The following is a 72,089-nucleotide window of genomic DNA, read 5'->3' on the forward strand; positions in this document are numbered from 1 at the left end:
ACATGAGGGTAATGCCACTCACAAAAGTGAGTGCATGGAGGTATCTGAAAGTTGAGGCTATATGACAGCAGTGAATTTAGTGCTAGATATTTAGAGGAGGCAAGGGAACCGTCTTTAGTGTTTTCTTCATTTCATAGAACTATCACCTATAAAAACAGTAAGAAAACCAACAACAAAGAAACAACCCCCCCTAAACCAAGTCAAGAAATAAAGGTTATGTCTCACTAGTTTCAAACTGATGCACTGTAAAGATATTGGCATACTTAAAAAACCTCTGCAATGCAAAGATAAAATTACAGGAATAACAAATTTACAAAAAAAAATTTAAATTACCTTATGAAGCTAGTGAAAGATCATTATAATTATGGTTTTGGAACATATGGGGAAGGAAAGTAAACCATTCTCTATATATGGCATATGTATTATGGGAAAAGTTATTCCCTCCCTTAGTTTTAAGTAACTACCAGGAAAGGAATTGTGAAGGTACAATATACAAGAATTTACTAAAGAAAATTGCCAGAGTTTTTTCCTGTAAACACTATCAAACATTTTAAAAACCGCCCTTTCATTATTTTAGAAAAGTATTTCCGTACCTAAAAAGCTTCATATGTTTTCTCTCTGATCTGCTTGTATGTCACTCCTTTTTTGTGCATGAAATTCCTCTGCCATAACTTTACACTGCTGGATACACAAAAATTAATTAGTTTGACGGGGAAGTTTTGGTGAAATATAGTAATGAAAGTGAAGTAAATCCTCTGCTTATCATCCAAGAAAAAATGGTGTATTTCACTCTCTGAGCTTTAACATCGTACGCCCTGCAGCAAGTAATTTACAGACGATCAGCACCTTGCAACTCTCGCCTCTCATTTCCCTACTTGAACTCCCTTCATTAACCCAGCAATTTGCAATGGCATTGGGTGCTGGATTTATCACAGGACGTGCTCCAAATTGGTCTCTGGCGGCAACGGAGCCAAAAGTAAATTGAATTTCTCATGTGAAAGTCTCTTTTTCTTTCTTGCTTTTATCGTTTTCTTTTGTCTTAAAATGTAATATCATTACCACGACTCAGATCTGGTTAATGACATAGCTAGATGTCATACCTAGAATAAATCACGAATCGATTTGAAAGGTAATATTTCACATTTGGTTCTATTTTTAAATTTTCTATTTTCCACACGGCTTTTTGGTTTAGAGTATATTTTAAGGTTATGCAGTATTGTAAGATTCGTTTAGTTTTGCTCGATGATATTCGGGTCTGAATTTTACTGTCCTGGAAGGTTTGAAAAGTAATATTGAACCTAGTCGATTGTGATCTAATCTAAATCAAAATGACATTATTATGTGCCAAGATTGCTTTGGTTTTGCTAAACAAATGTCTCCAAGCCGGTGGGCACTCGTGTAGAAACGACCAAAATGAAAACTTTTACCTTCCTGGATTATCTGCTTGCCTCAAAGTGCATGTCTTTCATGTATCGTCTGCAGTAACGACAAATCTCCACTTTTTGAAACCAAAACCTTCTTCAAACAGCTGAGTTAGACCTGAGCGTCCATCTTAACTTTGTTTGAATTCTGATTTTTGATACTGCCTTTTTTTTTTTTTTTTTCTTTTTCACTTTTCCGAATATTGCTCTGTACTCACAGAAAAATACAACCACTGAATTTTTACCCAGTGAAGAAGAGCATTGTTACGTGACCATGTCCTACCAGGAGTTTAGATTAGCAGCAGATTGACGTGCCAGGAAGAAGGCGATGGGCTTTACATACGGGTTTGTATAAAATACCTTGAAAAGGTTTCCCCTCTGGAGTATGGAAACTTGACCAGAAAGGGAACCAGTGTAACAGCTCTACTGAGTGTTTGGTTTTTGAACTTTCGTTGGATTTCAATCGGGAAAGAGCACCTATTTAAGGCACATAATGAGCACAGACTATTTTTGCTCTACTGGAATAATCTCCCTGAGAAACTCCTTGTTCCTCTAAGGGTTTACTCCCCAAAACTGATGCTATCTCTTCCCACCCTACCTTCTGCATACACTTATACAAAGGACTTTGAAGCAATTACCATCCTTAACATCCAGGAACAATTTAAGGAGAATAAGACTTGCAAATTGAAATAGTGGTAATTTCTATCAACTTTGATTTAGTTTAATGATTGCAAATAATAATTAGTAGTTGGTATTTGAACACATTATCATTGAAAACTCCCCAGTGATTACAGCATATCTAGGTCGTTCAGATGAACAGTGTCACCTATTCCGAGGCAAATGAGTAGGATTTGTGGCTGAAATCCAGAGCCTTTTGCATGCCTTGAATAATCCCACTGGAAGTGATTCAGTGCCCTCTTATCACGTTTTTCTTGTGTGAATTACTGTTTCACCATTTCACCTTTCAAGATGAAAATTTTGGTAGCATGTTTGATAGACGAATAATTTCGAACCCGAAAATTTCCTTTTTGATTCTTTGACATCTGTCTATTTTTGATATTTAATTAAAAGTTAGGATAAATATGCAGTTGCTGCAGTGAGCCCTGAGGAGTTTAGGGTTACCACAGGAATACTAAGTGCAAAATGAGCTTATGTAGTTACCAGGCATTACGCAGAAGTTCAAAGTCCTTGCTGCACAATTGATTCAAATTTTTTCTAATATATATAATTGCTTTTAATTTGATTTTTGCTAAGGTCTGCTAGTAAAAATTTTGTATTGACTAACTATTTTCTTAGAAAGCTTAATGTAAAATCAGGATATTGAACCCTGTTTTGAAATATTCACTACTGTCTTAAACTTTCTTTGCTTTTCTTAAATAAACAAAAAGTAGCAGCAAATCTCAAAGATAAATTTGTGGGTATTCTAGGATTTCATGTTAAAATAAAAATAATTATTTCCTGCTCACTCCTTTGATTATTTTTTTTTTCTGCAAGGCAAAATAGAAAGACTGGGCTATTGGATGCTAAAGATTCGTTTAAAATCAAGTTTATTTTTAAGCTTTATCAGCATGGTTTCTCAGGACCACAGATTAAATTTCAAGAACTTTAGAACATAGGATAAAGACATTATTTTTTCCACTTTTATTCATATAAATCACAAATTTACTTAACTTCTTACATTAATTTTTCTGTTTCTCTGCTGTTGGTGCATTTATATGCCAAGGGTATGACCAAATCTAGTGTTCCTGTATCAGAGTAGTGATTGAAACCCCTCAGTTGCATTCTAACCTCAACAGCATGAGCAAGGTGAGAAAAGCTGGTAAATTGCACCTCTTCCAAAGACATAATTCATAAAGTGCTGATGTTCTCTTATCTGCATGTCATTCTATATGTCTGTGGTTCAGTTCACCTTTTATGAAAAACAGATGAAAGTGTTCCCTTGCAACAGAAAAATGTTATGAGGCTATATTAATTCATAAACATGATGAGTTACATAAAGATGTTCATAAACATATTGCTGAGAAAGTAGTGTCATAAATGGCTTCAGGATAATGGGACTGCTACCTAATGGATAAAACCATTTTCAAAACAGTTGCTAGTATTATGTTTTTCATCTTTTTGATACACATATTATACCAGGAAAATGCATCCTGGACCTTTTAAAGATCATGTGTAATTCTCTTCATAAGCTGATGGAAATTTTGCCTGGGTCACTGCTGTCAAATATCACTTCATATTCTACATTTGGCTAGAAATAATTTACAGTCCAGCAGCACATTTTGTGCAGGCCAGTGGCACCATCATCTAGGCATTTATGCATGTGATTTTTGAAGGAGATAAAGGCTCCTACGATGCTGGAATCATTTGGCGTTCAAGAGGAGAATAAAAAATTCTAAAAGGCTGAACTTGTCTAAATGCCAGTTCTTTGTGCCAAGTAAGTTCATGGTCAAGGTAAGCAAAAGAAAATTACAAATCTCCAAAATGTTATGGTTAAAATTGACAGGTAAAATTGTATGCGGAAAATATGTTCTTGTGATTCTTCCTGTTGCCAAAGTTTTTAGATGAACTGGAAAAATCTCCCTTCAGTGGGGTTAATTAAGGAGAGATTCTTTATGTGCACACTTAGGAATATCACTAAGTTTTTTTCAGGTTTGACTCATACTGCAGGTTTCTGTCAACACTGTTCAGTCAGTCATGGTGTTTGATCCAACAAGACTTTGTGATTAGACCAAAGAACAGATCCAATGAAAAAAACTGATACAAAGACACACTTTGTAAAACTGAACATGGGTGCTTCTGTGCTTTCCTCTTGTAGCATATCTGTTCTAAACACAGGTAAAACACAGGTGTTTCATTGTTTTGTACCACACTGCCACAGTAGGTTACTGGCATTGTCCATTCAAACAAATAAGAATTGAAACTTACCAATTGGTTGTAGTGATGCAATCTCCACACCCCCAGCAGGTGTTTCCATGTAGAGAAGGTTTAAAGCTCACCTCTTAAGGTAAAGAACCTAGATTCTTCCATACCCTCCTGAGGAGGATTGGGTCAAGGCCAAAGAGAAGCATCTACTGGATCTTATCACTGTTCTTCAAACCCTGTATCCCTCTCTGTTGGCTGTTAGCCAGGTTATCCCTCCTAAATCATTCAGTATTTAAGAAAAAGCGAAAAAGAAAGTAAAGGTCTTTCGAGATATCTTAGAAAGGTGTCTGAGGTTTCTGAGAGACCTATGCATACTTTATTATTTGTTTTCTGCAACATTTTGTTACTTTGTTATTTTTTCATTATAAAACTTTTGATTTACAAAACATCCTCGAGAAGCAGTCTCGCTAATTATTATAGCCACTTTTCTGCAAGGCTGGACCCTCAGAGCGTGGAGTTAAACCCACAGTTGGTGTTTAGAAAAATCTATTTCCTGGTCAAGTTCAAAATGAGAATATAATGCCATGTTTTTCAAGAGCTGACTGTTTTAAGGAGAGGTCATTCATGGTACTGACACAAGTAAAGTGAGAGTTAATTTCTTGTTAAAGATGTCAAACGGACAATGGCTTTAGGGCTCAATTATGTCTCTGTAGAAGCAGATGAGAATGAAGAGCAATCAGTTAAGATTTTTCCCTACCCAGTTATGTTTTATCACAGAAATGTCAATGAATTCCTCATTTTGAAGTGTTTTGGGCTCACACATGCTGTTTCTAGAACAAATAATCTGTTATTCGAAAATATAGATAAAACCGACTTTTTTTGGAATGTCAAAAATACAGATTTTTTTTCTGTGAACTGTGTTACAATTTGGTCACACAAATGTTTGTATCGGTCATCTGAAAAGATCCAGACACCACCCCATACTCTGCAGCTCCACATCATGCATGACTCCTCCTGATACTACTGTGCATGGCCTTTGCCACCCTAAGCACTGTCTTCTCTCACAAATAAACAGAAAGTGCAAGAGAATGCAGAAGAATATCTACATGTCTAATATAAACCATCTGCTGCCTTCACCTCTGTCTGTGAGGCTGACTGGGGGAAACATGTAAACGTATCTCTCCAAGGCTGTAGGACACACTGATCATGCACAAAAATCCTACACATACTCTAAAAGAAGAGAATGTAGAGGAGATCTCACTAACAGCGTATGTGAAAATACTACAGTGGGAACTTTTTCCTCTAAGTTGCTTTTTGCAACGTTATGGTTCAACTAAAATTCAGGTTTTCAGCCTTTCCGTCAGGGATTAATTATACTCTGCAACAAGAGATGGAGTTAGCACATTTGTCTGAATTCTCACTGCATAAACCTCAGTAGAATCTCCATCATTGTCTTGAAGTTTTATACCTATTTCCCTGGTATGTTAAGTTGGCCTTGTTTATACTTGCAGCCTTTGCTTGCTCTTTCTTGTCTTTCCTGTTCTGATCCCTCCACTCTAGGCACTAAATCCCTGACCACATGTATGCAGAAAATGTATATTACTGGGCCTGACAATGAAATATATCTCTTGGCATTATCTTTAGAGAACACACAGACATAGAGAAAGATCTTAAATGCTAATAATACATTCAAAAGTACCCAAATATCACTAATGCACGGGGCATTTACAGTGGTTAAGATTCCATGAAAAAATTCTGAAGTCAATATCATTACAGATATTTTCAGCTTTTTGTTAATGCTGACAACAACAGTCTATCTTTTCGTTAATTGTGAAAGGAAAAATCTTTTCTGTGGGAATGAATATGTAGCCACTATTTTTTTGCTCCTCTTACCCCTGCTGGAGACACATGCTACTCTTCCAGAGCAGTCTTAGCAATCTTCAGGATTTTTCAATGTTTTGACAAGCTGCCTGTAAATCTATCTCTTTCAAAGTTAAAATTTTCCAACATTGTCCATAAAGACTTTGTGTCTCCAGATACTTCCTCACTACTCTTGTGCCTGTCCAGAGCACAAAAAGATGCAACTTCTGCCAAATGAGGAAAACTTCCCTTCAGTTGGCTGCAAATGATCCTTCACATTAACAGAGAAACGAGGGGCTCAATCCCTCCTTCCTATCCCCCACCTTACAACAATTATTATGTTTTAAGTGCAACAGCACATGACAAAGGGGCTGAGCTCTCTATTGTGCAGCTGCAGCCTGTTTGCACTACTTTGACTCACATGCAGAAGGTTGTCCTTGTGTTTGTTTCGTTTAGAGAGAGATTTCATGGCAAATATCCTGCTGCTGTATCTCCAGGCTGAACTTGGTGTAAGTTTCCATTTGGCCTTGGTAACCTAGAAGTTCTTCTGTTTCTGCAGCTCTTCCAGCTCTTCATCACTACCCTACCCTTTTGTGTAAATAGGTTCTAGACAACAGCTGATGTGTCACTTTCCAAGTCAGATTGGTCCAGATAAATAGTTTGCCAAAGTAAATATTAAATTTAAATCCCCTGCTCCTCTTCTTCTTCCATTAGTTGAGTCAGAATAGCATCTGCATTGCTATGAAACAGCAGAGTCAAAGCCAGCCACCTGCATCACTGCAAATACATTTACCATCTGTTTCTTATTAAAGGCTGTCAAATTTACATCATCCAGAGCTGTGACTTTGCTGCCAAAGAAGCTGTGCAGAAATGGCACTGGGAAAATAATGAATCCCAAGAAGCTAATCAGAGGAATGTATTAGTTTTACTTCTCATAAAATTTTTATAGTTTTTTGTTGATGTGCTACAATTATGAAGAGAAAGATCGTAAGAGGTGGCTTTCCATCCTGAGAATTCTGCCTGTAGTCCAAACCAGTTAATACGAACAAAGGTAGAACTGCAAAGAGGCAAAGGATTTACTAGGAATACTTTGTGTAGTAAGAGAAGGTATGGTGGATACTGCTATGCTTAACCATTTGGTTTTTTCCAAGTGAAAAAAGTAGATTAGTGTAGTATTGCCATAGAGCCATGGCCTTGATGACACTATCTTGGTATCAAACGGTATCAATTGGTAAATCATCATCCTGTCTCCACACAGGATAAACTTTCACAAGTGTAAAGGAGAGAGGACCCTGATAACTACCAAAGAACTGAGGCGGGGTGAGCTTGACCTCGGTCAGGATTCCACCTAATTTTCCTCTCAATTCAGAAGGCTGTAGTTCAAAGACTTGCTGAAAGATGGGAATAGGTTTTCATGACCTTCATGAAAATCGAAAAAGGACTGTAATTTAGTAAGGACAGCCAGGGAGTCACCAGCTAAAGGAGAGAACTGTGCAGAAGCTCACAAAAATAAATGGTGTAAGAGGCTCAATGACTCAAATGCATAAGCCACAGTTATTCTCTGTCTTGCTTTTGAATTAATCAGGATCATGTTCAGTTTAATCTGTTCCTCTTCATCCTACATCAGAAGCAGGTCCTCTCTCTGAGGAGAAACTGACAGTGGGGGGTTAGTGTAATTTGGACAGTAATATTAGGAAACTTCTAGTCATTCATTTGTGGTGTTCTTTACTAATTGCCTCAGAGTGAGTTTTGAGTAATTTTTAAACATGGCAATTAATGGGGATTAGAGTTTTCTAAGGAAGCAGTTTATGTCAGAACATTACACTGGGTCACCATCCTTATTACTAAACTATCATGGGCAGTGGTACATTCTGCCTTCATTATTTGATTAAAAGTTGCTGTTTACCGATTAGTAAGAAACTGCTGTTACAAGTGAGCTGAAAACTTGTATGAAGAGGGGATAAAATAAAAGCAAAGAAAATGGCCTCTTGAAACCTGAAACACTACAGTCATAAATTGTTAATAATAATATTTTGTGGTCCCAGCCTGGACTTTTGAAACAGCTTAAGTCTCTCTTTTGGGGTTTTGTCATACTGCCATCAGCAGGATTGTGCTTGGAAGGAAAGAAGGGTAGGGTAGATTCTTGCCTGTAAGGGACATAAAACTGCTGTGCTCCATTTCAAAATGAAGCTGTGAGTCTTCTAGGAGATCCCAGACATCTTCTTCCATCAGTTTCCTAGTATGTATATGATAATGATGCACAGATTTTTTAATGCATTTGACAGGTTTAGGAAGGCTTGTCTCCTTTCACTTATTGCCCGTATATACATATACTCAGTTTCGTGCCAGTGAATCTGTTTTTTTAAAACTGAAATCAAGTACCATGAAAAAGCTGAGCTTTTTTTTTTCACAGAGAGGTAGTCAGGAATCTGGTGGGGGAAATCTGTATCTTCTCATACCTGAGAATTTGCCATAACTGTTAGGCAACTCAACTAATGACATGAGCAGGTTTTCTTTGTATGTTTGTTGGGAATCCCTTCTGTCCAAGCTAGTATTGTGTCTCCACTATGTCCCTCACGAGTGGGACTCTTTCTGGCACATGTGAGAAATATTCTGGTCACACTGGTCCTGTTTACTATGTTGCCTATATTCATGCCTGACTGAGGCAGGAGTGAAGTGCCTGATGGCTTAGGCTGGGGCAGTTCTGAGCAGTCCAATAGAAGAGCTATAGACATCTAGAGGAATATTTAGGCTAAAATGACAGAGGTTTTAGAAACAGCTCAGGTCATGTAACTGCTGTGTTTTCATCTCACGTGTCTTAATCTAATCTTTTTTGGTTCAGCATGTTGGGTCTCCTGAGCCTTTGGAAAAAAAAGATCAAATTAAATGAGAAACAAGTCCAAGATGAGTTTCAGCATGTGGTATTCTGAGGAAAAACTAGTAGCACCATACTTAGCTAAATAATTTTTCCAGCTCAGCTGCAGCTATGAAAATAGAAAACCTTTACATTAATATTACACTATGAGGCAATATTTTGCTCCTGAGAGCCAATCTACTCAGGTAAAGCAAAGACCCTTTCAGATAATTTCTCTTGTGAAGCTGAGAAGGTTTATTTCGAAGAGGTCAATGGCATCATAATCATGGAAGTAATTTGTGGTGTTCATAACTTTTATGTAAAGAGGGATTATTTGGTTTAATATAATAGTCTCTGACCTGATAGCCACTATCTTGAATTTTGATGTGAACATCTGTTGGATGAATAAATGCTTCATACAGAAGAACTAAGAACTTCCAACTAAGCAGTTCCGTAGACAGTCTTCAAAAAATTCACCCTGTATCAATTTTCACAGAGGATTGTTAGCTCCATGTTGTATATATGCTGGATTTGGTTTTTCAGTTGTTTTGCTCCACAAAATCTGGAGGGCTTAGATTGCAAAATGGTAATGGGAAGATGCTGGTTTTCTCCATCTGAGCATAGGAATGAAACATGGGTTTAGAGAGAACTGAAAAACATGTCCAGGACAGATTTGCTGGGAAACAAAGAATGGAGTAAACCGTAGTTCTGGGACGTGTGATTTACAAATGAGCCAAAGCCATACACGATGTTTGCAATATTTTGGCCATTTTGCATTCATTTGGATTGTGTTTAGCAAACAGGCTCTGTTTCCTGCTAGATAGAAATCTGGTGTGCTGTGCAGAGCTTCAACTATAACCAAGCTACAGCACTGGCTGGTTATGTGCCCTAAAACACAGCTCTTCCCTGCCTTATTTTCCCTATCAGTGAAAGAATGTGGGTAACAAGTCTCCTTTGTAAATGCTTTGGAACCTATAATTATAAATCACTTTCTGAATTATAAGTATGTGTTACTGTTTGGTGGTATGATTTAGGTTTTTTTACGCATCTGGAACAGTTATTAATGAAATACTTTTTATTGAAACAGACTGGAGACTTAGCATGTTAAATAGGTTGGGCATGGGCAGATCAGAGTCTGTGTTAACTAGCCAGGATTTCCTTTTCAGCTCTGCTCTTCATCAGTCATGCTGTTGGCCCTCTTTTTTCTCCTGTGCAAGTATGTGACCAGGGAGAGAATAACATCAGGGAGCAGATCTACCATAAACCACCTGATCAAATATATATATATATCTGTTTATTTCAGCTGAATATGTTCTCTTGCTTCAGTGTACAGCCTCCCCTGCAGCTCTACCAGCACAAGGAAGGGATGAGTAGACTAGAGGGAAGGGCAAGACTCATGTGAAGCAGTGGTTGCTTGCTCACTTGTTAAATTACAGACCATGGATCACCTATGAGTTTGCTTTGAGGAATTTTCAGGAAAAACTGGCCTTCTGGCTCTCCAAGATTTCCATTCAGTGAAGTGAAAGCTTAAAAATCAAAGCAAAGCTCTCCGTGAGGATCCTGCAATAAACAAATGACTGGGAATTGAGGGACGAACATGGAGCAAACAGGCTCTCTTGTTAGGGGCTGTGCTGTGCAGAATCCTCATGAGGCCAGTTGCTTCTTTTCACACTGTTTATCAATTGGGATAAAATGTCTCTGTATTCTCCCTCAGGTCAGGAGGTCCCCAAGAGCTTTAGGAAAGGATTTGAGTTTCTATCTTACCTGTCCTTGTTAATCCAACAGACTTTGGGCTGTTGTATTATATATAAATGCCAAGTAGGGCTTTTGGTACTGTTTCAGTATGCAAAAGTATAAATGTGTAGCTCTTGTGAACACTGAGGAACCATTTGCAGAGTTCCTTTTTGGGGGTATGGGGGCAGATGATACGGTTCATGGGACCATTCCACAACCCAGAGTCCCACTGCTCTTGCTTTTGACACAGTTGAAGCTCATCTTAGAAGCTGCTCACTGTGGGCAAAGAGCCTATCCCAAGATTTGACCTTCAGTGCTGCACTGCCTATTAATAACCTGCAAACAATATGAAGATTTTATAGGCTGATTTCAGTTCACTTTTCTTTTTCAATAGACTACCCATGCCTTCACTTTAAAAGATTATCTAAATTATGAAACACTGCTTAAATATTCTGACAACAGGGCTTAATCTAGGTAAATCAAGTCAAATAGAGATAGCATTTTTTCCCAGTTGGCTTCAGCTCTCAACTTTCTAATTATAATAACCTTAAGCACCTTATGAAATTTCATTCACATCACTTGGACATTAAATAAACTATTAGTTAGCGTAGGATTAGAGTAACATCTAAGCTCTTATAGATTTTCAGCATTATGCAAAACCTCTCATTTTCCTTTTGACTTAAAGCACCATGAAGATGATAGGTTGCATTGAATAATTACAGCAGCAGTGTTCTTTCCTGTCTATGGGTAAGGCTGAGTCAGCATTTCTATTATAATCCCATAATTTCAAAATATTTTATTACTCATCCATAAAAATTTGTTCTGGGATAGAATTTGGTATTAAATTCTCATCCTGGGATAAAGAGAAGAAAAACTTTAAATATGTGGTGTCTGCTTCCTGCTTTTAGAGATAGGATGTGGATTTTAAACCAGTTAGTCAGTGCCTGAAAAGTCTCTACCAGTTTTGCAATTCAAAACCAGCTCTATTTCCTACAGTGAATGTTGGCAGGTTGCTATTAGTCTGCTTGGTGGATTTGTTCATTCTCCTTCCTGAAGCAGAGAAGGGACAAAGGGTCACAAATACAAAGCACTCAAATCTCAGAGTAAACTTTGCCAGTGACCTCTCACATCAGGGCTACTGCACTGAATCCTCTGACACAGAACAGTGATGAGATGGTAAAAAGGAATATGTTCAAGGAGTGAGATGGGAATGAAAACAAGCCTCTGGGAAAGGTTCAATGCTTTTAAAGCACCTACATAGATCTTGTGCACTGTGTATCTTGTGCACTGTGTTCACTAAAAAGAAAATGGTTTCAGAGGAGAATGGAGGGCTGAGGGAGTTTTTCACCTGTGAGTAATGATCTGGTAGCTGACATTAGTAATGTATCCTAAAAGTTGGATGAATTTTCTAGGGTGAATTGTGTAGGATGGGTTGAGGATGTCATACTTATTCATTAGAAAAAGATTTTGTTGCCAAGAGTAAGTTGTGAGATGTAAGTAGAGTATCTGTGACAGCATTTTATAAACCCTTCCTGTAAAGGGCTAACTCTCCAAATGGCTATCAGCAGCTATAGACAGCAGGTTGTCAACAGAGAACAGCTCTGCAAATGCAAGGCTTAAACATAAAGAGTTGTGAGCTAAGTGTAGCACAGCTGTCTTCTCTGGAGGCTCACCAACACAACATGTCTTTGAGTACTGTAATTTGATTTTCCCTTCTTAGTGCAGACACCGTACTGTCCTTGCTCTAATTATAGAATCAGAAAATCATAGAATCATATATATATAGATTGGCTGGATTTATCTCTAAGGATCTGTTCCAACCCCCTTGTCACAGGCAGGACATCTTCCACTAGGCTAGGTTATTCAAAGCCCCGTACAACCTAACCTTGAAAATTTTCAGTGATGTATCCACCACAACTCTGGGCAACACGTTTCAGTGCCTCATGACCCTCACTAAAAAAAAAAAACAACAAATCATTATCATGTGCAATCTAGATCTACCCTCTTTCAGTTTGAAACCATTGTCCCTTGTTGTGTCCCTGCTGACCAAAGTAGGATCTCCCTCCATCTTTCTCATAAGGTCCCTTTAAATACTAAAAACCTGAAACATGGTCTTTCTGGACTCTTCTCCAGGCTGAACAGTCCCAACTCTCTCAGCCTGTTTTCATAGAAGTACTTCGCTCCTGTGACCATCTTTGTGGCCTCCTTTAGACCTATTTTAACATATTTTCCTATGCTGGGGCCCCAGAGCTGGATGCAGTGCTCTGGGTAGGGTCTCACTAGAATGAGGAGAGTGGCAGAATCCCTTCTCTCACCCTGCTGACCATGCTGCTTTTGCTGCAGCTGACTTTCTGGATTGCAAATGCACATTGCTGACTCATGTCCATTTTTCCATCCTCCAGTATCCCCAAATTCTTCTTGGCGGGGTCTCTCCCAAGCATGACACTCCCCAGCCTGTATCAATACTGGGGTTGCTCTGACACACAGGGCCATTCTCAGAAAGGGATTCTCATCCAGGGACACATTCAAATCAGACCCATAAATCCAAAAACCATTCAAAATTGTAATGGATATGAGTGTTTCTCATCAACCTTGAAACTTCAGAACTCCATAACCAGTCCTCCTTGTAGGCTAAGTCAGTTTGACCCAAACTGAGTTGTCTTCATGCAAGAAGAGGGTGGCTGCAGTTTTTATAATGAGGAAACCTCTTCTGTGAGTATAGGGAAACTCACACCATGCCCTGGCTTAGGGTCCAGGCCTGTCTCTAAAGTAACTCCTGTGGAGAAGTGACTGCAGACCATGTGTGGTTAACATGCACATGGTTGGCTGACACCAGCAGTGATGTCTGGGAGAGGCTCCATGTGTAACCTGGAAAGGTGAGAGATGAGTTCCAAATAATATGAGCTGCAATCAACATTAGGCCATCACCCAAATCTTATCAAAACTCTTTAATTTAAGACATTACCTCTTAGTCTTTAATTTCACTTCCCAAAGATATCTGTCTTGCTTCTCCAAACTTTTGTGGTGAGAATCCAGTTACATGAATAGTGATTTCCTTGACATGCAGTATATTTTACCACAGCTCTGGCACCTTTCCTGGACCAGTGCAGGATGCTTTTATTTTTCAGATCTGTTTGTTAGAAGAAATTGTCTATGCATTTCAATTCCAGCTGAAGCACTAGGCTACTGTGCTGCACAGTGAATCACATTATCTGTATAGAGCAACTGGGCCTTGACTTTGTACCCAACACAGGTATCATGGCTCTTTCCTGACCCCTGGCTCTGGCCCGTCTTTCCACTCCCTCTCCTCTGTTTCTGTACTGTTTACACAGTGAGCTCTATGTACCTGGGATTATCTTTCACATTGCTTGCATATGGGATCAAAGTCTCTGAGGTGGCCTATAGGCTTTTCTAGAGTGCAAAACAACTTGGCTGTACTTAATTTACACTAAACATAGAACACTGGAGATGACTTGGTATTGTATGGTGAATTTATTTCACTGCTGGCCACTTCAGGCCCCTCAGAACTGGCCAATACATCAGTTTCCTCTCCAATGAATGTGGCTAGAAGCCCAAAGAGGCATGGCTGCACAGATGGGAAATGCCAGTGTAATAGGAAACACCAAACTTTTGGGTGTCACACTGTAAACAGCCTGCTGGGTGATGCTACATTGGTCTGCAAGACCATCTCCCTTTTGCCTGACCTGTGACAATTGTTCAAAATTAAAATCTGGCTGCAGTTGTTGTGTTATGGTTATTTGCTCCTTAATTAGAGACTTCCAGAGAGATTTTTGGTTAAGGAAAGACATTGATCAGGAAGGATTCCTGAGTGAAGAACTGTATTTATGCTATCTCAGTTTGGGCTAAACTGGTAAGAAATCTGTTAAGTTACTGACAGAGTCATTCTTCACAGCTGTCAGCCTTTATCCATACACTAGGAGGATCATTAATATGACTAAAATGAAGCATCTGTCACTCTTATGCTAACAGGGAGCATACTTCCCATAAATTGTATTTAAAGGGGGCTGGGAGGTGAGTGTTTAGTGTTTGCTTCAGAGAATGGTAAAGTTTTACTACATTTGACTTTTGTCACTGTTGCAAGCTTTTTCAAAAAGTTATGTATCATGCATTTGTAATGAGAAAGTGACATGCATTTTCTTGCTACTCAGTGTCAGGATGAAGCAAAGGAATGGCAAAATAATAAAAGCTAGGAAGATAAGCAAATATGTACCACATTTTAATTGCAAAGCTAATAAAATCAGGTTGGCATAATTCAAAATCTCTTGCTGTTACACTCAAAAGCAATGTGAAAATCTGGACAGAAAAAAAACAAAATCAAAATACATGAAGTGTGTCTTCAAGAAGCTATTTTATAAACATTTGAGTTAAGTTTAAACTGTTTAGTTGAATAATGCAGTACTCTGAAGCTGCATATTGGTGGAAAATTGTCTGAAGAGTGCCTAAGCATCCTCTCTAGCCATAATGATTTTATAAGACTCAGCTGATTTTATCAGGTTTTATTTGATGACTTTTCCAGTCCTACAGTAATGTTTCTCTAGTCCTTTTTATAATGTCATGGCTCGTTTCTGAGTCTCACAGATATTGCAGTGGTTTGGGGTTTTTTGTTTTGTGTTGTTTTTTGCCTCCTTTTAATTTCTCTTGTGACCTTCAAGGTAGAGAAAAAATTTATATTTTTGTTTTGAAATTGCCAGAACCACTTTTATCCTGGAGTCTGCTCCAGCTTCCGCTAAGACAGTTACTTGACATTTAGATTTAAATTTTCATGCTTTCACATTCTTTATTTTTGCTGATTAACTCTGGTTTATATTTATTTCTGAACATGTATCATTTTTTGTGTGGTAACTTACAAAATTCTTAAGTAGATTACCCCTGCATTACCCTGGTGGATTTTGTATCAAAACATGTTGTTAATATTCAAATAAATGAAGATTACATGGCCCAAAGTCCCGAATCTAGCCCTGTGGAAACCGAGCCTGAAATAATTAAACTAAACTCTGGAGGTGGAATTATAAACCTCAAAGGAAAGTGGTTAATTCTGGAAATATATTTTCAGAACTCCTCTTGACTTTGGGCTGGAATAAACGCATTCTGTATGAAATAAGTTCCCTTTTATAATTTTAAAACATTACATCATCTAGGGTCCTGTACTTGATAGGGACTTATTTTAGGGCATTCTTAAGTGACCACTTATCCATGCATGCACAATGAGGAACTGGGTTGGAAGTCACTTCCTGTCATGTTTCTTTCCTAGCTCTCTATGGTTTCTGCTCATTCTGATTTGCTTTATGAGAGGAGTAGTGAGAAGGATCCCAACTGTGTGAAAAACAAACAAAAGCTTGTTCCAAGGCTATGACTTTAATTTTTAGAATATGCCAATTCTGACTTCCTCTGTTTTGTACCTTGTCCCATAACTTACACAATGCACGAGGGACTGGAAAATGTTTGCCTTAGCTCAGTTCAAGCTCTAACTTCAGCCAAAATCATATGAACCTCAAAGCTGTTTCATGACGGAATAGAACTAGAGCTTCAGTAAGCACCAGGCATAGACAGGGGATGGAAGAATTGAAACATGTTAACTGACATTTTCAAAGAAATGTACTTTTTACTAATGCCCAGTATCAAGTTGTGGTGGTATCTCGTGATTATTTTCTTAAGCACAGCTTTACTGTAATTATACTGTGATCCTTCATATTCACAATTGAAGTTACTTCTAAAATTGCTTAAGAATGAGAATAAGCCAAAGAATATGGGCTTAGCAGCTTTTTTTAGGTGTCTGGCAAACTGCTCTCAAGTTCGGGAACATATCTGCTGACACCTTGATTTCTGAATTAGTGATCCAAGGTCATAATTTTTTAATGATTTTATGAATAACTCATTTCCAAACATTATTTGCATGTTTAAATTCGCATAATAAATTTTGTTTGGCCTCGAGATGCACAAAAGTGGATTTAAAAGCTGATAAAGAGAGGGGGAAAATCACTTCAAATTTTCGTTTTGACTTAAGAAGAACAGATTTTCTAAATATTGGAAAACTCCAAACCTTTCTGTTGTTCTCTTCTTGCCTCACTGGAAATTTAAATCTTCTTTGCTTTGAAAAAATATGAATTACCAGAGTGGTAGTAAATAATCTTATGGAAAGGGACTAAAAGGTTAAGTGATTCAGGGAAGAGTGTTTTAGCAAGCTCAGAACAACTATCTTGCAGTACATTACCCTAATCATTTGGTGGCAACAAAGCAGTCACCTTAAAAAGGAAGTGATTTGATTATGTCAGCCGACTAAAATGCTTTCATTTTGTTGGAGGAAATGCCACATTTCCTAATGAAGCATTAGGAAAGGAACAAGAAACATTTTTGACTAATGACAAATGTGGGAGAGGAAAACCACTAGATTCTGAAAGTACTGGTCTTTAAGGAATAAATACTGGGTCTTAGAGGGAAAAAGTGTTAGAAGGAAAAAAGTGCTTGTCACTCATGATGACAGGCAGCTGTGAAAGTGCGCCAAGCTACTCTGTGAAACAGAGGTATCAATCCACGTCTAGACAAGCCAGATCAGGTACCAGAGTGTCAGAGCTTAAAGTTGTTCTACCAGTGCTGATATGGTGTCTCAAATTAGCTAATTTGGATTGGCCAAGTTAATGTGAGTTAAACAGGCAGCTCTTGTAGGTGTCTCACAGAGACTGTTCATAAATACATCTATGTTAAGAGCTGCACAGGTGACAGCTAGGATCTGCAGCTCCCAACAGTCTGGGCTTCACTAGTGGTGTGAGATGTGGTGGCATTGTGCATGTTCCATATTCCTTAGTCTGCATTGTGTTGTGTTGCATAAAAATTTAAAATCTCTACTATTCATTAAACCATCTAAATTCACTATATTACAACCAGTTTATACAGAAACCTAAAATATTGAGGAAATAATTTTGCAGGGCACAACTGTGTAACTAAACTCTTTTCCCATTTACATCTCAGTGAACCATGATTTATTAGGGTTAAATACTTCAGAGTGCTACATTCTCCATTTATCAAATGAAGGGACAGATGCATAATCTTAAAAGCAACAATTGACATTTCACGTATGAAACTTCTAACAATGACAGGTAATTAATTATAGCTCGTTTAAGCTACAAAATAAAACTGACTTCAGCTTTTGCATCAGGCTTTCCTACAAAAGAGATTTCTTTTCCCCCCAAATGTGTAATGACCGTGGGCTCTTCAGCTGGATGGGTCTTCAGATTGGGTCCTTAACATCTTTATCCGTTTTTCCAGCCTCTCCATCCATTCATTTCTGAGCCTAGGGAAGGAAACATAGATCAGCTTGTCCCCATAATTTTACACTGAATGGTTTATACTCTTCATCTTTCCCACTGATGATATTTTTTGGTGCTTTTCCCCAGCTGTCATGCAAATTTTCCTGCCCCTTTAGAGCTCTTTGCTGGATGGTATCTCAGGGCAAGCTCTTAAATCCCAGTGAGGCGTCACCTGAGTTTTGTGGTTCATCTTCATCTCCAGTGTGCCCTCTCTCAAGTGCCTGTGTGCCAGAGTGACTTGTCACCTGCACTGGAGATTGCCTGCTGCCACCTGCTGGGTCACATCACCCAGCACTTCCCCAGCCTCGTGCCTCTGTCCTGCTCAGCTTGGAGACACTGGACATGCTGAAGCTTCTGTTGGACCCATAGCAGATAGCTTTCAGTAACATGTGGCCCTTTATTTTCTTTTCATAATATCTAGGTACCACAGAAAGTCTTACTCAGATAAGAGAGGAATTTCTCAACTAAGGAGCTGTAACATTGAGATTAGGTTAGTCACAAATGGATAAAACATGCTGGAGACTAATTCTACTGTTCTTTCTTCCAGGGTTAGTAATGTAAGGCAGTCCTTGCCCTTAATTTTTCAAGTAACAATGCAAAGAGAACTATGAGGAAGGCTTTGGAAAATTGCTTTCTCACAGGATGATTGATCTCAAGACAAAATATAAGAAATAACAAAAGTATATATCTTCACATATGCCTTCAACTCATGGAGATGTGAAATAAAACTGTGCTGATCTTGCTGCAGACTACTCTCTCTTACAGTGACTGATTAAGGGGAATGTGACTGAATAAGGTAGATATGGCTACAGACGGTGGTTGGCTTAGTCAGTATGCTTGGACCATCTACTTTATAATGGATTTATCATACACAGATTAAACAATCTTAAATAATCCAAACTATTTGCTTGTGAAAGCAAAGCCACAGAGAAAGAATGTGGGCTTATGTTCAAGGCAAGCCTGCACTGTTAAATATTGTCCTGGTAATTTCAGAAAGTTCTATGCTTTGGACTCATTTATGGAACAGTGAATTATGGATTATTCTTCTGTCCTATGAAGTCATAGATGAAACACATTAGTATTACATTGTAATTAGGGAAGCTTTATTATTTTCTGTAAACCTAAATGACTTTCAGATTTCATTGCATAACTTAAATACAGGCATTACTAAAAAAAAAAAAAATGCAATGCAAACTCAAGTATTAACTTTCTGGATGCAGATTACCCACTTTGTCAGAGCGCTTCTTCTCTGACGTTCTTTTTCATTTTGCAGATACTGAGTTTGTTGTTCAATGGTCTTTTCCCAGAAGTTCCTCAGGTCACTGGTTTCACAGCCCCGCACTTCATGGCGCATATATTGGCTATTCATTTTCTCTAAAGGAAAAATTTGAAACAACTGTATGACAAGTTATTGGTTCCTCACCTGTTTTCATGCCTAAAGCACATTCTTGATGTTTTGGATTTTAAGCATTAGGGTTACACAGTCGATTTTTTAGTAGGATCAGGATAACTGTGGGAATGACTCACTGTTTAAGCTTCTCTTTCCAGGCCTGACACTTGAGGATATGCTGTCTACAGTGATCTGAATTCTTACTCGTGTACCTAAAATATCTCTCACCTCCATCTGCCTGTGACATTTACATTCACAATCAGGACAGTGCTCTTGTATTCTGTAATTTAGCAATTAGGATACTTTTAACTGTACACACAAATAAAAAAAAATTGCCATATCTAATGGGATTTTTGGCCTCATTATTCAATCATGTCTCTAAAATTTTAAAGTGACTATTTAATCATTCTGGCACTTGGCTTTGTCTGGAAATGTAGAAAATTTTTGTATATAAAAGAATATACATAATTTCATAAGATGCTGATTTGTAAAACCCACTTTGTTTACTAAATATTTTCCTCTCTTCAATTTTCAAAACAGAGCAAACTCATTTAATGTATTTGTATATCTGTGATGATTCTGTACTTTCAGCTTTAGTTAGTAATCTTAAATTCTGGAATGAATCTTATCCTAGGGAAAGAATATTTTCCTCAGGATGACTCTTTGTGGGCTAACAGTAAATTCTCTATATGCCACATTGCAGCCAGAAAATTGTATCATAACTTTCAAAACTTCATTAAATATGAAATTAGTATATCCATGCTGTCTTTCAAATTGCTATGTGCTTTTGCATGAACACGCCATTATAATATTTTCCAGAACAGTTAGTTTTTAACAAGTATTTAGGGCTCTCTCAGCATTGTTTGAATTCATGGAAATTATTTGTAATTTATTTTAATCAGAGCCATAGAGACATAGTAAACAAGCCCCTCAGGATTAACTTGGAAAAGCTTGAAGAAACTGCTGGCATTCCCCTGCCAGGCATGATAAGAAAACACAAAACTGGGAACAGATAATCTTTACATAATTGGCTGTCTTGTGAAAAATTGATAGACATGTTTTAAAAACTCTGTGAGCAGAGGACAAAATCAGCCCCTTTGAAGAGATCCCTTTTTTGTTAGGATTTCCCTGTAACTCCCCCGTGGTTCCCTGTTAAACCTTCATATATCAGCTCACAGCCACCAAATAATAGAAGCACAGTACTTGAGCCTGAGTCTTGCAGAAAAGAGTTACTGAACATATTTTCTGGTCCTGAACAAATTATGGATGTATAATTGTTGACATTAGTCTGTAATGTGAATTGCAGGTATTGCTGAACACCTCCAGCTGTGCTATGGGATAACCAATTTGAGATCAAATGTTCACTTAATACAAGTGCATGCTTTCATAAAATATATGTATTCTATAAATATTCACATTTACATCAATGCCACCCCAAATATTTCTTCCCAGGTGGCAGTTACTACCCTTTTAAACTTTTTGTGTACTAGGAGTAATCTTCAAAGGTATGAGAAAAATATGGTAAAAGCCATCTAAGTAAAACTAATGGACTTTCCACCCTAGGAGTTAATCTCTAAGAATAACTCTTTCTGGAGTGCAGGAAGAAAAATTCTCGTATATACCTGGGCCCTAGCATAAAATGCCAGGAAATAATGTTTTCGATAATGTTTATCAGAAGAGATAGCAAAGCATAATAGCTTCATCCTTCTGAATTATTATGAATTCCTGTCTAATGTACTGTGAATGCATCTCTTTTATATATATATATATGTATATATATATATATATATATATATATGAGGGTAAATATCAGTCCTAAATAAGGCAAAATTATGGAACTCATTGCTACGAGGTGTAATTGAGCCAAAGCATATACTTTCAGAATACATATATCCTTTACTGTTTTTTAATGTTATGCCTCCTGATTTGATTGTATATGTTCTTGGTAGTGGATTTAGTACATTTTATAGATATGTTTTTCCAACACCTACCCCCACAGCAAAAAATCATAAGGAAAAAATTTAAAGCTACTAAAAGAGATATTCAGAAGTAGTTTCCGTTGCTATTCATCTGGTGCTGGCAGTATTTAGAAGAATGTAAGAACTCTGTCAAGACCACAGTGTGTATGTAATATTACCCATTACTGTTCTGGGGGCATCTTTTTTTGTTGCAGGGATGTGAGGTGGGGCAGGGACAGGAATTAGTACTTTTCTCTGTCTATCATTGGTGGTATTTTTTTTGTGTGTGCTTGATCAGGTACACTAAGAGCATTGTCCAGGTTATTCTTTCCTAACTTTTTATATTGTGTTAACATACAGATATCTTGGTGCCAAATTTTCTCTTACTCAGTTCTTAATATTCTTTGTTTTCATTTCCCCTAAGGCTGGAGAACACTGAAATTTGTACAAGTAGGTATCAAAGTTACTGAAGACATCAGAATTTCTGCATCATTACTGATCCTTATATGTCCTTAATAAACACAATATGTAAATATGCCAGCATTTGCTCCTCTGAACTGTCAAATCACCTTATCCTAAATTATCTTATATTTTGAATTATCTGTTTGAGGCCGTGCATAGTGATTGTAGGAACTACACAATACTTCCACTGAAATAACTTATATGGTTTCTTTTGCCTTTATGCATCACATACATGGATGTTTGAATTCACCTCTGTCCTGTCATCCGTTTCATAAACCATAAACCTGCACTGCATGTGAACAGTCAGGGATATCAGACTTAGTCTAGCACTATTTCTCCGGCTCTCATATTTTTGTCTCCTACTTCAGCTGTTTTCAGAGGAGTGTAACAGGACTTAAGCCTGTATCATGGCTTTGCAGCAGCAGTTATCACTTGGAAACAGTTTATTTTCATGCCTTGAAGCCTCATGCAGAGTAGTTAGGACAGGGGGCCTCATTTAATAGGGAGAGAGAAGAATGGAAAAGATTTCATGGAAGCGGCCTCCAAAGTATCCTGAATAAATAATCTCAGTATGATGCAACAGGTGAGCAGAAATATACTATTAGAGCACATAGGCAGTTGTGACGTACTTTTATAGACCTTGCAGTTAGTTCTGACTTAAACTGCCCTGCCACAGCTAGGACTAAATAAGGTTTTTTTAAGCCTCTAGTGTCAGTCCTTCATGAGAACAATAATGAGAGGCTTTTTCTGGTAATCTTCTCTGACAGAGTTAAAAGTTTCTTAGCCAGAAGAAAGAATGTAAAGAAAGGATGAATTTTCTTCCTCTAGTAGAACACATTGTAATAGGAAATGTATTTTTAAAAATTACAAAATTTTTTATGAGTCAGGAAAGCTATTTTTCCTCCTTCTTGTGTTTCTTACAAAGCTCAGTCAGGTAGAGTTTTCAGGGCATTAGGCATTTCCCCAGAAATAATACAATATTTTATTGTTCTGACTTTGCTTGGACCATGCTTTGTGACTATGGTTATTATATATGCATTGAATGATTAAAAATTGACTGACATATATAGGAGATAATACTATCTATGCTAATGGTACTATTTGATGTAAAAACAATCAGAAATCTGTTCTGATTTTGGAAAATAAGACTTCTGATCATATTCATGATCTCCCTCTTTTTCCTTGGGTCTAGGATGTCATTCATTTTCTGCTTCTGCAGCTGGCAATAATTCACATCTCAAAGGGCTGATGATGCTTCCTTTGAGATCCTGCCTAGGGCTTGGGTGGCTAACTTGGGTGTCCAGACTCTGGTTAAAACTCTTCAGAGGCAGAAAAGAGCACTTTAGTTTAATCCCTTGTACCCTTTGGTTTATGTGGCATGTTGCACAGTGCAGTTACTCTCATAAGCAGCCTGAACCTTGAAGCCACTTGTGAACAACTTGCGGGAGAGGTTTCTCACAGCTTGCTCTCACAGCTCCCTCTTTCTTTCAGCCTTGTTTATGAGCAGTGACAGGAGGAGATTGTGTGGACCACCAGCCTGAGGATGGAGAAAGACTGCTATGGTCTTCTGGTGCATGCAAGTCCCTTACTGTCCCAGTCTATTCCAAAAAATTCATTAATGTATCTCATCAGCAATATGTGTGATTTTCCATGTGTAATGTACAATTTTATTTTCATTTGCAGTTCAGCGTTACTATCAGTCTATGCTTTTCCTTTGTAAACAGTATTGTCTGGAGTTTGCTATGAAATATGGGAATTCTAAGCAAGTTATTTATTCTGCCAACAGTATTTCCTAGTATGGCAGAATTTGAAGTACATGCTCTTACCAGAGTGTGTTCAGTCAGGGAGCTGTTCTCTGGGTATAAATTTCAATCAATTTAATTTGACTTCTCCACATATTCGGAATTTTCTGTGTATGAAAATGACAACTGTACTGACACATGACAGAGCAATACTAGTAGGAGTTACAGGCGTGCTTCTAGCAAATTGTTTCTAGCAAGCACGTTAAACAGTTTTAATATTTAAAAGTGTTTTCACTCAAGCACTACGTAGCAGTCTTTATTCAACCATTATCCTTTTTCCTAATTCCCACAATCCTTTATTGCTTTTCTGTGAAAAGTGATGAATCTGACCCTATTTTTTCTAATAAGGAGAATAGTTATTCTTCAAAGGCTTTGCAGTGGTAGAAAATTTGGGCTTTTGCTCGTATGATACCATTATGACAAACAAACAAATGTATTAAGACAAGGCTTGTGGTAGCTACACGGGTTTTGCATCTCATACTGCTGCAGTGTCAATATCAACACCTTTGAATGCCATGCACTATGTTTTGTTCTGTCCTTCTCATCTGATGGGGTTCAGTTCTTTTCATCTGCTTTCACTTTTCTCTGGATATCAGACACCTGAACAATGGAATTGTCAAACTGGAGGGAACCAATTCTGTGCCTTACTTTTCTGTACTAGAGGGCTCAGCAGTCCTCTGGCTGAAGATTAAAATTCTTAAAAGCTTTTGAACAAAACACTTGAGGAATCAATACTTCCATTTCCCTCCAGGTAACCCACTCGTTTATTACTATACTAGTTCTGCTACCTTGCCTGTTTTTTTATATTTTGCTACTTGCTGCTTTCCATTCTGCACTGTCTCTTCTCCCTCAGCCTGCAGCCCAGGGATTCTGTGAAAGGTGCCTTTGTTTTTCCCTTCTCTGACATCATGTCTGCTGAGTTTCTCCTTGCCTCCGCTTCACCTTCCATGCCAGACCTCCCACCTAACCTGACTGATTTGGACCTGTGCTTTCTTTGGACCTTTCTGGCTGGTTTCCCCACCTCTGTTGTTCCATCTGGAAAATCTCTTTTCACTTCTTGCTGGAGCTGTGTTTGATAGACTGATAGAGTAAGTTAAGTTGGAAGGGAGCCACAAAGATCAAGTCCAACTCCCAACCCTGCACAGCACCATCCCCAAGAGTCACACCATGTACCTGAGAGCATTGTCCAAAACCTTCTTGAACTCTGTCAGGCTGGTGCTATGACCACTGCCCTTGGGATCCTGTTCCAGTGCTTAAACACACTCTGGGTGATGAATCTTTTTCTGATATTCAATTTAAACCTCCCCTAGTACAGTTTCATGTCATTCCCTTGTGTCCTGTCAATGGTTACAAGAGGGAGGAGATCAGTGTCTGTCCCTCTTCTTCCCCACATGAGTAAGTTGGAGAATGCAATGAATTCTGTCCTCAGTCTCCTCTTCTCCAGGCTGAACAAATACAGTTATCTCAGCTGCTTCTCATAAGACTTCTCCTTCAGACCCTTCATCATCCTTGTTGCCCTCCTTTGGATGTTCTTTAATAGCTTAATGTCTTTTTCACATTGTGATCCCCAAAATGCACTCCTGCAGGTGTTACTAAACTACTTCTGGATAATCTTTTCTTCACCCCTCTGCTACCTGGGTTTTCCTGCTCCCTATGTCTGGGTCTCTGTGGTGGCTGCCTGCATTCCCACACATTCTGCCACCAGCACACGCAAGGAGGACTGTGGTGGCAATTGCACAGAGGTGAGCAGGTATTCAAAAGGGATATGGAATAAAAAAATGTCCAGATACCTTTCCTGAGGTTTCTATAGATTTGTTTGACTTTTATTGACTTTTAATTTTCTGTATCTAAGGCATATTAAAGTGGCTGTGGTTTGCTCATGAGATCAAATATTGTTTCTGATCATTAGACTTTCCCTACTGCTGATATATTTGAAGCCCGTTCCTATGAACTACTGAATTCATAAGATCGAATATATAGAATAAATTAATATTTATTAGTCAAAGATCTTGAATGCACTTTGTTTGATTTTTGAGTACAGGAAGACTCGGTGTAGGATCAAAGAAGATAAATTTTGCCCAGGGCTCATGTTCTTTATTAGATCATCCAGTTCAGAGAAAACATGCAAGAGAAATCTATCCTGATTCATGTGAAGGTGTCTACCATTGAATTAAAATGCCTCACAGCAGCAGATCACTATTAAAAAGCCTTTGAGAGGTGAATGTGTGTACGGGTGTGTGTGTGTTTGTAACCTTGACTAGCATTAGCCCATCGGTTGAGAACGTACAGCCATATCTCTTGGTGTTTTATTCAGGATCGTGACATGGAAATTGTCTGTAAATATTTTTTCTGTATCAATGCTACTCAGCTTCCTTAGAATTCCGCTAAACTGGGCACTCTTCCCTGGCATTTTCCTCACACTCTCATCTTTCCTAGAATATACTTTTGTGAGAATTAAAGTTAGAGAACAAACACATTTCTTGTTGACATTATTAGGAAAAGCTCACTCCAAAAAACAAACACTTCCTTACCTTTGGAGCAGGATTCTTCTTGCAAATAAATTCTCTGTGTGACACAAACAAACGAGGAATATTACCACTGCAGCCGTGGCTTCTCCAGTGTCACAGGGCAGTAATGAAACGCATCCCTCGGTACTTTTTATTTGAAGTGAGGGTAACATAAACCCTTCATCATATCAAGGCTATTTTGAACAGAACCAGCAGCATGATAAGATCATTTAATGAACTTTGCAGCCCCCTGTCTGAGATGACCATGAAACACAGGCCCCCTTGAGACCATGCATCCCTCCCACACTGGCAGATACCTCAAAGAGCATGACTTGGCAAGTGATGAGAATTTTCTTTAAAATGCGTGCTAGTGTTATCCATTTTAATAATCTTCCTATGAAGCTTGAAAAATTCCACACTGTGGCCTTAGCTGTAATGGAGGCTGAAATGGTGTGACAAATCACACTTGGTTTTGCATTACAGGGTGACTTACAGAAGTATGTGCCACTTTGCTGTTGTTAATATAAGGATGTGTGCTTCATTATGATCCATCTCAAAATCTGCTCTCTTCAAGGCAATTGTCATAGGAATTGTCTGTATTCTTAGTGTTAGCTCATGGAATGCATTAAAGCGGCACTAGTTTTGCCATTTGGAGTTGTTCTAAATCTATTACAGATGAATGCTTATATCATTACATTTCATTTTCTGAAGAAAATGTTTTGTAGGTTTGGCTGATGACAGATGCATGTACTTATCTCAGTTTTCATTAAATCCATCTACATTGCTAATATACCATATGTGATGCTGGCTTAAGTAGTTCTTATACAACTGCTGATTATATTAACCTTCCTTTGTTGTATTTTTTCAGAACACAAGTAGCAAAAGCAGCAGCCATTAGATGAATGCTATCTGTAGTTCATATTTATTTATTTACTTTTTCTGCAGTTTTCTTTACATCAGAAAAATCCTGTGCAAAACCTAGCAGCTACAGCCTTTCTCTGTAAGGGAAAATTCCAGCTATTTCCAAAGCCTGGTCAATATATTTAACTCCTTACAAACAGTACCTATTAGTTTTTCCCAGTGTGTCATTCCACCTCATATCAAATGAGAACACAGGAATCACCTTATCCCTCCTCATATGTGATAACAATGGTAATGTGGTCTCAGAGCTTTAGGACCACTATATATATGTGGTATTGAAAAAAGAAAACAACATATCATAGGTAAAGCTGATTGCTCTGTATTTGGAAAAATAGCTCAAATTCTGGCTGGCTTTAGAAATCACAAACAAATGCAGTCTGCTGGTGAATATTAAATTAATATGGTATTATAAAAAGAAGTTGAAGCCCAGGCTTGATAGTGAAGTGGCACTAACCACCATCGTGTTGCAGAGCAGCAGAGCTGCTTCCTTGCCATTTGACTCAGAGTTTGAGTAATATTTCCTTTTTACTAAACCTATTCTGCTAAATCTGCAATGAATTTGAGAGTTTGTTTTGTTTCTAATGTTTTAATGTAGTCAATGCCTTCCATAAATATGTGCAAAAATTGAATTTCAGGAGGGAACTTCAGTGTCCAGGCTTCGTCAGACCAGAACATGTATTTCTGGTCAGATATTCTCTTGAAGCATTGACATTTGTTTAGTTTAGATGCCGTGTGTAAAGGACAGCCAAAATGCGATAAGACATTGCACATGCTCTGGTCATCTGCAGTAGATTAGGTACATTGTTTATTATACTTGCTGAGTGCATTTACAATGAACACTTCATCTGTGCATTCACAGTGACCTCTTGTGCAAGACAAATGGTGTATCCAGAAATCCTGGACAGAACTAGTACTCTACTGGGCTACCCATATGTGAAAAAAGGTTCAGATGACAGCTGACTGGAAAAACATAGTTCACTCTCAAAAGCAGGGCAGCTTTTATATACAGCCTGACAACTATTCAGGCTGTTTGTGCATCTCAGCCCTTGTTTACTTAATGAGTAGACCTCAGAGCTGCTTACCAGAAACTGCTTGTATAACAGCTCTCATCTCTAGTTTGCAAAAGTTCTTGTAAGCACCTGTTTAATATCATCAGCAGAAACCACAGAAGAATTTGCAAAATAATGAATGGAATGTAAACCTTTGGGGTGCTTGAGGTGTTACTTATCTGCAGAAATCAAATCCTGTCTTGATGTTCTGACTGTGTGCTGTTGTTCATGTGTAGAGAGTTAGAAATAAAAGCAGCAGCCAGCTCTTACTCTTGCACAAGTAATCCTGGTACATTTAGTCTGTATTTTGTCAGCCTGGACCTTTCACTCTGAAGGTATTCTTAGACTTGATGCTAAAGGAGAGGAGGTGAAAGCAGAAGACATTTCACAGAGTCTTGCCGATTAAGTAAACATCTCATGCTTCATTTCTTCATTTTCACTTCTTCATTGATACTGGAGGAAATAAAATCTGGAGAGGTAAGTTTCTTAAGCAGATACTGAACCATGTTGTTGGAGTAACTTCCTTTAGAATTCACTGTGCACCTGGTATTCACATCCTTCTTGTCTTGGATTGATGCAATCGCAGCTAGAAAGTTGTGAAGAGGGATTTCTGTCACTACTGGACTATGTCCTTGTTGGTCCAAGAGCAGCACAGGTCACAGCAGTTTTAGCAGTCCTCTCCAAACTTCACAAATTTCAGAGCAGAGCAGATTACTTAGATGGAAAGTAGGAGTCTGATCAGTTTAGGTGTCTATCGGTAGTGGCTGAAATCCATGTAGATTCTGTCAAAGCCTCTCTATCATTCTCCTTCATAAAAGGACAAGGGAGACAAAATATAATGAGGGTTCATGAGCTGAGATAAAGACTGGGAGAGATCACTCACCAAATAGTATCACAGGTAAAAAAAGATTTGAAATTAATTGAATTTATTACCCACAAAAATCAGAGCAGGATAATGAGAAGTAAAGTAAATCTTTACACCTTTCCCCTACTCCTCTCTTCTCCATGAACTCTACTTCCTCCCCTCAAGTAGCTTGGGGAGATGAGGAATTGGGGTTACAGTCAGTTCATCACGAGCTTGTGACCCTGTTCAGGGAAAGAAGCCCTTCTCCTGCCCTACAGTGGGGTCACTACCACAAGAGAGAATTCCCCACAAACTTTTCCAATGTGAATTCCTCCCATGGGAAACAGTCCTCCACAAACTGCTCCAATCTGGATCACATGGGGCAGTCTTCCAAAGACAGGCCACAGGGTCACACAGGTCCTACCAGAAAACCTGATCCAGTCTGGGATGCTCTCTCCACAGATCTGCCAGGAGTCTGCTCCAGCGAAGGGCCTCCTAAGTGTTCACAGCCTCTTCTCAGCATCCACCTGCCCTGACATGGGTCTTCTTCATGGGCTGTGGGTGGATCTCTGCATCCCCATGGACCTCCATGGGCTGCAGGGGCACATCTGTCTCACCATGGTCTGCACCATGGGCTCCAGGGTGCAGCTCTGGCACCTGTAGCACTTCCTGCCCCTCCTTCTCTACTGACCTTGGTGTCTGCAGGGTTGTTCTTACATATCCTTACTCTGCTCTTCTCTGGCCAGACTTACATCTGCACAACAACTTCTTTTTCCATTAAATATGTTATTCCAGAGGTGTTACCACTATTTCTAATTGGCCCAGCCTTGGCCAGTGGCACATTCATCTTTGAGCTGCTAGGGATTGGCTCTGCTGGATATAGAATTTCTCATAGAAGCCACACTTGCATCCCTTGCTGATACTAAAACCTGGCCACACAAAATCACACATTACCTTCCCAAGAAAGCTGATTGTTAACTGCTTTTCATGCTTCCATAAATATTTGCAGAATATGTGAGGTTATTAAAGCCTGCCTTAGAAAAACACCAGCAGTCCATTAGCAGGTCTCCAGAGTGAAGGAGCAGGAAGGATGATCCTTAATGGGCTGTCCTGCAGCCATCATCATGCCAGGATCATGCTGTTTCCCTGTCCCCCTGTTGCACATGAAATGATTTGAACCCCAATATGTTATGTTGGCATCTCTGGGAGTACATCTGGAGAAAACACACCTGCTTAAAAGATTTAGCTCTGCCTTCTGGGTATTGGACTGAGTGTTGGGCAAAAATTTGTCATGACTGGATAACTGAAAGGGTCACTTAATTTCACTGAGGTTTATGAACTCATTTTTCCTCTTTTGGGCCAAGCCTTGATTTGGGTGGTCAGGACTTGTTTAAATAACAGCAAAAAATCAGGATTAGGTAGGAGCTGGAATTCCACTTCACATGTAAGAATACCTTTTATCTAAACAGAGTTTTTCCTCTGAGTGCATTCTGAATGGTGCCTACGTCACATCATCCATGCCTATGACACACAATTGTTTTCTTTATAAATACCTCTTATAGGACAATCTTAAGGTCAGCAAAGTAGCAAATTGAAGAGTTTACATGTTTTATTAGCTGAATAGAACTTCTTATTGGCACCAGTTACATGACATCTGAAACACTTAGAGAGGCTGCTTAGTGTTTATTGTAATCATGGTACTGTCTTTGCACAATAAGAAAAATTGGACAGGTAGGATCCACTAGTAGCTTTTCTTAATTCTCTTATTAGTTGCCTGCCTGCAGCTTTTTCTTGCTTTTATTTTTCCAGGACTGTAAAGTTTCCAAGCAGTTTAAATTGTATCAAGCTGAAATTTAGACACTGGAGCTGCTAGATACACAGATGCTCCCCACAGAAGTGTAATTAGCCTGGCTCTGTGCACTGCAGGGGAGAATTTTGCTGCAAAGGAAGGAAAAGGCTGCTGGTGTCATCTGCTCTGTCCTAGCATTTCTGTGTTCGACACTACCTTCCAGTCTGAATGAAATTCCATAGTGACCTGCCCAGAAAGGCTTCTATGATGTGTTGAATTTGCCCGCAATTTTGACATGGATGATTTTCCATCTTATTATGACACTGGAGTTAAGAAAAAACAAATTGCTCTAGACACCCCTAGGCATCAGTTTAATGAGTGTAGGAAAGAAGTTTTTGATCTTCTGTTTAAATCAGCCAATGCAGATCCTGCTTCAGTGCACATATTGTTTGAGCTGTGGTTGGGGCATGAAAATCATGGAGAGAAACAATATCTCAGTGGAGTAAACAGCATCTTAAGGGGTTTATTTTATAGCATTATAGTTCATATAGAGCCAAATCTTAGGTGCTTCAGCTAGAAATAGTTGAATGGGTTGAACTGGAGCTGTTGGAAACATCAAACTTACTGTTACCAAATTAACAAAGATCCACAGAGACTTTGCTATTACTATTAATTTCCTTGGGATGATGTCAGATACTTGGATGATAGGGAAGTAGAAATTCAGGGCAGTGTATTGATTGTATGGCTTTTTGTCTTCTTTTAATATCCCATGGATCTTAAATGTTTGAACATCTCTGTACCTCTTACAGAGGCAAATGCTACTTTTTGTTTTCTTTCTTATTTTCTGCATATTTTCTCCATGGAAGCTCAAATCATCTTTGGATGAGCTTGACGTATTTTACTTGGGAAGAAGTTGAGGTGAAGTGAGGTTAAGGTAAGGTAAGAAGAAGGATGATAGAGGCTTTTAAAAGTGATTTTCATGGCCATGGATAAATCTGTGGCTACAGTTTCTTTGTGAATACTTCAAGCTGTACCTTTGTTGTGCACCAGTGGAATTCCAGTTTTAACTCAAACTAAGTACAGATGTACTAACTTTGCTTCTACCAATGTATCAGAGGGAAAGGATCTGTGTCTTAGAGCTTTACCACATAGTTAACTGAGATGATAAGCAGGCTGCCTTTTGCTACTTGGCTCCTGTTGAGACTGTATCCACGTTAAAAAAACAGACCAGACTTTATTCTGGCTGGCCTGAGAGTTTCAGCATGAATGTGGAATGGGAGGGCCCATTCAGCCTTTTGTGTCCATTCTGGAAAGAAATCTGATTTAACTCTTGCACTCAATCCAGCAATGAAAATAATTTGCATATGCAAGGCTATCACCAACGTTTCTTTTAAACACTGAGACCCAAAATGACCACCAGCTCCCAGAACTTGCCATTATGAAAGTCTCTTGCTAACACAGTCCTCAGTGAGCAAAGACTGCTGGCAAGATTACAAAGGGACCAGGTATGTGTTAAGTAAAACCTAAGTCATGGTAGATTAAGACCATTACAGGGGAGCAAGGGGTGGCCTGGCTGTTAGCACACTTTGGCAACCCCAGCACTGCAGAAGTCCTCCTTCTTTAGTTGCCAAGACCTGCTATGCACCCAGCTTGGAGACACAGGTCTGTCATCTGTGAATCGGCCAACTTTAAGGAGGAACGAAAGCCAATTTTTTTAACTTAATTTTTTTTTCCCCTTTGCGTTAATGTGTATAGCTAACACAAACTAGACTACATGACAAATAGTTTTAAGGGTGACTGCTATGGCAAATTAGACTGTTTAGGCCACTTCCTAAGTGTGGATTTAAATAGCTATTATTTTGTATCAGAAGCTGAACCTTTTGTCAGTCAGTAGTTGTTGAAAGAGTACCATAGTAACTTTAGTGCAACAAAAAAGAGAAATGATATGTTGCATTAGCTACAAACATTTTTCTGAACATGAACAGAATAAATTCCTTCCTTATCTGTTGTATATGCAGGTATTGATGACAAAATTTTAAAATGTTTAATGTATCAGATATATCAATCAAATTCATGTAAGGAACTATTATATCCCTAGTGATTACTAGAAGAATCTTCAAAGAATGTGCTTTACAAAGTCTTTAACCTGAAGACAAAATTTCTTCAGTACGTGTTTGACCTTTGCAGAAGTTATTATAGAACTGGTTTACTCAGAAATAACCTCTCTTTCCAGGAACTGAGTACAAGGTTGAATATTAGAAAATTCTTCAGAGCCATGTCAGTGTGTAGGTGTGCTCTCAAAGCACATCCCCATGCTTAGCTCTGCTCCCTGGATTATCATCTTATCTTCCTTCCTTGTGTGCACAGAAGTGTTAGTGGAGAGGTGTGGGTGGTGGTCACTAAATGTCCTATTTTTTGGCCTGTGCTTGTACCTCTGCTGCTCTGCAGTTGAACGCCTTGTTTTCTGCGTAGTGCCAATTAATGGATCTTGATGGATGAAGCACACAGTTCAGATATGGGGAAAGCCACCAGGAGCTGGCCCAAGAATAGCTTTGGCAGAAGAGATCAGTCTGCCTTTTATTACTCTAACTACAAATCTAGGTGGATCTGATCCTGATGGGACTGGTGTGACTGTTAGATATGTAACAATGGATGAGGAGACAGCTGAGGTACTCAACAATATTATTGTCTCAGTTTTCAGTGGCCATCTCTCTTCCTACACCTCTGCCACAAGTGGGCTTCAAGACAGGGACCGTAGGAGCAAAGTCCTTCCCAGTGTAAGTAAGGCTCATGGCCACCTAGGGGAAACTGAATGTATATTAATTTTTGGGACTTCACATGATGTACCCTAGAAAATCCCTGAGGAAACTGGCTGATGAAGCCACCAAGCCACTCTCCATGATATTTGAAAATCGTGGCAGTCTGGTGGAGTTCCAGGTAACTGGAAGAAGGTAGAAAATGTACCTGATCTTTAAGATCCTGGAACCTTCTGACCTTCGGCATCACCTCTGTTTCTCCGAAGATCATGGAGCAGATCCTCCTAGTAGTTTAGGCTAAGGCACATGGAGAATGGGAAGGTGATTCAAGCTAACCAGCATGACTTCACCAAGGGCAAGCCCCTCCTGACTGACCCAGTGGCCTTCTGTGATGGACTAGTTCAGTGGGCAAGGAAAGGGTCATGGCTCCCTTAATGCCTTTTTAGTAGGACCTGTTGTGGAAGGAGGAGTACAAGGAGTAATGGTTTTAAACTGAAAGATAGTATTTTTAAACTAAATACAGGAAGATTTTTTATCTTAATTAATGATGTGGCTAGTGAAGCACTGGAAGAGATTGCCCAAGTACATGGTAGATAACCTATCTCTGAAAATAGGGACTCAAGCTCATGCTAGACAGGGCTCTGAGCAACCTGATCTAGTGAGCGGTGTCATTGCTTATGGCGGGGACATGGGATTAGATGGTTTTAAACATCTCTTCCAACACAAAGTATTCTAAGATTCTATGATTCCATCTGACAACAGAGGATAAGGACAACTGTCTTCTGCTGGGTTTGCAGAAGAATTAACAACTTCATTAAATGAACCAGCAAAATTAGGAACTTCTAAGTATTTAAAGGTTATTTATGTCTGAAATAAGACCTATAAGCAGCAGAAAGAGATATACTTTTTGTTTTCCACTGTGTTTAGATTTTTTTTTTGTCTTGAAGGGAGAATTATTCTTGTCAGCATTTGTGTCATTGTCACTTCTGATCAGGACAACACAGTACCCACAGGGCTTCACCACTCAGCAAATACATTTGCTATTTGCTATACTACTTCATGTTCAAAGCAAGTATGATTTTTTTTCTCTCTCTCTCTAGTCCTTTCTATGGGCTAACTGCTCAAAGGTTCTAGCCATTACATTGTACATGTACATAAAAATTTACCATATCAATCAGTTCTGGGAAAATACCTATTTTAATGGGCTGAGAGAGCCCGACCCTGTTGGACTGCATTATGCATCAATTTCCTTCTGGCTGTGAATACTATTAATGCTGCACATTTGCTGTACATGCTGTAGATGTTTTTCAAGTAGATGTCAAGCTAAGTCAGTCACTGATTTTCTTGTTAAGAGAGCTGTCTTATGGATGAAGGCATTGGATGATTGTAGAAGTTCCTAGTGGAAGTGCATTAACTTGAGTGCTTTGCACTAGTAGGATGAAAACAAGAAAGTGTAGAAATCTCTGAGAAGTCCTTAAGTGGGTTGTTCTCCTGTTGCATCTACCCTTTTTTCAGATTGTGCCACAAGTTGTGTAAATATTCTTGGGATGCGGGGTTCAGCAGCCAGAGCACACATTGGTGAGTCATGAGTGCTTAGCAGCTCTAAAAATGAAAAGCCATATAGACCAAGGAGACTATTGCAGAGAGTCAAAAAATCCCTCTTACATGCTGGTGTTAAGGTAACTATGTAAACCAACGACCCTATAAAAGAAATAGGCCTGAAATAGTAACCCCCTTCAATATAAAGTAAGCCCCATGAAATCACTACAAATGGTTCCTCTGATCCTGACAAGAAGGCTGCCAGTGCCAAGAATACAGCTTGAATCCTTTGTTACTCCCTCATTTGACTTCATACCCACGATCTTGTGTAGGCAGCTGGGAGACATCTGTGGTTCTAATCACAAAACCAGATCTTGTTTACTTTCATCCTTTGTAGGTGTTTTTCAATAGTCCTGCCACTATTTTGAAACTTTTTTTTTTATATGTATTTTAAGAGAGTTCACCATTTATCTTCATGGACATTGAGCCTTTTAAGGAATTTGATAGGCAGTACCTCCTCTTTAAAATGATGAGCTTCTACTATATATCTCCAAACTGACTACTCTTATATGACCACTTCCTCCTTTTCTGCCATGGTTTCACCATTAGCTGGGGCTAAAGTTACCTACCAACAGCTGTGTCCTTGAGCAGCTACTCTAACTAGTTGCACCAGGTGACTGCATGGACCAAGGCAAAAAACTACAAGGTAATTAAAAATGTGCAAACCGAACACCTGGGTTAATGACTCCTTCAATTAACACAGACCCTATTCCCTGTGACTTCACCTCTGTAGCCGTAATATATTCCTATGTGTTTTGTACATATCTCAGTGTTTTTAGACCTCAGAAATCAAGAAGAAGGGATGCTTCAGGATTTCACCACATACTATACGTACCAGGTACATATGAAGAAAATGGCCTCTCCTTTCCAGGTTTATCTTTGGAATGAATTTCCAGGCTCCTGGCCACCACAACCACTTATGGAAGGAGAAATCTGAGACAATTTTTTAACCAGGTTATTCTCAAATGGTTAAAAACTGTATTAGTTGTCAATTCTGGGTTGTTACTCCTTCCTGAAACATAAATGCTGGTGGAGAATAAAAAGGGGACCAAAGAAATGTCCTGCAAGTTAGTCTGTGCAGAAGCATAGAGTCTTCAACCAAAATTAATCCATCCTACCCACTATTTATAAAATCATCTCTTGCAATTTTCAGCCATAACTGAAAAATTCCTTTCTATTATGTTACATAAGGATGATTGAGGATGAAGAGTAGCATTTACCAGGCTTAGAAGTATATTACTGCTCCTGCACATTTTCTTTCCTAAATTGCCTCTTAAACCTGACCTTAAAAGAAGAGTTACTCAAATTTCTTGTTTGATCAACTCTTACAGCTGGCTCTTTGGCTCTTAGAGCTGATCTTTGCCTACTTTATCTTCAGGCTGTTCCTGAAACTCGGCTCCCTTGGCTCTTCTTGGTGCCTTTTCTTTATGAAAAGAGTAGATATCAGATCTTGGATCTTTTGAGTTTAATCCAAATTTGTAGGAGAGAGCAGACTCTGTGGGAGATTATCCTTCACAGACCTGTGAGCATGTCAGCTCCATGTTACAGCTAGAAGTGTTTTGGGTAGAAAACACTTTCATATATCAAAATTGAAGATGAGGTGACTATACTGTTTGGAAATGAATGGGTAGCACTTGTGGGATATACATGGGTTTGCAGGTAGACTGTGGTGAGGAGAGAAGAAATAGGTAGTGAGACAGTATTACAGCAATATGTGAAATATTCTTGGAAGAATGGATGAAAACATGTAGGTTTTTGTGCTGTCTTCTTTTAAATGGGTGCACAGGTGTGGTGTTAACCTAGCTGTACCCTTAAAGATATTGTGTGAAGTTGGAAAATGGACATCCAGCACACACTTTTCATCAACTCACTAAAAGAAAGATCACCACCCAGAGCATCATATGTTTTTTCCTCACCTTAATAATTCTGTGATTTGTGATACACTGGTATAAGTCACATACTAGTCTATTTTACTCTTAGTTCCTGAAAATGTTATCACAGGCAGAGCGATTTACTCATAGCTTTTTATAAGGTTAAAACAACCCTTTAGTTTGCCTAGCAGCAGTCCTCATCAGTATTCAGGAGCAGAAAGATAAAGTAAAAGTAAAAGAGATTAGGCAGCGTATATGACAGTGCCTGTTTCAGTATATTTTGAATTATTAAAGAAATATTTTTATTATATCTAAGATAATCACATATGCAGAATATCAAGGTCAGTGCATAAGAATGTTAAGGAAAAAGAATAAATGCCACAGATAAATAATATATCTCTCAGGAACATTATTTCACACACTGACACATTTCCCTCGATCATCAATCTATAAGACTGAGTTCTGTGAAGTAGTTTAATTAAGCTATCATCATGTACTTATTTATGGTATCTCCAAATGATGTTATCAAAATACAATAGTCTTTTTTTTCTACCTCCACTCTATAAAATATCTTAAGACCTGAGTATTTTACAAACAAATATTTTCAAGCCCATTTTATATGTTTATCTTGAAAAGCTGTCAAACTTTAATTGCCAGCAGCCAGGGAAAGCATATACTCTTGAAAAGTAACAAGTCCCTGTTACTTCTTTTCATCTGGCTATCTGATAAAATTCCTTTAAAATTAGTATTCAACACCTCAGAATCCATGCACACAGAACTGGAATAGTTTGTCTTTCTGACACACTTAACCCAGCAAGTGGATTCCTTAGTCTCTTTGATAGAAGAGTAAGATTAAAGGCAATTATTTCACTTTCTCTAAGACTTTGCACAGTAATACAACAATCACTACTAATCGCTGCAGTAGGTCACAACAAGCTTATTCACTTGCTGCAAGTTTGATTTAACATGAGTAGAATGGTGATATGAAAACCACCTGAAAAATTACATATTATTTCCCATAACTTTTATAAATGTTGTCTGTGAAAACATTTATATAATTGTATGCTCCTTTTACCAGCCCAAGATTTTTCTTTTTCTTAATTGCCTAGGAAAAGCTGTTTCTCATGGACTCTGTAATAAGAACAGTCTTTGTTAAGTGTTGACAATATGCTCAGCCTTAGTCCATACAGAGACATACATGTTTAGTAGCCAAAGCAGCAGATAATAGCAGCTTCATCTTTTGAATATTACATATTAGAAATTTACACCTTGCATTCAAATTCTTCCTATGGTTTGCCTTGGGAATGTTAGTTTTTATCAGTACTGTCAGGCTCAGGAATTCACTCATTAGTGCTATATTCAGTCTCAGACTTGGATCTGGCTGCAAAGTTTAAGAGTCAGTGTTATAACTTCTAATGATGCCATCTCCTGGTGACTGGTGCCTATGCTGATGTTGTTATTGAGAAGTAGTACAGAGAAATGGAATATAAACAGTAAAACCAAAAGGATGGATGAAATATGACTGGAGTAGGAGTGTGTGCATACTAAGGATTTTTCTTTGGAGTATGGAGCCAGAGTGTGGTGGCAGGTACTTTGTCAACTGTCAGAAAATAATCCATCAGTTGCTGAGGGCAGGTTCATTCTTCCTATGCACTTGTACTGTGTCCAAAAAAATCTCAGCCTCAGTCAGAGCTTGCAGGCACACTAGAGGCTGCACACCGCAAATAGTATAGCTCTGTTTTAACACAATGATGTTGATTGCAATTCATGCACATGGCTTTTAATGTCATTGTTTACAATTAATCAAACCACAGCTGATATATGCCTCTGAATAATGCCTCATAATCTTCTCTTATTTTCTTCAGGATTTCTCTTTCTTCACTTGTGGAACCTCGATTGAATGTGACATCAAAGCCTGCTCCAGAACTGCCCTCATTTGCTGGACACACAAACATGCATGCCACAGTGCCAGTTCATTGGCTTGCTAGACTTTCAACAAGCAGCCTTTCTGCAAATACTAAGTGAATCTAAATTCTTAACACCAGCTTTAACACTGGCATATTTGTCTCCTAATGAAAGCTACACTGTCAGCATTGGAGTACTTCCGTGTGAAACAGTCACAATGGCTCTGTCAGTCCAAAACCTTATGGTCTTGAGTGTCTTTCCATGTGATCCTCTGGGGGAACAAGTTACTCATAATACTTACTTTCATAATTAGCTGAATTTGCTACAATTTTCATTGTAGTTTCTATTTTTATATCTTAAATCATGCCCGCTTTTTTTTCCCCTGAAACTTCTACAAATTTCAATATCATTTACAAAGAGAAGATGACAAAATGCTATGTAATATTCCATTAATGGTGTCACTATGGCCAAGTAAATAATGATTGTCTTTTCTTGTTCCCATGGGATTTTGTACTGCTTAGATACTATAACAGAAATTCAGGAGCAAATTTTCTTTCTTTCTTTCTGCCCATTGGTGTTTAGTTTTTACATTGTCTATGCATGTTGATGTCTTCTTTTGAAAATAAGGCCGACAATCTTTCTAACTAACTAAGCTAGCATTAACATTAAAGCAGAGTTTATATAACCAGTTTTGGCTTGTCTAACTGTGGGGTCCCCTTTGCTTTTGCTGCACGTCTCTGCTACATCCCTCTGTCAGCAGAGATGGTTTGTCTGGGAATTAGGCCAACAGAATAAGAAAAGAATGTTTTGGATGGATGAACGGACCTGTCTGACTGTGGATGATATCAGTACAATAGAGGACAACAGACACATGCCTCTGTGGTCTTGTTATCTACTCAAACTACTTAAGGAAGTTGCAACATTGGATATATAAACTTGGCTCCTGGAATTCATATTTGCTACTTAGTTTTACCTGCATGGGTGATTCCCTGCTCTAGTTGTTAGACTGGAGTTTGGCCTCCATATATTTTAGTACTGTTGAACTTTTGCAGTTGTTTTTTGGTTAGCATAGCTAATGATAGGCATATCATGTGTGCTCCAATAAAAGAACATGCATAGGAATGTACTTAATTGGCTTTTGTTTCAGGTTATTGCACTGCTGGAGACACACTGCACAGGGTATCTGCACAAGTCTTTTCCCACAAAGAGAGTGCTGTGTATAGCCTGCATGAAGAACAGTGGAAGGCAGAAGTGCTGTGGTATAGCCTGCATGAAGAACAGTGGAAGGCAGAAACACAGAGCAGAGAGCATGCTTCAGCATTTCTTATTTCCACTAAAGACCGATGTTAAAAGCAGTAAGAAATTTCTGTCTCTGCTACCAAAATGGACCATAAATGTTATTGGCACAATTTAGCCAATAACAAACCAACATCAGCCTAACAGACAGGAAAACAGAGCTCAATCCATTTTAACATCACATGGCCTCCATAATGTACCTTCAAAGCTAATTAAGGTGTACAGGCACTTTTTTTTCCAGGAGAGATTTTCTTCTTGTGCAGGAAGTAACTTCAGTACTGGCGCTGTATTAAACAAGTTTGAGGTGAGGAAATATAATGCTGGGACTGGAAGAACAAGACTGACATGTAAACATGGGAACTTGACAAGTCTGATAATAATTTATCTTTTTGAAAAGGTTTTTTGGTCCAAGCAGCATTCTTTAAAAGAGTTCACATACAGAGTTAGGTGGGAAAGTTCTTTGATGCCAATTTTTCATTTTGATCCTGACTCTTTGCTTGTTCTGCATAAAGATTCTCTTGCAAATACTCTCTTTTCAGCATTTTACCACTTCTTTATCTTTAATTAATTTTTTTCCTGATACTCCTTTTCATACTTTTTGAAAGGACATAATCTTGGTGATTCAGAAACTTGAAGAACAATTTTCCCAATGAAACTTTCTAGAATTTGACAAGAGCTTTTGTGTCAGCACAGGAGACAGAGCTATCTATTTCTTTGGTGCATATGAGACTTATTCTTGTTTATAACCTTTTGTAATGATTTATAAATAGGATGGATCACATGAATCTTTTTGTTTATTGGGAAGATACAAACATCCAGTCATAGGGAACAGGCAAAAAGACAGGTAAGAGATGCAGAATTTTATGTGCCATGCCTATAAAGGAATTTAATGTTCAGCACTGTTCACTGTCCAGTGACAGAAAACTCTGTGTGGATGCATTGAAAATGACTGTCATAGTCCTGTCAGACCCAGCCCTTTGATTTGGAACTTCACAGGTTGTATGTCTATTTTTGCTCACAGAAAGCCAGTGAAAGGTGACAAGCCATGCTCCAGACAGAGTGCAAAGCTCCAAGAAGTATCTCAGCTGTCAGAGAAAGAGATCTGAGTCCAGGAGGCTCAGCTGGACAGTGTGCTTCCTTTAACAGTAATGCCAGTGCCTTTCTGGCTTTTTGCTTTCGAGACTTAACTAGTGCTTCTGTCCTGGTAGCATTTCATCCAAATGTTATCAAACGAATAATATCTGAACTAAAGCTTCACAGGCTGAATTATAAATTGTAGTTTTGTAAAGTTATGGTTGGGTTGCAGCAGATGAAGACAGCTGCTAATGAAGGTTATTTCTGTACCAGCATGTACCTGAAGAGAAATGCTAGACCCAAGATGCATAAGGCATCTGGTTTTATTCCAGTGACATATGGCAGCTTCCTGACCTTATCAAGAAGTCACCCTCACAGCAGCATAAGCCAAGGGCAAGGTCAATCAGCCAAATGTGGAGGGAATTATAGGTTTTAATATCTTCTCTGACCAAGAAGGTGCTTTGCAATCACAAGGAGTACTCACAAAGCTGGGTAATTTGGCAGAGGGCAAGTATGCAGCTGTTGTGTTGTCGTTAAGTCTCCCATGCTTGTACATGACTGTGCTGTAAAAGATGAGGCAGAGGGTGAAATACAGGGGATGATTGCAGGGTAGCTAGATGGGCCTCCATGAGATATACACTTATAACTTCGGGCAGTCATCCTAAATATATGGTTTAACTTTTTGATTCTCCTATGTGGATACAGGAGTTGGACTTCCAACTCGGGATATTCTATGATTATGTGATTCTAATTCACAGGGCTGCTTGACATGTGAGCCAGCCTGCTGTATTATATTATCTTTCCAATTGATGGAAGACAAAATATAAAGTTGCTGTATATTTGCTCAGGTGTATGAAATTTGTGGGTGTCATGATCCAGAGGTATAGCCTACCACTATGAGAATCAATGAAAGATGAATAGCAAAATACAGCCTTAGCAATCTCAAACACACCGATTAAAAACAAAAAGGACCTTCAAATAACTCTGGATAAACAACTGTGGGAAATTACTTCTAATTCTGTTTTGGCTAGCTTCTTCTCTGGGTGAGAGAAGCCTATTGGCACCTATAGGTACCATTAACACTTCTCAGGGGCAACAGAAATCTGTATCTCCTTGATGGGAATAAAGTAATCTCAAGAGATAACCATCACATACTCAGAGAGACACATAAGTGACACTTCCTCGGTATCTGCTACCTGAAAGTTAGATTTTAAAGGTTTGTGTGTTTGCACCTTGGTGCACTACATGGTCTTATGCAAAATGAATGTCTTCCTTTAAATAGGCAGTGTGTTAAGGGCAGCTGGCAGCATCTCCCTGCAGATCTGTGCCTAGCAGCAGAGCTCCAGCTCCAGAGCTCTTGGCCACAGAAAAGGCAGCCTCTCCACCACATTCTTCCCCAGTCTGGGCTCTTATTAGCTGTGGCATACCCCTAGGAGTGATAGAAGCTGCAGCAATTGCAAGGGTGAAGCCACTGAGGCCAGCTGCAGGCAGCACCATTTGTTTTAGTTCTGGAGTCAGCTTCGAGGAGAAAAAGATCTAGGTCTCTGGGGCCCTGTGGATCATCTGATAAATACTTCTCTTTGAGGGTCTTCCCCCTGCCCAAATGTGGCTGCATATAGAGAAGGCACATGCATGAACTTGCAGCGACAGATGTCTACTTTGCTGAGATGTGCCATGTTTGACAGAGTGGTCTGTGAGTTAGCACGAGGCTGAGGAATAAGCAATCCTGTTTGCTATAAACAAACCTTAGCAAAGTGGCCGTAATTGCACTGTTAGAAGGTTGGCCAGGCCTAGATGGTAACAGAGGAGGAAAATAATGCTTTCTTTTATCTGTTCTTGCAAACAGCTGGAGAGAGATAAAAGCGGAGACAGTTTTAACCTAAGCAAAGATTGTGACTGTGTGCTTTCCTTTGTTCCTCAGTGCTTTCTGTTTTCCTCCGAGTTACATTTTTATTTGCAAATGAGACTATGCATGGGACAGCTTCTGCATGCTTTTTCTTTTTCCCCTCTTGTTGTTTTTCTTTAACTTAAGGAGGTATGTTTTTCTTCTAACTTGACTACTCCTGTGGCTATTTCTGCTTCAGAAGTACATGAGGAACACAGATTGAACTTCCTTCTGCCTATGCCTCACCAACTTACAGAGTTCTGACACAAAGACAGGATGACTATCATCCACAACTAACTGACACTGAGGGAGTATTTTTGCCATAGTAGAGCTGATATAGAACCATCCTGAAGCAGAATTTTCAGATTTTCCAGTAACAGAATGCAATGGAATAAGATAAAGAGAAAAGGAACTGTTATCTTAAAATCAAACAAGCAAAACTCATTTTTTCATCCAGATAAAATTTTCAAATTCTGGCATTCAGATTCAGACATAATTGTAACTACTTATGCATCTAAGTTCCCCATGTGATGCTTTGAGACTTTAGAAACAGAACAGTGCATCTAATCTGATGCCCTGTACTAAAGTTTTGGTATGACAGGAAAACATTTCTTTCCTAGACATTTCAATTGCTCTAATTCTGCAAATCAGATCAACCCAATAATGAATAGCCTCATGAGGGTAACTCTTGCAGGCACACAGGCTCATCTACATAGAGTTATTCCAGCTCAGTTTTTTGTGATTAAATTTGCTACGGGTGTTATGGAAACAGAAAGAGCTGTTCTGTTGGAAAACCTGTATTGAAGCACCTTTTTTTTTTTTTTTTTTTTTTTTTGGTTAATTGCAATCTTTAATGGCTCTGTGTATTTTCTACAGGGATAAGAAATAAATATTAGTTCAGATGTATTTTTACTGCATGATGTATTTTCCTTTTAAAAGTAAAAGCTATTTGGAGCACAATACAAACTGTATTGCCTACAGACTTCTCAGGTATGCTTACAGCAAGCAAAGATGATTTCACAATGGCATTCCTGAAATTTCAGCATCTGTTAAATAAAGGCACAACTATTTTCCTCCAGCTGTTCTCTTTGATATTTAATTATCCCAAGAGGGTCTGTGGTAACACAGCTTGATGGGTACAGACCAATTAGTGTGAAATAATGAGAAAAGGACCAATTTTAGTCTAGTGTGTCTTATGTGCAGAGTGAGAAGCACAAGTCTAGAGTTTGGAAAGGAGATGTATGAATACTTGCAGTAATTAACATGAATTTTTTTTACACAATGACTCATTATAAAAGCTTGCCTCTGAGTAGTCATAAATTTAAAGGCAGGCACTATATTACATCATTTGCTGGTATTGCATCCTTTTCTGCCTAAAACCTGAATTGTCTCGTTTTGCAGCACCAAATAAATAGAAGTATTTAAGAATTAAATAAACTTTTAAAGGACATTAAGAATCTTCTTCACCTGTAATGTCTTTTTAGTCAATAAAATTATGAATTTGTTTCTATGTGGTACCTCCACTTTAAAAGGATGAAGATACATTTTAGTTTTATCTTTGCAATTTTTTTCAAAACAAACCTGTTTCTGCTTTATAAACTTGCATTAAAATGAACTTAAATGTTCAAATATTTTGTATTTCACAGTGTAGATATACTAATTTTTAAATTATATATAAATCAAGACCACTTTGCTATAGAAAAAGTTGAACAAAGTTGCTCTTTTGCTGTCATTTTAAAAAAAAGAGACTCATATTTCTAGGATATGAAGAAAACCTCTAGGAGACAAATAACCTTCACTTACGCACTCTTAATGCGCATATGATTCCTGCCAAGCAGATTGTGCATGTATACAATTTTGCTGTAATAAATAAGAATAAAAACTGAAAGACTATGTAACTTTTATAGTTCTCTATATTCAGGCTTGAAAGATACCTACTCTTAAACCTTTCCTTATGTCAACAAATTTCTACCCTGTGCTTTTCTTACAAGATAAAATACGACAAATGGTAGATGTGAATTTTCAAGTTTAAATAAAGGTAAACATAAATTTTTCAGAAATGAAATCAGTTTTATTTGTTAAAAGATTTGTACTGCTTACAAAAGAAATTACTATAACTTACAATATTTCACGCATAGAATATTAGGGGGCGATTGCTTCCAATGGAAGAGCAGTATTTTGGAAATAAAAAATCGTTAGAATCAGACATTGATAATAGTATTAATATAATATAATAATAAATACTTCACACTCATATAATCTCAATTTATAATAACCCAGTTATTTCAGCATTAACTGATACATCTCAGTCTGCCTCCAACATGCAGGTCAAAGGTCTTCTGTAGTTCATAGAAGAAATGTATGATTCATGGTAAGGTTTATATCAAGGCTGAGTATTTCCCCTTGTCCAGTTCACAACTGCCAGCTAGCAGAACTTCAGGACGATGGTGAGCAGGCAAGTGACTGAAAACACCGTTTGCTGTAATCTTAAACCATTAGAATACAGTCCAATAACTTCCTCTGTTTCTGATTTCAGATCTTAAAAGAAATAAAATCAAGAAAATAAAATGGTTAATGAGTAAACATGTAAATTTGAAAACACAAGGATTTTCAACCTACTTGAATAGTCCTCTGACATCTCACAGGTACTTAAGTTAAAGGTATCAGCTGTTAAAGCCAATCAAAGGGACTATTCTCAGGGGAGAGATGTAAATAGATGTCCCATCAATGATCGTTTGAGGAGCAACTGATAGCACTTATCAGCTCTAGCAGGCATTAATCTCAGAATAATCAAAAGTAAATACCAAGCAAAAGCAAGAGGAAGAACTTCACAAGAGGTAAGCACTCAAGCCTGAATGTCAGCTTTTAACCCTTCCTTTAACGAGGGACTTTGCTTTCAGCAAAAGCAGAGAAGTCATATCCTCCTGTACGTGTGAAAGCCACAGAGTCCCGGCTCAGAGGATTCTCCACTGAGATCTTTATTGTCTTTCTTAACCTGAGCTCAAGAGGAGTAAGCAGCAGACTGCTTTTACAGAGCATGGGGAGACCCTTTATATCTTTTCCTCCTGTAATGAGCAACAATAGGGCTGATTTAAAGATGAAAAAGATGGGAATGTAAAGAATTTAATGAGCAGGCTATGTGCCACATATACCACAAACTGCTCAATAGAGAAAAGTTCATGGAAAACGTGGTCCTGGTGGATTTTTTTTTTTTTTTTTTTTTTTTTTTTGGACTTACAGAGATAGGAATGTCACCTTTCTAATGTTTTGATTTGCATCTGAGTTGCTGCTACAACTCAGAAGTCACAGCTTCAAGGCACTGCTACTCAAGTAGGAATCTTGTCAGGAAACAAGACCGTGCTTGGGGTGCAAATGAATCTTGAAACTCTTTAGGTTTGTTGTTTTTTAACCCTGCTAAGTAGTGATGTTGGCACAACTGAAGGAAAGCACAAGATGAGATTGAGATATTATGGGTGGAAAGGGAAAGCGAATTTTGCACTGATTTTGCTACTGAAGAGAAAATTTGGTTATTAAATTATTTTTACTGATCTCAAGAGTATTGAGAACAGTCTGGATCAGTCAGTTCTCCATGGAAAATATTACCAGTATGGCAATTCTTTAAATTGGTAGGATAGCTGATTGTTTTCAAAAATATTCAACCATTTATTCAGGGAATTTCACAGGCTGATATAGAAATACTTGACTTACAATGATATGGTGCTTTTGAGGAGAGTAGGTGGCACTACTTACACTGATCAGGATAATAGCTACATAATTTTTTGTGCGGAATGTGTTCAGTCTTAAAACTCATACAAGAATATTCTTAAGATTGAGATGAAGATCTTTAAAAAATATTCAGATTAGTTTTGTGTCATTTATATATGTATGATTATGGATGATTCTGCGTGCTAAATAGACACAACTTTTTCCTCTAGTGACATACCAGTTTCTAATTCTAACACACCAGTATACACTATTTTTTTTCTCTTTATCTAAGAAACATGTTTGTGTGCTTGGATTCAGTTTAGTTGTAGAAATTGTCCTGGTTAAGTGGGAAGTCATAGATGTACATATTTTGCAGAAGAGAGAAGTATTTAATCTCTGTAATCTTCAACTAGAATGATGGGAAGTTTCCTAGTGTACAGAATTCTGAATATCTTAGAGTGTCTTATGTGATGTATTATACAGTCAAGAGCAGTGCTTTTTACTGTCTCACTAATGCATTCTCTGAAGCAAAGCAACTCACTGTACAAGCCCTACTAGTGCCCATACAGCAAACTCAGAGTACCTCACCACTGCAGAAGGCAATTCTGTCACCCATGGGATAAAAAATGCTTGACTTAATGTAATGTCTTACCACAGTTACTGTGCAACGTTTCTGAGAGACAGTGCAGTGTGCCATAGGCACACCGACAAAGCCAGCAGTCCTTCAGCACCCAGACGCCGTGAGCAATGCTGCCGCAGTTACTGTCAACGACAAGGGAAACATTTGGTACATCCCTGAGCCCACCACAGAAAATAACTATCCAGAGCATCACACTCATCTCTTCTGACTTTGGTCTGGTTTTCTTACCTTTTTCGCTTATCATGTTCACAGTATCTGCCAGTGAAGTGCTTTGAGCAGGCACAGAAGGTTCCCAGGATACAAGTCCCTCCATTCTGGCAGCAGTGTCTGTTCAGTTTTTTACCTGCAAGACAATATTACAGAGGTTAACAAGCGTCTCAGGGGCTCTGAACCTCACCTTTTTCTCACTTGTTCTCTCAAGTCTCTCCAGTTCCTAAAGTCTCTTAAGGATATCTAGTTTTATTGTCTTTAGAGACAATAAAATTATATGCCTGTTAGGAGTGTTTGTTCAGCTAAATCCAGTTTGTTTAGTTAAGGATTAGAAACAAGCTACTAGGGATTACAGGATGGTGAAGAAGCAACGCCTGGCAAATTCTGTAGCAGCAGCATGTGTTTAAGTGAAATACTTCACTTTGACAGATGCAGGTTTCAATCACACTAAGAAATAGGGAATTTTCACTGGGAAGTGATGCTTATTTTTGAATAAAGAGTTTTGTTACTGGGAAGTTACTTGGTTTTGAGGCGGGGGGAATGCTCCCTTAAGCCTTTTTCAGAGTCCTGGGATTGAGCACCAATCTAAAAGTTTATACATATGGGAGGAAACAGAATACTTCTTTTCCCCTGCCTTCAAGCAGCTTAAACCCTCTTTTATAGAATTCACATTTTTATAGTCATGAAATACCGTGAATTTTAAAAAATGAACAGAATGTTACAAGATGCTCTTGTAAACAAAAAGGCCCAAACACTTTTTCGTTCTTAGTACCTTTCCTTGTTTTTCTTTAACACATTTTGCAAATGAGAGATCTTCAGTTCTACCTTAAATTTTTTATCACCGTTTACTAAGTGGCCATGGGTATAATATATATGGGTGGCCGCAGAAAACCATCAGGCTGGCATCTTCCAGGACAACAGTTAAAACATTACCATATTATATTTTTAAAAAGTAATTTTATGTCATTGTTTACAAAAATAATGTTACCTACTCTCCGTAATTCCAGTGAAAGGTACAAATGACCTGGAACTCTGTTGCTTTCTACTTTCATAGCTTTGATTCATGTCACTGAGCGCATATACAAAGGTCCCTTCGTTCTTGGGCTGCTGCTTTTGTGCTGTGGTATTTAGAGTTTTCATATCTTCTTTACGTTCTTCGTTTTCAGGGCCTTGACAAGAAGCGCAAATATGTACATTTTTATAGTTTATAATGAAGAAAGGCATACTGTAAATGTAGAAGGAAAACACAGCGGGGAAGGGAGACACATGAAGTTTCCCTTACCTTTTTCTAAATGAACAGCCTGCCAGACCAGAGTCACAGTGAAAAGAATTCTGGCAAAAATAAAGAAAAAGAGAGAGAGAGAGAAAAAAACGAAACCAGAAATAAGTTTGTGCTAATAAGGTACAAACACTAAAACGAATGGTGGATATTTGAACTTTTTAACTGAATAAGCATCTCTACCTAGAGAAGGTCCCCTGGCATCTCAAACGAACTTACCTGACATTATTTCCCCAGTACATTTTCTTGCAGCCCGAAGTAGCCGTGATGCTCCGGGAGGGCTTGAGCAGAAGGAGGGTGGTCCAGAGCCCTTCACTTACATGCAGTCCTCACGCCGCAGACACCGATGGGGAGGGAAAGCGGGGCTGACGGAACTTTGCTCCGGCTGTGCAGCTCACAGCCAGGCTCGGTGGCCAGCCGTGCGGCTGTCTGAGCCCTGGCCGGGCACCGAGAACACCCTGCGGACTAGGACTCTCAGGCCAGCCCCCCATTTACAGGCGCTGCTGGAGGGTGGAGCAAGGTGGGGGCACCTACTGCTGCGGGGGGCGGGGAACTTAAGGGCCCATGAGCACAACAAAAGGGCACAAGGTCCAGTGTTTTTATTTCTCGAGACAGAAAACTTTGTACCACCATATACTGCATAGGAAAAACAAATAATCAAGCAAACAAATGTACTACAGAACTGCAATAGGTATATCATAAACTGGAGCAGGTATATATAACAAAATTTTAAAAGCCTCAGATCTACCTATATGCCTTGTCTCTGTCAGGGTTTTCTGCCAGGGATCTGCTTTATGAGATTGTGCTACTTTGCAGCAGACATCGTTAAAACCTGCTTTAGAGATTTCTACTAAAAATACTGGAAAAAACAGTAAGGTCTTTGAGAGAGGATTGTTGTCTCACCAGAGCTGTTAATAACCTTTTGAAACATTTCTGAAAATTTTTACTGTTAGTAAAATTAGGCCCATTTGTGGGTATTCTTGGTCTGAGTTTATGCACTATCAGTAGATACCTAGATATAATTTACTGTCTGTACTGAAATGGTCTAGGACCACTCACATGGCTTTGCTATGGCTCATTATCATGAGCAAAAAGACCTGCATCTGAGCAATGCTAAAAAAGCAGCTCTGGGCAGGCAGTTCTCATCACATTCCTACGTTTTGTACCATCCAGTGTACATGACCTTTACTTAAGTTGTGGCAGGAAACTTCAGCAATACAACTAGTTTTGTTTTGTAGGGGCGTGTAGAAGAGGGATGTTTTCACTGTGTCACTGCAAACCAAGCTTGGGCAAATTTCTGCAAACTGTGTTGCTGCAAACACATCAGAAGTATGGGTCAGACCTTCACTGAAGAAACGGCTGCACTGACTAAATTATCATCCCTTGTTTGTAAGTCCCTGTGGCTGTCACTTGTTGGATTTGCCCCATCTGAACTAATGGTTTGGAAGCTGTGATAACTTCTCATCCAATTTGGTACAAAGGCTGGCTTAATTTACAAAGATAGCTGTCCTAATGAAAGTCACGCTCTTGGCACTAAAGCAGATGGAGAGTGTTTTGAAGACATGTTCTCTTACACAACTGTACATCGCAGGAGTAACAAGCAAGAGAAGTGGGAAACTATTGTGAAATTAGAAAACTATGGTGTAATTGCTATCATGGAAACACTGGGAAAAGTCATTCAACTGGAGCACAGCAATCAAGAGCTACAAGCTATTCAGAGGCTCTTTATCTCCAAATTGAAGACAGCTGGATTTAATGGATGGACAGTGCAATGGATGAGGAGTTGGCTGTCTCTCTGGATGCAGCCAGAGTTGTGGTCAATGCTTCTGTATTGAGGTGGAGGCTGGTGATGAGTGATGTCCTTCAGGATCTGTTTTGGGAGCACTGCTCTGCAATGTCTGCCTCAATAACATAGACACTGGGATCGAGTGCACCCTCAGCAAGTTTGCAGATGACACAAATCTGAGCAGTGCAGTTGACACAGCAGAAGGATGGGATGCCATCCAAAGGGACCTGGACAAGCCTGAGAATTGGGCCCATGAGAATCTTGTGAAGTTCAACAAGTCCAGGTGCAAGGTGCTGCACCTGGGCTGGGGCACTCCCAGACATGAGCACAAACTGGGAGAAGAACTTATTGAGAGCATCCTTGTGGAGTTGGGATTCTAGAAGATAAAAGCTGGACCTGATCCAGCATGGTGTATTGCATACCAGAAAGCCAAATGTATCCCGGGCTGCATCAAATATGTATACAACAGGTTCTGCTCTAACCTTCCTAGACCCTACCTGGAACACTCCATTCAGCTCTGGGGTCCCCAGCACAGGAGGGATGTGGACCTGTTAGAATAGGTCCAGAGGAAGCCACAAGGTGTTCTGAGGGATTGAGCACCTCTCCTATGATGACAGGCAGAGAGATTTGGGGCAGTTCAGCCTGGAAAAGAGAAGGCTCTGGGAAGACCTCATTAAGATCTTCCAGTACCTTAAGGGAACTTGTGAAAAGGAGGGTGAGGACCTTTTTTTATGGTGAGATAATAACAGGACAAAGGAAAAACTGAAAAAGGGAAGCTTCAGATTAGCTATTAGAAAGATATTCTTTACTATGAGGGCATGGAGGCACAGGTACAGATTGCCCAGAGAAGATGTGGTTTACCTATCCCTGCTGGTGTTCAAGGATAGGCTGGATGAGGCCCTTAGCAATATGATCTAGTGGAAGATGTCCCTGACTATGACAGAGAGCTTGGAACTCAATGATGTTTGGGGTCCTTCCAGCTCCAGCACATTTTGTGATTCTATGATGACACCGTCTTTCATGTCTCCTGTGGGTACACTGGTCCTCAACAAGAGGACAGAAGAACATTGCTGAAGATTTAAAATGGCTGTTTCTGCATGGAATGTTTACAGAGTGTGCTCTGCCAGGCTACACCAATCTCAGGGGATAAGGCATTTCCAGTGCTCTACAATTATTGGCACCAACTGTTCTAAGCTCAACCATTTTCTTGTAGATACAGGCTAACCATTTGGCTTCATGGCATCTTGTTTCATGGTGTGCTTCATGTTTATTACCAATTTATTTAGATCAAGCTATATTCTTGTCCCAGACTTGTGTTGAAATACCATGCCTTTTAGAATTGGGAGTCTGTGATGTACAGCTGTGTGCAATTCAGCTAAATCAGCACCAGAAATTTTTATCTTAACATTTGTGGGTAAGATGTTTCACAGAAAACATGTTATAGTAAAAATCACAACATGTTAATTCAGGAAGGGATTTTGGTTTTCCTATCTTAAAGAGCAGCAGCTTTGACATATTAGTCTCACCATTATGCTGTCTGCCTCTAACTGCTATGATTGGCAAGGACTTCTAAACTAAACATATTAAAGTTTAGACGCTTGCTTAAAAGCTATCATATTTTAAAGGACTGACATATCAGTAGATACTGTTCTGAATTAGGACTATGAAATGTTTCACACAAATAAAAGAGATGTCATTTTTTGCATGTATTCAGAAAATGTATATATTATCCAAATGTTTACTTTTGGAAAATACTTACGATTTGAACAACTCTTGTTTTAATCTGAGTTCTCTAACTGGATAACAGCACTAGTATTTTGACTTTAAAAATAAAAGCTAGTACATTAGAAAAAAAATATTAACTTTCAGTTAGGTCTAACTGGTAGTATCACTTTATGTTACAATATTCAGATGCTTAAATGTGTCATTTACTATTTAGCTTCTTGTTTTTCCTTTCCATAGATGGAAGGGAGAAAAAACATAAAAAGAGGTAACTAAATGCAGGAACAACATACTTTTTTTTTTTTTGTTGTTGTTTTTGTTTTTGTTTTGTTTGTTTGTTTTTGTTTGTTTTGTTTTGTTTAAGTCCAGTGTCAACATAGTTGCCCTGGAGAGATTTTGTGTACCAAATTCCCAGCCTTATACTAGAGGTAACATTCAAAATGCAGCTGCTGGTGAAGAAATACTGATCAATTTTCACACCCGGTGCCATTTACTTAAGATCAGAAGTCATTCCTGTAACTGCAAGAGCTAACAACCTGGGAGAACTGTAAATTGGTAAAAATTTTTTGCTTTTGATACCTTGTCTTCCTTCTCCCTATAGCCTCACCATCCAGGCACACATAGGAATGAAGACAGAGAAGACTGCTCAGATGCTGCTGTTGCCTGCCTGCACCAGAGGTGAGATTGGTGTGACACTGCAGAAAAGTGCTGCTGTTTGTTGTTGACAGAATCTGCCAGAGAGTGATTGCTTCTGCTAGGGGATTTGTGAGGAACGGCAGTAAGGGTAGACACACTCCTTTTATCAGCTTCAAGTAAGATAAGAGTGGAGCCAACCAAAGCGTGGGTCCTGAGCATTTCAATCAAGCCCTGCATACACAGGAGATGGCTAACCATTAATTAAGGGTTGTTCAGCACAGTTGGTCCTGACAACAGATCTGGTAGCCTGTATGAGTAAATGTGGCAGGAAAATGTGGTGCTGCTTTATTGGTGCACAAAGTTCCTTTTGTGCTCGTGCCAGGAGCTGTGGCCTGCATCTTCTGGCACTCTCCCAAAATGCAAGTGAACCACTACCCTGAGAGCTGAAGTGTAGATAATACATGCTGGGTTTTGGTATATTAGTGTTTCATACCAACTGTATGGCTCTGTAGATACTCTCTATTTCTGAAAACTTCAGGATAAATAGATGCCTAAAGACTGGAGGTAGCATTGGAACAATCAGAAGCAAGGATGAAGAAAATGTGAGTGTTTCTGCTTTCCTGGGAGCACCTTAAAAACCTACTCAGGGTCGGCTCAACTCTGGCCAGTGCAGCCAAAATATCTGCTGACTAGAAATCCTTGGATGCCAAAATTCCATCTTTGGGTTAGTACTAGATCTCTAATCACATTGGACAGTTAAATCAGCTATGCAGAATATTATGGAAAATAATGAAAATAATTAGACTCCATGAACATTTATTGAAAGCTTGCAGTTATAGACTTCTGTGAAGCAAAACTCTCAGTCAGGGTGACTTACAGTTCTCTGAGGAAAGGGAAGACCCTGGGCAATCTCAAAGACCCTGGGATGCCTCAGAGTGTGTTTAACACATTAAATGTTGAGAATAGTGGATAGAAAGACCTAATGCTATCCAGCCTGAGAGTTATTTATTTATTTTTTTATGATCTTTGGCTTGCTAGTAAGGCTTTTGACACTAACCCATTTTTTTTTTTTCTTTTCTTTCTAAAGGCTATGTAAAACTTCAACACAGTTGAACTGAATGATTTTTACAATATCACAGAACTTTGTCAACAGAGGCTGGTCAGACTAGCTCTTATTACTGTTGGGAATTTCTTGTAGGATCATGTAGAGGCTGCTGTTGTTGCCTCTGCGTTTCTGTGTGTGCTCGCACAGTGTGAATGAACAGTATAAATTAACCAAACAGCTTTTTTCACTCCATGTTAAGAATGGGTTACATTGGCTTAGTTGGAATTGGCCACTAATTGACTTAAGGAAGTAGTTAGATAATCCATATTGCGACTGGCACCACTTAACTAGTGCCACAGCTCCATGATGAACTTAAGTAGAATAAATGTCTGCTGCTGCTAAAAGGGTGAGTCCCATTTTGTCTTACACCACGGGTTGTTTGTACTTCCTTCCTCGTGTCATCACTGCTGTTTATGCAGCCATGAATGAGCTGAAGTAGGGAGTTTATCTGAATGAAAACTCAGCTTTGGGAAAAAAAAATTAGTTTTCTGCTGGATTTGTTCCCTGATGTGATTTGCCAGATGAACACTAGGAGTGGCAAAAACAGAAGGCAGGGAGAAGCAGCCATGGTTGTGTGATAAGCAGCCCTTTTCTGTAGCCAAGCTGATTTATAGCAGCTTAAATTGACTATGGAATGTGCAAATAAATTTCAGTTCCTATATTTAAATTGTTCTTCCCTTCTGTATGAAACAAACCATAGGAAATGTATTTGCTGATACCATACTGCCTTCAGTGCTCTCATCCTATTAGCATTATATACAGAGGAGTAGAGCAGTCATCCCACATCTCTCTGACAACATATGGATGAAGTTTAGTACAAATGAGAAGAGAGCAATATTACCAAATGAAAGGAAACATCTACAGGTCTCCCTTGGAAAGGCAACCTTACGCAGGTGTCATACAAAGATGTAATACAATGTCACAGATTGACACTAAATTTCTGGAATAAATCAAGTCTAAGAGCATTATGTTGCTTTTCCTTCCTTTAAGCCTAATGGTTAGTCATTAACAAAATACAATATGATTTTGTAAAGATTTTGTAATGAAAATAAATGTAGTTCACGTCTTTTGTGTAGAGAAAAAGAAAAAAAAGTTTGGCAGTACACATGGGAAGTGATTAAGAAGATCCAAGTTGTCCTCTGATGGAAAAGTTCTTTGGCAAATAAATCAACACCAAGATACTGGGAGACTGCGACTTTTTTGCTTCTTCTTCTTTTTCAAGTTTTAATATTTTATTGAAGAAAAACTAAATACTCAGGGAAATTTTGCACAATTATTTATTTTGAAGTTTGATAAGATGATGTTTTTAACCGTCACAGGCTCTGCAGAGAGACAGAAAGTTTTTTTGTTGAATTTGTAGTGTTGTGCTGTAATTTCTGGTTGAGTACACTTCTCTTCCATATTCTCTCTGGTGCATGTCTCTGTCTTGTTAACCATTCAGGAAGTTGTCTCAATATTTCAGTTTAAGAATGGGCTCTTTCTGTCTGCATAAAACTTACAAGTCTTGTGGTGTCTTGTTATGGGGCCATGTGGGGATACAGTATTAGTGCAATCATGCACTTAAGCTATATTTCTCATGTAAAATTACCTGAAAATCTGTCTTTACCATAGCCAAAATACAATTGCTTAAGTTTAATGGCATATTTGACCTGGCTCTGCAGTAATTTTGGTGCTGTCAGCTGAAACTAGAGTGAAATTTTTGCCCAGTCAAGTGATTTACCCTAGCAGTAAAGACAGAAACAATTTGAAGGTTGAATATATCTGTCAGTTTTCCCCCACTGTTTGGGGAAATTTGGACATATTTCCGTGTGGCTTAGCCTGCTGTTAACAGTGCTGCAGTAGGTTATGACCCCAGAAAGCTTTCTGGGTTTATGTGGCAAGATACAAACTATGAATTTCATAGCAGCCTTGAAAGAATCCCTGAGGAAGCAGTAATCCCACAGCCTAATTCAGGGATGGAGATGCATATCCCAGGCAGCCATGAATGGAAATCCCTGCATAGATCTTGCATTTGATCTTTAAGCTAGCCAAATATGCTGGCATTTCTTTAAGATGAAGCTACACATTAAAGCTGAAACAATGTTAGACGGCTAATTCCCAAGTCAAGCATATACTGAGATTTACATTGGCATTAGTGGCATTTGACCTCTTACAAGATGAATCAATTTGTTTACATGGAATAAACCATCTGGGTTTTTTTGGGTATTTTCTTTTTCTTTTTTCTCTTTTCTTTTTCTTTTTTCTCTCTTTTTTTTTTTTTTTTTTTTTTTTTTTTCTTTTTCTTTTTCTTTAGCTGGTTTTCTGAATTATGAACCGAAGCATCTCAGCAAGAGGTCCAGTGAGGAAAGGAGGAGTGAAGGAATTTGTGGCTGAGAGCTAGACATTGAAAGAAGGAGGTGGGCAGGACACCTTTTCAGGCATTACGAGCTATCAGATTATCCTAAAAAATACTCAGTACCTTTCTTCATCCTTCTTTTTCCCCCTCACTTGAATTCAAACCTGAAGTAGACAACAGCTTGTATGCATACAGATGCAAAAACCACCTTGCATAAATGGGTATTGCTGATGTGATATGTGTAAGGAATGGGTGTAACACTTCTTGGACTTAGCCTTGTTCTTGTAGCACTTGTAACCAGGGCTAGCAGGCAAAAATTAGAGATTCAGCAGTTATTTTATTCTGTGGTAATAGCACCTAAATGTTAGTGTCAATTTAAATAGCGACTAACCACTATATCATAATCTGTAGTTCTGTCAGCAGGCCAGCCCTTCCTTTTGTCTCCAGTCTATTGCTACACTTGAGAGATCCTGTCCTTTGTGCCAGCCCTTGATTCCAGCTTGGCCTTGGCCCAACAATCCAAAATATGCTCTGTGTGACACTGTTTGCAGATGGCCTATGCTTGAAGTGAGAGATGTATTTTGAAGCTGAACTTCTGCCCTACAATGGCTTCGTTTCAGCTCCATGGTAGATAGAGAACTGCAAGAACTGAATTGGAGCTATGGAGGTCAGCATCTCTAAAAACCATTCTTATGCCGTAGACATAGTACCTATATATTATGTTTGGGAAAAGCTGCAAAACCAAATTTTAATATCTTCATCCAGGCATTCAGAATGAGTTGCTGTCTCAAAGTGCAATTTGCAAAGTTTCTAGGCTGTGGGTGTTAGGCACAGTATGTGTACCGCTCCTGAGGAAAAAGGTATCATATGATAAAGAAAAAGCTATAAACCCCATGAGTGACATCTGGAATACAAGGGTTATTTAAAGGAATTAGATTATACATGGAGCTCCAGAAGGAAATGATCTCTCTCTCTTTCAGCAATGGTTGACTCCAGCATGCTGGAGGGGTCTATGCTGGAAGTGGAATCAATGTGGGAGAAGGCAAATGCAAAGGTTGGATCTACTCAGATAGAGTCATGCTTTTAAGTAAAGAGCACATCTCAACATACTGTTGACTTGAGGATTGGTCTTCTGCCATCACTTTTCCCTTTTGGCTTGGGGAGAGTAATTACAGATTTTTAAAAAAGTGGATGGTGTAGTTCCATAACCTTTTACTTAATGCAAATAGTAAAACTTTTATTTTTCAAGCTATATGGTGAGAGGAAGCAGCTATGAGTAGCATAACTAATTATGACAAACTCTCCCTGATGGCATTTGTTGTTTGAGAATGGAGAGATGAATTGTGAAAACCCAATTTTCTAGGTACTCTTCAGGTTAAGAATGTAACATTGGGATTGTAGGCAGTCACTCTACCATGGGAACCAGTGGTTTTGGCATGAACATTGTTAATATGACTCCCTGAAGCCTGTAGAGTAGAAAAGTCTGAGTCACCTAACACTGGTATTTTGTAAGCAGTTATGTTAACGATGTGATTGCTATAACATTAAACATTCTGATGAGGTATTTCTTTAACCAGGAATGGTAAATTAAGAGAAGTTTTTTTCTGGAACACAACTGTTCTTAATTATGAGGGCTATGAAAGGCACAAGACAGGATGCCTGCTGCAGTTTCACACTGTGATATACACCTATATATTAGCGCTATTTTTTTTCTCCCAGAAAAGCTGATTTTTATGAGCTCTCTGACTTCTCCTCTCATAAACCCTGTCTCCTCAGCTGTCCCGCCAGATCAATATGGTCATCATTCACAGCAGAGTAAAGATCAAAGTTTCCAATTATTTAATTTAAATCTGGTCCTTTTGTATATCAAGCATAGAGAGCAGCATCACAAAAAATTTGAATTGACATGACCGTATTTAAAGGAATTCTTCATCCATATGCTCTGCTTGTTTGAATATGGCACACCTGAATGACTGAAGAAGAAAACAGAACTACTGGAAATATGGTAATTTTTCAGTAGTGTTCACCTTAACCAACTTTAGGGTTAAAAAAAAAAAAACGAAATTGAGCCACTTTAATAGATTACCATGAGTCTCCAAGTGACATAGAATCCTCAAATGAGAACTCAGTGTGTGTGCATTTTGATAATGTAGTTTTGTGTGTCTAAAAATGAAAAAGAAATAGCTGGGGAACTCTAGGGAGCAATAAACTTTATCTTAGGCAATGGCAGCAAGAAAATATCTGCAAATTCAGGATGACTTTACAGTTTGAGTTGAGTGTGTGTTTAACATTTATGGTGAAACTTGGTCTGGCTTAATTCATTTCCACTGGTGCATAGTGGTTGCTCTGGGAACAGTCATAAATTTCCTTTTTAAGTGAAAATCTACAATTTTCTCTGTTAAATCTTCCTGTGTTTACAGGGACACAGGAAGATTTCCAGGAGGCTGTCAGTGGTTCATCATTTAGAAAACTGCCCTTCATTTCCACACATAAAAATTGACAAGACAAAAATGTTTTCTTTTCTTAGTAAATTGTGCTGATGCTTATCTAGTGATATAAAATCTCTTTCTTGGTCCTTTCTCTGGTTATGTGTGTATTTGTAACAGGTTAAATCTATTCAGTGGAACAGATTTTGCTCACAAGGATAAAGCCACAAGCACTTGTGGGAGAGAAACACAATCCCTGATGTAGGTGAAGGAATCCTATCATCATTATACACTGTCTTATATATGAAGTGTTATATTAGCTGGAGCCAATCACACTGAAGCACCCCTGTGACAAATCTGATAAATACTTGCTTACATGTGTCTTATATGCTGTTGTCAAAATTATACCTGCCTTCTATAAATTACTGCAAAACATCTGGGAAGAGAATTAGCAAATTAGATGCAGAGCTACATTAGTGAATATTTAGTCTAGCACTGCTTTCTGGGTCATTTTAGCAGCCACATAATGATCTGATCCAGTGCCCACATATGCGTGCCTGACCTCGAGTGATCACATCATGATAATTTTTATGTGTCTTGTCTTCACTGTCATTTTATTCTGAGAGAGCTCTCTCCAGTTAGGCTTGTGTTTTCCCTAAAAATTCCACAGCTGAGGACATAGATGTCTGCTGAGGTGAAGCCACATTGCTATGTTAATTATTTAGGGACTGGCTGGAGTTTTTCAGGGTGCTGTTTGAATCATGATGATAGGCCATTCCTCTTCTTTGGCCCCGTGTTAGGATTGGAGGCTAATGTGTGTGTCTTCCTGCACTAACTATCAAAGTGAGTTGTTTTGCTTTTTTTAACCCCTTCCTACACTGTCTGTGCTGGCAGACTGGTCGGTATTTATCACAGTGGCTGAAGATTCATCAGGATGTTTCAAGGTCAACCTCTCACCAGTCAATGTAATTTGCATTTTATGTTTCTGCTGGACATCACCAGTTCTGAGTTTGGCTGCTGTCAGCCAGGGCCCTGCCATTATCTAGGACTGTGTTAGAATAGATGCAGCCAACTGATGACAAGTAAGAAAGTCTTTGCTCTATAAATGCTTATAGATTATTAGGTTCTCAGAGCAACACCTAGCATCATGATTTTAAGTTAACATGGGAGAATAAGGGAAATAAATAGCTACCTTTCAAAACAATGATCTACCTGCTGATCCCAGTTCTTGATCTTCAGCCTTGTTTTTCTTTCTCTTGGACTGAGTTGTCTCTATTCTCTCCCCCAAAATGGCCCCAGTGTGAACATTTTGGTGCAGTGGTGTGTATCCCTCACAGGCTTGTGCATGGGAATGCAGATGTCAGTAAGTGCCTGTGCCTGCTGTCCTTCAGGCTCTGCAGAGGAGCGTGGCCGGGCAGGGATCAGCAGAAGGTCTCAGAAGTGCACAGAGTTACTCTGTACAAAGTTAGTCCAGCTTTTCATTAGGAACTGAGAGTTTTGCAGCATTAGGACCTTTGGGGGAGCATCTATAACCTTCTGCAGATCAAAGGACCAGAACAATATCTCATTTTACACGAAACATCTCTTTCAATGAGCCATGCCACTTCTTGTTCCCTTACGTCCACTTTGTAACATTCCTGCTAACAAGAGACTTTTATATATATTTACACTAACAAGACAATGCCAAGCATATTCAAAAAGTATTTTGGGAGATTTGGTTTTACAGGGTCCCCCTTTACAGACTTTGAATGTCTCCCCTCTCCTCCAGCTGTGAAAAGTCTCCCCATGCATAAGTTGCCATCTCAGGAGGTCTCAGTCTAGCAACTCCTAATACTGTGTGGCAATATTAGACAAAAAGCATTGTCTAATGAAGAAATTACACTTAAAAGGGAAAAAAAAATTAGACAAATCAGAGGGACTACTGGATTACTTCAGTGATGCATAGAGAGAAAAGGAGAAATAATATATATTCCAAGGTGACAAAACCTGAAGTCTGTATGCTATGCTACCACATACGCTGGATATAGTTAATTTGTTTTGGGTGAGTGATGCTTGATGCTCAGACCACACAAGGCAATGCCAGTGGGTGTGGCATTAATGCTGCAGGCTTGCTTTTGCCACAGGATTCCACTATGCTCCAGTGCAGTTCTGAGAAGCTAAGTTTTCTGGTGTGATGTTATCACAGAACAGGAGGGATTGAATGTGAGTTTTAAGTTGCCTGTGTGTAATCAGCCTGACATGAAAAGACTTCAGGCCAGAGATCAGTGAAACTATGAGCAAGAATTCCTGGTTTCTACTCAACTTCACGTCTTGTAGAGAGTGACTTGTGTGTGAATTTTTAAATGAAAAGAGTGAGGCAGATTGACAAAAGATTTTGCAACAATTTATTTTCCAGTCTGGTCACTTTCTCCCTTCTTGCTTACACCACAGCTTTCCAAACACTTAGGTAGCCTGAGAGGAAGGTGAAGCACATGGTGGAGACTGGGGGAAGGAGGAGAGGAAATGGGAATATTCATAGTTGTTATTGCTCCTGCAAGGGAAAATGAACCTATAGTAGGGAGTAAAAGACAGAAAAAACACAACCAAATTGAAAACAGTCCATTGCCAAAAATTCAAATAAAGGGTTGGTTTTGCTTTTTTAAAAACAGGCTCCTACTGTCAATGTAGCTTATACTCTGTAAAGTTTTCATTCCATCAGAAGTTATGTCCATTCCCAAGTGTCCATTTAGCAAAAAGAAGACTCATCTTTGGAGGGAAAGATAAAAAATAAAATGCTCTGTGTTTGCGACAGGTAGAATTTCTGGACTTGCATAAAGGTACCTTCAGGCAGCCATTCCACGAGTCTGACAATAAGCATGCAGTCTGTAACTATGGTTGTTTGGAAATGTGACAAATTGGAGAGGGCTCATTTTCTAAATGAGATGCTGTGGAAATGTATTGTTTTGACAGAGTATTGTTCAGGAAAAAGGACTCACCTTCAAAAAAAACAAAATGCCTTGACAGTTGAAGCTCTCAGCTGGGATTTGTGAGATCTAGATTTGAATTCCTACTTTTTCTGATTTAGCCTAAGGAATGGACTCAGACTTTCCTAAAATCTAGTTTTAGTGACCTATCTAAAAGACTATCAACTATTTCAAAACCCGTCTCTGCTCACCTTTTTCTGTCTTCATTTGTAATTTTTTTCTCAGATTTTTTTCTATTTTTCAATAATAATAGTAGAAAAAAAAATACAGTAAATCCTCGGCTTTGTCCTGATGCAAGACAGGAATATGTTTTACATCTCAACATTGCAGGACAGGGAATCAATTTTCTGCCCAGCTCTGTCTGGAATATAATTATGGCAATTTTAATATCCTTAACTTCAATTCTTTTTATCGATCCTGTTATTGACCTATGTCTGCTTGTTACTGTGTAAATACTGCCAAAGAAACAGGTAAAAAAATAACAGTTACCATGTGGTATCAATTAACTTTTAAATTTTTTTTCAGAATGGAGAAGAAAAGAATGTTTTTTTCAGTGAAAGTCCAAACCGTCCCCATTCTCTTCAGTGTAATCTTCAAGTCTCCAGTGTCATTGTACCCTTTCTTAGTTGCAAGTATGTTCTAACTCTCAGATTCACACTGGTGTCTAAAAACATCTGTTATGGCCTAAAGAGTGAGAAACGGGTGACGTCATACAGCAAAAACCCTATGTCTATTTTGAAATCATAATATGGGAAAAAAAAAGCCAGTAAAGGACCCTGCACTGACTGCAATGATTTCCATAGTGAACTTGGGTTTGTTTTTCAAATATGACAACAGAATTAACTGTTTTGCTGACTGGCTGCAGGAGTCAAGGGTGGAAAGGAGATAGGACACCCCTCACTCAGACAGTGGGTTTACACCAGATACAAGTTCTTGGCTGCATCTGGGCCATTTCTGGGCTTCTTCATTTCAGATGTCAGAGCATGTCTGGCATCCAGGGCATACACACCACAGTCCTTGGATTCCATCTATTTAAGTACACTTCGTGCATAATTAAATGGACTAAGGGTAAGATTTTCTTTGTCAAGCAACTTGGCAGATTGCTTCTCCTGCATGGTCAACACAAGAAAAAAATTTCTGTGCCTGTGTGTGACAGTGGTACAGACGTTTGTTTGGCAGAAATGCACAGCTGTTTTTCTGAGATAGTCAAAGCCAGCTCTTCCCACAAAAACTAACTGCAACTTAACTGTTGGTTTTGAGAAGGGTTATTTTTCACTCATTTTATTCTAGTGGAATTCCCTCATGCAGGCAAAAGGTATTATCTCTCTAATAAGTAACAAGTCAACCTGTTTGTTTTCATGATGGTAGTGAATGGCTTTGATACAAGCAATGTGTTGCAATTACAAATGAATTTAAAAAATGAAGGCCATGTCGTATCCAGGGACAAATCCTCAGAAGAGGCCTTTTTTGATGCTCTGAGTTTTATTGCTACTGCCAGTACTTTCTTCTGATTCCCATGTGCAGATAGAGGAAGGTGGAGGGAGCCAACTGTAGTGCAATGTTGCAGTTAAAGCATGTGCAGTTCTATCATGTTCTTGGTGGGCATGAAGGTGGCCAGGATTGTGCCCTCTGCATCTGGCCTTGGAGTTGTATTAGACAGTTGTATTAGACAGCCTCAGCTGTGGGTACTGGGACAGTCACGGGCCACAGCTCCAATGTATGTCTGTGGTCAGTACAGGTAAGGTCTTTACTCACTGTACCAGGCAGGACAAGACAAATTGTAAAAACCAAAAAAAGGCTCTGAACTTTTATGGTTCAGAAATGTGGATTTCTGAGACTGTGTGACAAAAGTGTAAGAAAAAATAATAATGAAAACCAAAAGAAGCCTTCAGAGGAAACAGGGGATTAGGTTTGGTTGGAAGTTTAGTAAAAGAAAGGTTAAAAGTAAAGCCAAGAGACAATGAAATTAAACCTAATCTGTTTGCCTCTTGACAGGAGCTCTGGACTAGAGTGTGATTTCTGTTAACATCACATTACTTTCCAAGGATGGAATTTTAAAATTAACTCTTGTTACTGATTTTGTTTATTTTACAAATTTATTTTCCATTCTTTGCTCCCATCACCAAGGATTTGTAAGTTGTGTGGTTTGGTGTTCTTGCACATGTGTTGTATTAGTTTTATCATTATGGACAGTAAAAAGAAAGGTTTGAAATCCAGATTCAGCTCAGTTTTGCATTTAGATATTTGGAAAAGAGTGAGAGATAAAAAAGGGCTTTCTTGAGGTTAACATTTTTGGTTTTATAGTTTTTTTCCTTTTAAAATTGTTGTTTGGACAAACCAAAACATGACAAATGCTTTGAAGAAAACTTAAATATCTTAGAAATTTGAAAAGGTTAGGTTCGAGTACAGTCATGTAACTTTACTTTCACAGTGTATAGATTACTTGGGTGTGCCCAGGGATGTTTTGAGCCTGGTGTGTCCTGCCAAACTTTATCCATATAACTTGTCTCTTGTAGTACTAATCTTCACACTAATTTAAAGCTGAATTCAGCAGGTTGTCCGATAGTCCATCCATGAAGCTCAATACAGGTAATGACTTATAAAGCATTTCACTCTAAGCAATGGTTTTCCTGAAAGTTCCCAAAAAACTTCAGATTTGATTAATAGTCTCTTCTTTTTATAACTGAGTTCAGATTAAATATATATAAAATGCACATTGTCTTGGATATCCTAGTACATTTTGTGAGGCATGGGCAGGGTCACATGAAAATATTACCTTATGGAATTGAAAAGGTCTCATTTTTATTTTCATTGGGGGGCAGTGGACTTCATATTATCTACGTAAGCAGAACAAGTATCTATTCAATTACTGTGCAAGAGCTACCATGTGAATACTTATTTCATGGCTTTCAGGACTCTGACATCTTGGAGTGGGAAATCACTGAGCAAAATGTAACCACAGTGAGTATAAAATATGTGGGACGTGCTGATCAATTTGTGTGAGGAGTGGAAAGTATAGGGAATAGAAATTCCCTACATCACAGACAGATAAAAGAAAATGGATTTGAGGATGTGCATATCCATACCCCATGGAATCCTGTCAATGCTACATCTCCAGCTAAGGTAACTAATAAGTATTCAACAAAAAGCCCAACGACTGTGACACCAGTTTATCCCTTCAAAGGCAAAGGTTCTGCTTGAATGTCTCTTGCAGCCATTATCTCTTCAGCAGCTCCCCTGTTGGGGCTACCAAGGTAGCTCCTGCCAGAGTCAGAGCTACTGCCCTGGATAGTGGCATGTTTAAAATTTCCTTGGTATATAAAAAACCTAAATGAATTTCTGTTAAATGTTTGTGTAAATAAAATTCTGTGCAAACAGTGAAAAAAACCCCAAAATCGCTGGGTCTGGGATATGCCAGGGCTGGAAGAAGCACTAGCTGTAGTAACACTATTTAAAGCCACAGAAAAGTGAAATGTATGTTTTCAAGTTTTCTTTCTGGCCAGTGTTAGGCCATGATTGGGTTCTTTTTATTTCTGTAGTAATTGGATGAGATATTGAACAACTGTATGACCAAAGGGCAAATAACTGTCTGTTTAAAATAATAGAGGGTGATGAGGGACTTCTAATACTGTTCATCTTAATTTGCTCTTTGAAGCGACAGAGCTTGAGTGTTCATAGTCCTTTCCTAGCTTGACTCTGCTGGTCTCTCCTGAGGTCTTGGCTTCAACATACATAATCTGTGGGACCTTTGTGCTCCTCTTTCATGATATTTTATTGATAAGAGTTTTACCAGAATTTTGGACAGTAGGTGGCTTGAGACATGTATTCCAGCCCAAGGCAATTTAAACTCATGTCTCCTAGATCTGGTGAGAATCATCTTACCACTTAACTAAACTCATAGCAGAGTGAATTTTGCTTGTAACCAGTGCTTTGAAGCTATGTTCCTGTGTATCAAAAAGCCTATGAGCTATAAAGAACTGAAAGGATTAGTCTGTAGTCCTTGTGTGGTGACAAATGTATGTATTTGTATCACAACTGTTTCTGTGTAGATCAGAGAGAAATCTGTAAATGGATACAGGCAGCCCAGACAGCACCAGAGTAAATCAAAAGTACAACTCCCTAGTTTCTGGCTCCTCCAGTGAGCTTCTTTGCTGGCACAACTTCAGCAGCTGCAGTAAAGGATGCCCTTAATGATAACCTCTAACATGGTGCTCACAACCCTCAGTTTAGGAGTGAGAGGGATGAATGTGAATTGCTCTGCTGAGAAATAGATTTTCCATTTCTAGAAGAACAGCTGTTTGTATAAAGATGGGTATCAGAATCATAAAATTATTTTAATGCAATCAGCTGAAGAGGTATGATGACTTGGTTCCCCAAATAATGTTTTGTATTTTTGTTAGCTATGCTCACCAATGTGCTAGAAAGAGAGGGACAACCCAATTTTGACACTGATCTAGGCAATGTTTGCCCATGAATAATGACAAGGAAGTCAAGAACAGGTAGTGTACGTTTCGAATTATAGCTCTTCTTTACATCTGTTAAAGTTTTCAGAATGACTATCTAATACGCAGGATGGATTTATTTACAATTTCATTGTAGATAAATCTTTGTAGAGAGGAGTCTGTCTTCAGCTGGAGAGGCCAGAACTTTTTAACTAAAGTCTCTCGTGGTCTCAGCTCACTTGACTAACTTCTGAAGGAGTGATTTGGTTTCAAGCAAAGGGAAATACATGGAATGGCTCTTTGGTTATCCATGCACCCGATGAAACCTAGCTGGTACAAAAATACTTTTATGCTAATGATCAACACTAATGGAAATATAGAATGAATTATTTTTTTCACTCCCTGAAGATATTGGCTGAATCATACTGACATAACCAGGAGTACCAGGAGAAGCAGGTATTTAAGAGTGGATTTTTCATTTTTCATTTTTTGTCCCTCAGTCTGTTCCTTTCCATGTAATATGGCTTTATACAACATTTTTTAGAAAGCCTAAGAGCAGGTCAGGTATTACTGTAAATCTGGAATGTTCTTTCTTAATTGAATTTTGACACACACTGTGGGCCTAGTAAAACAGCACAAAATGTGTTGCTCTTTAATTCTGTACAAATATTTTTGAAGGTGCATCCACCTTCACCTTCCCCCAGGCCTAAGCTGTATGAATGACCTTAGGGAAAAAAAACAATGTGGCTCCTGCCAACCTCAGTGAGGGGGGTGTAGCATCTTCATACTGGGGTTGCCACTGTATGGGATAATACCTGGTGAACCCTAATTTGTTTATGTAGGTAACTACCCCGTAGAGGTCTGCAGTCCTTGAGAAAACTTTACTGCAGAGAAGAAATGTATGACCTCAGCAAGATAATGAAACTGACCAAAACTTTAAGATATTTTCTTGTTACAATAATTTTGAAGGACATGATCACTTTATATAAATCCTTATGTGCTTTTCACTTATAGTGCAGTTAAAATATTCAAACTATAGAATTGGTCATGAATAATTATAAACACTTTTTTATAACTGTAACCTAATCTACTTTACATTATTGGTACAGATTTAGTCTACCAGATAAATATTAACAATATTGGTAATATGACACCTCTCCCAAAATGGGAGGATAAATTCTAATGACTTTTGTGAGAAAGACTCGTTTTTTGGAAAGCCCGAACCAATCCATAATACCAATCCAAGAGGTATTTAGAGTGATATAACTTGCAAAATCTCAGCATATATATTTTTTTTCTCATTCTGAAGCAAAGGGTGAATGAGGGGGGGAAACTTTCTCTCCACTTACAAAATACATTGCTATGAGCTAAAAAGAGAAAAAAAAAAATTTTCATTTCTAAAAAGGTCAAGCAAACAATTTACAGGTCTTTACACCAGCATCAGCAGCTCAAGATGATCATTTAGTCTTTTCAAAGAGACAATAAATTCATGAGATGGATGTATTATCTGTAGGTTGATTTTGGGAAAAGTACCACTCATCTACAAAACCCCCGAGACTGAAAAATCAAAAAAACTCCAAATAAATCAGAAAATCCCAACCAAATAAGAAAAAGTAATTGCCCAGTGGAAAGATAACATATTATTAGATCTGCATATTATTCAGTTACAATGAAAAATTCAAAATTATGAAGGCGGTTGCCAAGATTTTTTGCAGGGAGTGGGTTAATTTTAAACGTAGGGGAAAAAAACATACTTTGTCACAAAATATCCTCTGAGCTTGCAGCCTGGCACCATCTCCTGCTGTGCACAGCAGGAATTTCCCCTGCAAACTAGAGCATATACTCACAAGACACTAAAGAGGATCAGAATTCCTCCTGATCCCTCCTTGAGGAAAACATATTACCTCTGGCTTTGTCAAGAGGATATAGATCCATCCTGAAATGGGATTGAAAAAAGCATTTATAGGCAAAAAGATAGACATAGATTTAGTATTAAAGATGCTACTCCTGAGTTTTATTAACAAAAAAGTTCACCCAAGTAATTTAAGTGAGGACAATCAAAACAGTTGAAGTTCTGTAAAAGCCTTCCTTCCTTCCTGCCTGCCTGTAGAAATGTTGAAAAATCTACCATAGTTATAATCACACCAACAAAATACGTTTTTTTCTCCCTTAAGAATCAGCAAAATCCATACTTGTATTTTCAGCTACCTCAGAGGGAGGTAAAGCAGTAGAGAATCCATGTCATGGCTAGAGTTGCAGTAAAAAAGTTGATAGATACTGTCGAAGATACTGCTGAACTTTGCCAGGCAGCAAAACTCACAGATCAGAATGAGAAATGTATGAAAGAATTTCTTCACTAAGACCTGTGCTACCAAAATCCCTCTAAAATCAGCTTTTTGTTAGTACTAGGGGTCTTTGCAGTGGCTGTTTCCTGCTCACAGTGATGGTGGTGCTGTATTTCTTGCTGGTTCTAGGTGTTTGTTTATATTATGTGCCTGCGGGATACTTTTTGGAGAAGCACAAAGAGAATCTTCCGGGTTTGGCCAAAACTTTGGCTTTAAACCTCTTTTGTACTGTTTTGTTTGTATCCTCGCAAAGGGGTAGATTTGGTGTGAAGTGTTTCTGCTCCTCCGGGTTTTCCTCTAGTTCATCAAAACGTAATGAAGACACTTCTGAAGTAGGTTGTAGTCAGTTTCTCCTGCAAAGCTACGTGTCCTTGAAGAAATCGACAAAGAAAGGCTTACCTTGTCAGAGGAAGCCTCTTTATTTTGGTTTATATCACGGGTGATATTAATTATCAGATCATTTCAGATAAGGCTCTCACATACCTCAGTATTCAGCAGTGTAAGCTGCTTGGATAACAGTGTTGCTGTTTTCCACCTGCCACTATTATTGGACGTCTGGAAGCCAAATCTAAACGTACAGCAATAATTGAATGCCTCAGTGTCAAGTCTGTATGCTCCTTTTTCAGGGATATCCTTCACAAAAAAAGGGTCTATCTAGGGACAACAGGGACAACAAAGCCCCCTTTTGTTTTCAAATTTTTGGCCTACTGTATACTTTAACATAATTATGGGATCACCCAAAGGCATGAACAAGTTTTACTTTTTCCCCTGAACTGAAAGGAGAGACCAATGCCAAATCACTAAGGAGAATCAGGACCTAGTTGTCCATGTGATCCATAGACCTTTCAGTTCATCTACTGAAAAGATTAGGTCTGACAATTAATCAGCAGTGATTATTTCTGTTTATTTAAATTTATTTTTTTCTGTTCAAAACTTGAAAAGAAAATTAGAAACTGAAACTAGAAAATTAGAAACATTGCTGGTTGTACGTGAGGCATGATAATTGAACAGCTCAGAAAAGAGCAACAAACCATGACCCTATATACACTTTGTCTCACTGAGTAAAGGTACTTGGACCCAACATTTTGATTCAGGCACCATCTTTACTTTAAAGCTTCACTTGACTGCTTTAAACAGAAGACTGATTGCCTAGATGGATTTTCAGTGCTCCACAGCAGCAGCCTATTAACCTATTTAGATGGTATCTAAAGTAGTAATGAGATTAGAAACAATAAAGGAAACTGGGAGAGAGGGAAGTCAAGAAACTCAAAAGCAGGTTAAAATTTTGGTACTTTTTGATGAAAGCATCAGAAATAAGGGTCAAATTGTCCTGTAAGTGAGTGTGTCCAGTTCATATGAAGTAATCCTTTAAAGACAATCATGTACTAGCTATAATTCTGAAAGAGGTTAACGCCAAGATAACAGAATTACTAAAAGATGTTAGGCATTTCTCCCCAGTGACATCTCCCCACAAACCAACTTCAGCTCTTGGGAGCACTCAAAGATAAAACTAGTTTTTCTGGATTAAAAACCTGTACTTTCCAAACTTTCACTAAGGACACTAAATGCAAATTTGCTTCAGCAATTAAATTTTCATCAAACTCCCAATTTTGACAGGCACTGCTCTAGGGCAGAGCCACCGTTCTGGACTTCAGACAATCAAGTGCTGCTTTCTGCAAGGGTACGTTTTGTTTCCGAGCTATGTGGTGTCTGGATCCAGGTTTTACACCTTTAAAGCAGTAGTAGAATTTTTATTAATTCCTAATCTATCTGTATTACAACAGTTACCACAGTTAGCAAAAGTCGTCATCTTCACAACAGTAGGATCTGTTTCTCCCTCTCTTTGTATTGGACCCATCTTTATGAGATCTTGATGTTGTTTGTAAGCAAATTAGATGTTATTGTAAATCAGGTTTGCAAAACTTGTAGTTGCTAATTTTCAGGGAATCCCTTCAGGTCAGCAGTTTGGGACCGTACTGGAGGCTGGGGATCAGAGGCTTTCCACAATAGGTGATTGTAGCTATATTTTGCCACTGCTTTGCTTAAAACAAAGGCTAACCATTCTACAGCCCTGCAGCAGGAGGCAGTTTGTTTTTCATGGAAAACCACAGCCTATTTGCAGTTGTGAGCACAAGCTATTGCCCATTATAGCCATTCTTAGAGAAGATTGCATGTGTACACACATGGAAAATTCTTCTGATTCACTTGGGCTATACAAATCAGGGAATGGTCATACTGAGATCGAAATCAACCTTGTTTAAAAATCTGCCACTCAGCAAAAAGTCCAGCAAGTGTTATGCTGTAAAAATAGTTTTACAGATAAGATGCCCTTAAACAAAGATATCCTAAAAAATACATAAAAGGAGGTATCAACTACGGACAAACGAGAAGTTTGAAAACTGTAAACAATTCAAGGAGTAACGGGAAACTTAACACTCCAAAAGTAATTTGTCGTTGTTGTTGTTGTTGAAAGTATAAGCTTCTAATAAGAGGTAAATGATTTAAGGGAGGCGCTGGGACAGTATTATATTTGTTTATTTTGCCATGATTAAAGTACAGACTTTGAGATATCTAAAAGAGCAGGTTACACAATTAGATTTGTAAAGCTTCACCGAATTGGCACATGCATGGCAGGAACAGTTTCTGACCATAGAAGGAGATATGTATACACATAAAAGTCTAAAGTAAGCATGGCATTCAAATTAAACTTCTTGATGAGGCAGGAGAAAAAATTTTCAAGGTGTGAGAAATAGTCACCTCAGTTATCTGATGAAGAGTGGTAAGAAAAGTAATCTTGTTGCCTAGGAAAAGAAAGGTTTAACGAGTAGTTGCTTGAACTATGCAAGTAGGTACCGCATTGTTTAATTTGCTATTTTAATTTTTGTATCAGTCATTGAAACCGATACATTAAAAAGCTAAATTCTTTCCTAAAGAACATCTTTCAGTTCTTGTGACGAAAATCTCTGCTTAGGAAATTCGATTCCTTTCAAGGAGGATAATTTGGGGAATTAGAGAGATATTAACAGTCTTGTCAGATGTCTATGAAAAAAACCCTGTAGATATTTAAAGGAGCAACTATGTTCTCTACACGCTGTAGAAAATGACATCCTGTGTAAAAATCTCTATTTGTCAATCTCCCCATCCCCGTTTCCTTTTTTTTTTCCCCCCTCACAAAAGAGTGTGAAGATCCCTGGATAATGGCTTGAGGTATGCTGACAATCAGCTTGATTTTTGTGTTACACCTTCCATGGTGGTAGAGGCACATCCTTACAGTACAGAAAAACACGGCTTTAGAAGGAAATTCTCATTTAATTTCTCAGGATTGTTGAAA

General features: G+C 38.6%; 2 protein-coding genes across 2 annotated transcripts; both read right to left on the minus strand.

The window, feature by feature from the left end:
- Positions 1 to 17,862: 17,862 nt before the first annotated feature.
- On the minus strand, positions 17,863 to 26,288 carry LOC310923030 (protein FAM240B-like). Its single transcript, XM_083884088.1, has 3 exons — positions 26,200 to 26,288; positions 19,286 to 19,430; positions 17,863 to 18,040 (listed from the first exon to the last, which is right to left on the minus strand). The coding sequence occupies exons 2-3, from the start codon at positions 19,423 to 19,425 to the stop codon at positions 17,962 to 17,964; spliced, it is 219 nt and encodes a 72-aa protein (XP_083740214.1). The 5' UTR covers positions 19,426 to 19,430; positions 26,200 to 26,288; the 3' UTR covers positions 17,863 to 17,961.
- Positions 26,289 to 45,589: 19,301 nt separating this feature from the next.
- Positions 45,590 to 49,286, minus strand: LOC310923173 (cryptic protein-like; the record flags this gene model as incomplete). Its single annotated transcript, XM_083884322.1, has 6 exons — positions 49,218 to 49,286; positions 49,002 to 49,051; positions 48,712 to 48,888; positions 47,738 to 47,852; positions 47,522 to 47,631; positions 45,590 to 45,702 (listed from the first exon to the last, which is right to left on the minus strand). The coding sequence occupies exons 1-6, from the start codon at positions 49,238 to 49,240 to the stop codon at positions 45,590 to 45,592; spliced, it is 588 nt and encodes a 195-aa protein (XP_083740448.1). The 5' UTR covers positions 49,241 to 49,286.
- Between the last annotated feature and the right edge of the window lie 22,803 nt (positions 49,287 to 72,089).

This window comes from Zosterops lateralis (genome assembly GCF_965231275.1).
Source record: "Zosterops lateralis genome assembly, chromosome: Z".
Lineage (NCBI taxonomy): Eukaryota > Metazoa > Chordata > Aves > Passeriformes > Zosteropidae > Zosterops > Zosterops lateralis.

What these genes read in the sequence shown, in the direction of transcription:
- LOC310923030 (XM_083884088.1), bottom strand. Translation starts at nt 19,425, where the DNA reads ATGAATAGCCAATATATGCGCCATGAAGTGCGGGGCTGTGAAACCAGT. An exon ending in AGAAGAAGCGCTCTGACAAA is followed by an intron (nt 18,041 to 19,285) that starts GTGGGTAATCTG and finishes TTCCTTCCCTAG; the next exon opens with GCTCAGAAATGAATGGATGG.